We start from the raw sequence: 72,089 nt of genomic DNA on the forward strand, positions 1-72,089 counted from the left end.
GCGCTTCTAAGACTTTAAGTCTGTGAATGAATATAATTCTGAAGTTTGTCGAATCCGATCACTTCTCAAGTTTTGTAACGAAACTTTGACCAAAGAGGATTCCTGGATAAGACCTATTCGACATTCTCTACTACTAATATTGTCCTGCAGCAACAATATTGAGCTCAAAAGTTCACTAAGTTTTCAGATTTAATCTCTATTTTACTTCTTGTTGAAAAGCAGAATCAGTTGTTGATGAAAAATCATCAAGTTGTCTTACTGGGGCAACTGCTGTGTCCGAAGCACATTATAGCATGAACCAACACCCAAAATGTCAAGAGCCGTGGTAAGGAAGGCTAGAAGCCACCCCGTCAAGGTCAATAGAGCCAAGACCCATCTAAGGGAGGAAATAAAGCCCAAAAGTGCCCTAACCTCACTGCCAATGCCCCAAATATCAAGAATAAGGGCAAAGCATCTGAAACCATGGATGGGGATATGTGTTATCGCTGTGGTTTAAAGGACCATTGCTCCCATGTTTGCCGAGCTTCTTAGAAGGTCGTAGCTGAATATCATTCTCGTTGTACGAAGTTTGAATCAAACTTTATGCAAGTGGACAAACCGGAGAGTGCAAAGATGGAGACTTATAAGAGGCCGTTACCCCTATGGAAGATTAGAATCTTAGACATAAACTATTTTTCTAGTTAAAATAAGATAATGGGGACGAATTCCACAGTAGTGGCCAAAGCCCCTTGTGTTTTTGGTTCATTTTGAACAGTTTTCCTTTATGTTTGGATTCTTTGTTGGTGATTTATTTTTGGATATTAAGTTTTTATTTAATTTCCGTCCTTGAATACTTCAAATTATTTTGAATGGATATTTGTTTTTCGAACTTTTATGCATGTGACAGATTCAAATTAATTTTTCATTCTAGGTATGACTAGTGGAGAAGTTAGTTGTCTGGCAGATAGTGTAACCACGCATATCGTTTGACGTGAATGCACCTCTTTCACTAATTTCATACCTAAGAATGCACCTCTGACAACCTTCTCAGGACCATCCAACTTGATCTAAGGATACAGTAAGACACGTATAATGTTGTCAAATGGTACAATTTTGACCATTGATGAGGCATCTTATTCTCTGCGTTTCGAAAGAACATTGTTGAGTTTTAATGACATTAGAAATAACAATTACCACGATGAAACCCATGTAGAAAACGAAGTTGAATTTATGTGCATAACTTCCTACGAATATGGCTAGAAGCGTATTCTAGAGAAGATAGAGTGTATCCTGAGTAGTTTGTATACTACGACTATACGCCCCATAAAGGAACCACTATGTGGCCAACCCTACCTCTGGGACGCGCATGAAATTACACTTTGGCATGATCATTTGGGACACCTTAGACGAATAGCAAAACACCGTATCTTCAAATCTTCACACGAGCACACCTTAGACGAATAGCAATGCACCGTATCTTCAAATCTTCGCACGAGCATCCACTAACCCGAAGTTTAGGTTCGATTCAAGGAATCGCATGTCAAACATGTTCAATGGAAAAGCTTATTACTAAGCCTTCTTATGACAAGATTCGTTCGAGTTCTCCCATTTTTCTACAAAGGATTCAGGGGGACATTTATGGATTGATTCACCCTCCATGCAGACTATTTATATATTTTATAGTTTTGGTTGATGCTTCCATACGTTGGTCACATGTGTGCTTGTTGTCCACAAGGAATGATGCATTCTCCAAATTGTTGGCTTAGGTTATCAAGCTCAAGGCTGATCACCCTGATTATTCGATCAAATATATTTCATTGGATAATGAGTAAAATTCACATTTAAAACTTTTGATGACTATTGCATATCGGTTGGGGTTGAAGTTGAACATCTTGTACTCCATGTTCACACACAGAGCGACCTAACAGATGCATTCATTAAGCGCTTACAAATGATTGCTCGATCATTAGTCATATGTACCAAGTTGTTAATCATTGCTTGGGGCCATGCAATATTGCACGCAACCATGTTGGTCAGACTTAGGCCTGTTGCGACCCAACCATATAGCGCCCTTCAGTTGGTTACTAGATACGAACCCGACATATCGCATCTGCGCATTTTTGGTTGTGCGGTTTATGTGCCGATTTTGCCGCCCTTACGTACAAAAATAAGGGCTCAGCAAAGGATGAGAATCTATGTCGGATATGATTCTCCTTCAATTATTTGTTACTTAAAACCTTTGACAGGCAATATATTTACCACTCGTTTTGTGCATTATCACTTCTATGAGACATTTTTCCCATCGTTATAGGGAGATAAGAATGTCAACATTCCTGAAGAACGAAGCGAATTATCGTGGATGACTCCCACTTTGTCTCATGTAGATCCCCTCACCGTTCAGACTGAAACTGAAGTGCAACGTATATTAGATCTTCAGAGTATAGCTCAGAGCATGTCAGAGGCTTTCACCGATCTAGCATGAGTGACAAAATCACATATTCTAGCTGGGAATGAGCCTGTAAAGATGGATATACCAAATGTACGACGGACTTCCCTCCTGGAGTCCCGGGATGCCAACTTTGGTGATCCATGTACATTAGAGGCTAGCCAATCATCTGCCCCTACACGAAAATGGTGGTAGACTTCTTGGTTCAAAGGATTCACATCCCAAGAATAGGAAACCCACAACACAGGCTTCTAAAGAGACTACCATGAATTCGATTGTCGCTTACTCATTCTATCCAACTCATGACGAAATTATAGATTACGTAAGCGTTCTTGAAGAGACGAATCCACCTCTTAAGAATCATGTGATTTCGGTCTATTATGCAAGCTTAGATGATGTATGGTGTAGAAATAAAATGATCATCGACGATGCATTAGCATATGTAGTAGCTATTAAGGTCATGTTAAGCGATGACATTAAAGCTCTTTCCGTTAATGAATGTCAACATAGAACTGATTGGTCAAACTGGAAACATGCAATCCAAGTCGAACTTAATTTGCTTACGAAACGTAAGGTGTTTGGACCTATAGCTTCTATTCCTCCACATGTAAAGCCCATTGGCTATAAGTGGTTTTTCGTTCAGAAGTGTAATGAGAAGAACGAAATTGTGCGATACAAAGCTCGTCTTGTTGTGCAAGGCTTTTCGCAACGTCCCAGGATTGACTATGATGAAATTTATTCAACCGTTATGGATGTGATTACTTTTCACTACCTTATCAGTTTAGTTGTTTCCGAAAAACTGAGTACGTAGTTGATGGACGTAGTTACTACATATCTATGTGGGGATCTTGATACATAAATTTATGTGAAAGTTCCCGAACGACTTCCATTGATTGGATCAAATATTTCCAAACCCCCGAACACGCTCTCAATTCAGCTGAGGCGTTCATTCTACGGTTTAAAGCAATCCAAAAGAATGTAGTATAACCGTCTGAGTGCGTATTTGACTAGTCAATGATATGTGAACAACGAACTACGCCATTGTGTGTTGATTAAGAAGTCACATTCGGGTTTCGCGATAATTGCAGTATATGTCGATGACATGAACTTTATTGTAATTCCTGAAGAGCTTGCGAGAACTGCCGCGCATCTGAAGTCGGAATTTGAGATGAAAGATCTAGGAAAAACTCGATACTATCTCAGTCTTTAGATAGAGCACTGTTCGGATGGAATCTTAGTACATCAATCGAACTACACCTAGAAGGTGTTGCACCGCTTTAACGAGGATAAAACCTTTGAGTACTCCTATGGTCGTTCGATCCCTATATGCAAAACGAGATCCCTTCTGTCCGAAGGAAAATGGTGAAGAGATTTTGGAGCCTAAAGTTCCTTATCTAAGTGTGATAAGCACTTTGTTGTTCTAAGCTCATTGCAGTGGACTCGACATCTCCTTCGTTGTTAATCTTTTGGGAAGATACAGTAATGTACCAACACGCACGCACTGGACTGGTGTTAAAGACATATTCCGTAACCTTAAAGGTACTATGGATTTGGGCTTGTTTTATCCCTACGGATCCTCGAATAATGCTGCAACCCTCGCTTCTCGATTCTTTTCTCGCCTTGTTGGTTATGCCAACGCAAGATACTTATCTGATCTGCACAAGGTTCGCTCTCAAACGAGTTATGTCTTTACCGTTTGAGGCACCGCAATCTCTTGGTGGTCAACTAAATAGACCTTAGTTGCCACTTTGTCAAACCATGCTGAAATTCTCACCTTACATGAAGCAACTTGGGAATGCTTTTGGTTAGAGCAGTTGTGGGCCATATTCGAAGCTCCTACGATCTTTACCCCATCGTGGATGTCTCGATGACGATCTATGAAGACAACGCAGCATGCGTCGAATAGCTCAAAAAGGGTTACATCAAAGGAGACAACACCAAGCACATTACGCCGAAGTTCTTCTTCTCACATCAACAACAAAAGCATCAGAAGATTGAAGTCACCAAATCCGTTCATAAGACAATCTGGCCGACCTTTTCACCAAATCACTACCAAATGCGATGTTTCAGAAGCTTGTTCAAGGAATTGGTATGCATAAACTTTTGAGTTGTAACATTGCTAGTTTTCTTTGGAATTGTGTCAAACTTAAGGGGAGTATCATGAAGTATACTTGCTTAATCTTAATGTACTCGTTTTCCCTACAATTAGGAGCATTTTTCCCACTGGATTTTTGCTACCTAACTCGGTTTTAACGAGGCACCCACCTTGGCTTGAGCATATCCCTGATTAGTCCCATAGACGTTTCATTTTAACTTTGCATTACTCACATATTTTTCCTTAGACTACGGATTTTGTCCCTACTCGGGTTTTTGCCGTAGCCTTAGGGGTTTTTAGTAAGACTTACTTCCTTATGCAAGTTCCTACCTTATTGAGAATAGCGTTGTTCCTAGAATCAGTGTCAACGAGTTGACTTCCTCAACTTTTACATGATGTTGAATCTACCTTGAGTATTTATACACTTAAGGGGGAGTGTTATGAACTTTCCTAGTTTATGTGTGATTATGTAAATCATAGATTAGATTTGATTATGGTTATTCTTTCCTATATAGACTTGTATTCCTTGGGGATGAAGGAATTTTTCTCCCTTTTATTACTATAAATAAAGACACTACGTAGGGAGGAATAACACACATTCATCTACACAATTATACAAACACATCTCTCTCTACTCTCTCTCTTTGCCGCCAGCCCCCTTCCCCTTGTCAGATAAAATAGGTTACAACATGCACATCCATATTTAAGTAGGGAACCCCATTTTTCTCGTCCTATTGGACTAAAAAATCCTTTATATACATATATATATATATATATATATATATGTCCCCATTTTTTCCCATCCACAATTCAAAGGAAAGCTAAAACATGCTTTAACTACACAAATTTACTACTTTTTTGTCAAACTATAAATTTTATAATTTACTCCCTCAGGTTTAGGTATAATTGCAACTTCATACAATATCTGTAAAACATTTTAATCTCATACATTAAATATTATTTTATTTCAATATCATACAATTGTTAGTCAATCTGTTAACTTTACTGTTAAATAGTGGTGTCGTAAACTTGAAACCTACCTATACGTTGACATGGATATTACAAATTCCACATAGAAAATTAAAAAGAACATAAATGTAAAAATAATTTTTTTTTCAAAATTATTTATAATACATTAGGGGCCCCATCCCCACCAACCCTGCATCCTCACCCTTCTTCCCAATAACATTCACCTGCTCCCCTGCTTCACCACCAAAACCACAACCCACTCCTCCACTGCCATCTTTTTTGGGAAAATTTGGGATTTTTGTTGGTGTTCTGATAAATTTTTGAGATGAACAGAAGCAAAGATAATGCTTTGAAATGTGGGAAAGATGCTTTGGAAGCTAGGGTTCAAACTTGTGCCCTAAAATTCCTAACCAAAGCTCGTCGCCTGGATTCAACGCTACCCATCGACGATTGACTGCAATTCCAATTCCTAATCTGGTTCAGATGTCGATGGCTGTGCCACTGGGCCATCTTGGTTGGATTCAGGTAGCGGCGTCGCACACGGAGGAGCAAATTGTGATGGTGCTGACTCAAGCGTATGTGGAAATGGACTCAAGCTCAGATATTGCAAACACTACTAGAAAATATAATTTTGCAGACAAATTATAAACTGACAAAGCAAAATTTTGTCAACCTAAGAGTCATTTCTCGACGAAAATTTTAATTTGTAGGCGTAAATTCGATGCCCTGACAAATTTTGTTTTGACGGATAAACTTTGGCGGGAACTTTTCCCATTATATTGAAATATTAGCCGATGATGTGAGGCAACAAAGTATTTCATCGGCAAATTGATTAAAGAGGCAATAAAGTATGTCATCGGCAAGGTGATAAAAACTCTACGTGAGAGTTTTTCACCAGTGCACCTTTCCATTTTTTTCCGGCGAATGTAATCAAAGCTCTTGGCGACTATTTATGCTCTCATTCTGTCTTTTTTGTTTCTCTATACGGACGGGAGCATAGACAAAGAGATATCTAGCATTTCATATTTCTGGATTGTAGTTTTATGCCATCAATAATCTATATTGACAATTTGATTTCATAATATGTGAGTGTTTGGAAAAATAAAAAATTCTTTATAGTATTAGTCTTGCAACTTAAACCAATCTCTTTATGTTCGCTTCCATATACATTCCATGCAAACTAACTAATATTCTCATGCGAAAATTACGTTGTAAAACTGTAAATCTAGATCATGTAGTGAAAAAGTTCTTCTTATCAATTCTGACTCCAAACTACTTTCTAGCAACAGATAATTTGGTTTAGGTTATGATCAATTAATAGTCAATTAGTCAATTACAATTGTAAATTTGAATACGGTTGTATGTAATCATCCATTATAAAAACATAACATATAATTATAAGAACAAACTTATAAATTTCCCAGGGCAATCCAAACCTACATCCCCCAATTGCACGATCTCCCTCCCATTTCTTCCTAATCAAATTTTGCCGCCACATGATCTCCCTCTCATAATCGGTTCACATCCCCCAATTGTCGGTTCACATCATGATCTCCCTCCCAGTTGCATGCTAATCCTATTTTGTCGCCTCATGATCTCCCTCCCAATTGCATGCTAATCCCGACTTCCCTCCCATATTATTCTCTCGCGCCATCCGATTTCAGTTTGATAACGGTTCTTATTTATGAACAAACTTGGCGGGTCTTTCCCGCTGAAAAATAATTTAAACGATTTCTATCGCTAGGTTTATACATTAGGCTTCTCTTAACTGATTCTCATCCACGTCTCTACCTCTATCAGCTATCTCCCTTCTCTCATTTTCACGATCGTCTCCATAATTTTGCAGAAGTTGCACCACAAACAACCAGGTTTATTCTTACCAATGAATTCTAATGCACTGCATATATGTATTTACATTGAACTTAAACTTGGTCTTTTTTTTTTTTTGTAGATGCCAATGATTAGCCAAAAAAGGAAACGACCTCTTGTGTCAACAAGAATCCTGCCTCTGCCATCCCAATCACGGTCTACATCTGCTATCGGACCTGCTTCTCCTACTTTTCGTCAAGAAAGGAATAGGCCTGATATTTTGAGGCAAACTTATCTTTCTCGCACACAATCTCATTCTATGGGTGGTGCGACCAGGAGTGATGCTCCTTCCTTAGCTAGAGCCAAGAAACATTAAACCTCCACGACCTTGGCGGGAGAACACCATACCTTCTTCGCCCTGTACTCGTTCCCAGACCATGAGTGGTGCGAGCAGGACCTCTCTTCATCACACTCAATCCCAAGGTGCAGCAAGATCCCAGCTTGATGATACTCATAATGATTTACCTACTGAAGCACCTACTAGAAAGAGGAGTGCAGTTCGTCATCGACACGGGAGTAAGAAATTTTAAAAAAATTGTTATATACCATGATGATCAATGTCATTACGTTATACCACTTATCATTGTGCATACCAAACATCAGACTACACTAGCAATTAGTCTAGTCTAGTCCAATCCCAACTAAAAAGGTCAAACACCCCCTTAAGTTTCAGCCAAGTCCGACATGGAATAGGGGTTCTAATTCCAACTACAAACTAAAAGTCCTTATCTATACATCGATGCATGTAATCCATAAACTAAAGGAGTAGTATAACTACGAGGATTTAAGGATTACAAACAAATTAAAGGTGATTGATGGAATAAAACTGCCAAAAAGTACTGAATTTTTTGTTGCAAAAGATACGAATATGGAGTTGGCATCACATATTGTGGCAAGTCATAATTAAACATGTTCTTGATAGGTGTTAATGGTTCTGTACCAAACGTACCAAATGAAAGACCAGTCCGCGGGGCATGTCGGTTGGTTAAAACCAATCGTATTGTTTGTATTACATAAGCAAAGATCAAGGTCGTTATAGACCCAGTGCATAGGCGAGCAACTGATAAAGATTTTCATAGCTTGTTGGCACATGATACGAGGGCTATTGTTTGCCAACACTGCCCAATGAACACAGCATATTGGAAAAGAATGTCTAAAGAGTCGAAGTCAGACCTCGTCTCGGAGATCACTGTGAGTAAAACCACTAATTTAAGTCATATACTTTATAATAATCTCTATAATGACTTGAATTTTACTTTAGAAACATAATGTATTTTGTTTTAGTTTTGGTTTGAATTTATTGGATAAAATCACAACTCGTTTTTAATTATCTTAGGTGAACTTCGACTTGGACACCAATATTAAAGAACATTATGACTATGTTGATAGACTCATGTCTAGACGATCAAAGAGTTCAAGTATGAGTTACATGCATACTTTTTAGAGTGGGCATCAGCTGAGGAGGCGTTGGCCAATCCTCCGATAGAGATGGAATTAAGATCTGGGGAACCTGGACAGTGGGAGATTTTATGCGAAGATTTTCAGTCAGAGAAGTTTCTGGTATTGTTTTAGTTGATTCATGCATGCATTTAGTCCTAATTTTTCGTTAAGTATATGGCAGTAGCTAAGAAACTATTATTGTGTTGTGAAATATAGAAACAATCAGAGGCTAACAAAAAAAATTGATGTGTAACGGCAATTATGGAGTTCATGCATGACAAGGTCATGTTTGGAATGTCCAACACATGCTATGATTATGTCATGGCACTTTTCAAACGGATGTTTCTGAAAGATAATATTTTGCCTCCATCACATTATGAAGCAGATAAGAGTTTGAAAGATTTAGGGTTAGGGTGTGAAAAAATTCATGCCTGAAAGTATGATTGTGTGTTGTTTTACAAATAAAATGAAGGGTTAGATTAATGTTCTGTTTGTAATGAGCCTAGGTATCATAAGAGTTCTCCGGACAAGAACCGGAAGATTTCGAGAAAAGTGCTACGATATTTTCCACTTAAGCCAAGATATGAGGTGGCATAAGGAAAAGAGGGTTGATGATGATGTTATGCGACATCCCGCTGACGGAACTGCATGGAAAGAGTTTGACAATATATATCCTGACTTTGCAGCAGACCCTCAGAACGTGAGGTTAGGCCTTGCCACAGATGGATTTAATCCATTCAATAATATGAGTAAACCTTATAGTATGTGGCCTGTGGTGGTTGTTCCATATAATTTGCTGCCTTGGAGATGTAAGAAAAAAGAATTTTCCATTATGACATTGCTAATCCCAGGTGATAAAGCACTTGGAAGAGAAATCGATGTGTATTTATGACCGTTAATTGACGAGTTGAAAGAATTATGGGAAAATGGTGTGCCGACATATGATAAGACTACTAATTCTGTGTTTAACTTACGTGCGGCATTGATGTGGACAATCAATGATTTTCCAGCTTATGCAAATCTATCGGGATGGGGCACTAAGGGTTATAATGCATGCCCTGTTTGTAATGAGGATGGAACACCAGAAAGGTTCAGCGACAAGATTTGTTACATGGGACACCGACGGTGGCTACCTTGGAATCATGCATGGCGGGATAACAAAGACTCTTTTGATGGGAGAACTAAATATCGTGCTAGACCTCGGGAGTTCTCAGGGGAAGAGATTTTAGCACAAGTTGCTAATTTAAATTTTGGTTGGATGGGTAAACACGACAACAATCCGGACAAGAAAATGAAGAAAACGCCTGAGCATCGAAATTGGTCGAAAAAGAGTGTGTTCTTTGAGTTGGAGTATTGGTCAAAGTTGAAAATCAGGCATAACTTAGATGTGATGCACATCGAGAAGAATGTTTCTAATAGTGTTGTTGGAACAATACTGGACCTAGAAGGAAAATCTAAAGACACGCATAAAGCTCGCAATGATTTGATGAATTTGGGCATAAAAGAAAATTTGTGGTTAGAGTGGGACGGGAGTAAGTGGAATAAAGGTCACCCGTTTTATACCGTCAAACCAAAGTTCCAAAAAGAATTCCTTGAGTTTTTGAAATCTGTAAAGTACCCAGATGGATATGCAGCCAGTATCTCTCGAAATGTGAAAGTCGGTGAGAAAAAAATTTCTAGATTGAAGAGTCATGACTGCCACGTGTAATTGCAGCGACTTATTCCCGTGGGTATTCGAAAATTTTTGCCGAAAAATGTGGTTGAACCGATCATTGAATTATCAAGCTTCTTTCAGCAAATATGTGCCAAAACGTTGTGTGTGGTAGACTTGGAAAGGCTGAAAGAAAATATTGTGTACATATTGTGCAAGCTTGAACAAATATTTCCCCCTGCATTCTTTGATGTAATGATTCACGTCATGATCCACTTAGTAGATGAAGCGATACTTGCTGGGCTTGTTAATTTTTGGTGGATGTACCCTATAGAAAGGTAACAATATTATTCTCCCATTTAATCTCATTGTTCTTATGAAATTGTAAATTTAAATTGTAACACTTTAATTTCTTTGCAGACTATTGGGAAGGTATAAACGTTATGTGTGGAACAAAACACGTCCTGAGGGATCTATTACAGCGGTATACCTTTCAAATGAATCCCTCACTTTTTGTGGGATGTATCTCCGTAATGTTGAAAGTTCTTTTAATCGACGTGAACGGAATGTTGACAATGGCGTGTGACATGAAAAGCTTTCTGTATTTGCCCAAATTGCAAAACCGTTTATGGGTAGTTCAAGTGTTGAATTCACTAGTGCTGACATGAAGATAGCTGAATGGTTTATATTCAACAATTGTGATGAGGTGACACCATTCCTTGAGCAGGTGACATCTTCTGTATTTACTTTTAAGTAGTTTTTTTTTTCCCCACTCTAATATTTATTTGACTTATTAAGCAGGGAGCATGAGGAAATAATAAAGCGTGAAAGTAGTTCAAATGTGGAGCAAAGACACAAAGATAAGTTTCCTTCTTGGTTTCGTGAACATGTAAGTAAAAGTTTGTAGTTATTGTAATGTGTTGCATTATTTTAAAATAATTTGTGCATAACACTGTCCATCATATTACTAGATGAGGAGCTTGGGAAAGGAAAAGTCACCTTTATATAATGATGAGTTGTTTGAGTTAGCGAGAGGTGCTGTGCAAGCTGAAACATATCAAGGTTGTGTTGTGAATGGGGTTAAGTTTGTAGTTGCCAAATGAGATGATAGATTAATTACTCAGAATAGTGGGGTGTATGTGCCTGGAGATGTCAATATTGGAGAACTAGAATTTTATGGAAAGTTGACTAGTGTTATTGAATTCTTATATAGGCAGGGGTATAAAGTGGTGTTATTTAAGTGCCACTGGTTCAATACAGACCTTTCTAGACGAGGGAGTATAAAACGCGACTACCACTTAATATCAGTCAACACAAACACTCGTTGGTATGATAATGATCCTTATATTCTTGCCACTCAAGCGAAGCAAGTGTTTTATGTGGCTGATCCTAAGGTAGGTACTGGTTGGAAAGTAATTCAAAGAATTCAACATAGAAATGTATGGGATATTCCAGAAAAGGAGGACTCCTAGGGTGATAGTAGTGATGATGATGTGACATACCAAGAGAACTCTTCATCAAACATTCCCGACATTGCACAAGTACAACACATTGATGAAACTCTGACTCCGAACTGCTTGGAAAACGTTCCTCCAGTTGCAGTTGAGATTGACTCCATCATTATAGATCTTGGGGCTCTTCCTAGAATTGATGAAAATGAATTCATTTACAATTATAATGAAGAAAGTGATATAGATACTGATGACTACATAAACTTCTGATGACGATAGTGATCTGGATGCTTCCGAAAGATAATGTTTTGCCTCCATCACATTATGAAGCAGATAAGATTTTGAAAGATTTAGGGTTAGGGTGTGAAAAAATTCATGCCTGCAAGTACGATTGTGTGTTGTTTTACAAAGAAAATGAAAGGTTAGATCAGTGTCCTGTTTGTAATGAGCCTAGGTATCATAAGAGTTCTCCGGACTAGGTATCATAAGTGTCCTGTTCGTCATTTTGTATATGCATTTTCCTTATCACATTAGTTTGCTAACTTGTTTGTTTGTTTTTGTATTTGTTTTCCATGTTTTTATTGGAAAATGAAATAATTGTATTTGCTTTGATTGAATCGCATATATGGATGAAAAACATGTTCTTAATTGAACTATTTCATTTGGGTTCGAGTTTTATGATCTAGGTTTCCCATTTTTGGTTGATTAGGGCATCCATTTGTATAATATTGGTAAAAACAATGTCCCTTGACTTTAATTCCAGATTTCCAATGTAATTTTTCGATATTGTGGTTTAGGTTTGACATATTTGTTTTTCCTTTCTATAACACTTGCAAGTTGTCTATGGCTAAGTGGAATTCTGAGCTAGATAGCTTACAACTGGTATCAGCACGGCATAGAGACCAGTGTAAGGATCATTCACGCCAGGTAATTTTGATATTTGAGGATTAACTTGATTAGTAGACGTCTATGTAGACATCAAAATTTCGGTGAAATGAATGTTGACCAATAATTAAAATTTCAACGCTCACGTGTCACATAAATTTTACATGTAGCGTGTGATTCAACGAAAAATCGAAATAAATTGGAAAAGTCATCAAATATGACACGTGTCAATACCTGGCAGAAATGATTTATTTCATCTGATTATTTAAATCCAAAAATCAAGTTTTGGAATTCTATAAATAGGAAGCCAAGGCATTCATTTTGGGAGCAAGAAAAGAAAGGAGAAAGGAGAAAGGAAGAAAGGAAGAAAGGAAGAAAGAAGAAAAGAAAGGAGAAAGGAGAAAGGAAGAAAGGAAGAAAGGAAGAAAGAAGGAAAGGAAGAGAAATTTACGTTACACAAAAACCTTGAAGCCTTGAAACTCTAAAGCTCTCAAGCGAATCCTGAAGGACCAAGAAAGCACTTTTCGTTCTTCGTCAAATCCTCCTTCAAGATCAAGCCCCAACGGCCCTTGAAGAACTCCCACCAACTCAAGATCAAGCCCCGACGGCCCCTTGAAGAAAGTGTTCATCATTCATCATCCGTTCATCCTAAGATCAAGCCCCAACGGCCCCTTTGGATCAACAACCTCAACAAACTCATACACCCATTCTTCAAGATCAAGCCCAACGCCCCTTAAAGATCCATTCATCAACTGTTCATCCTTAGATCAAGCCCCGACGGCCCTTTGGATCAACAACTCATCCACAAACCTACACCCTACGAAGATAGAATCAGAGGACCAAATTACAAAGAGATTGTAACCCCAAAATCTTTAAACACAAATATTATTTTGTACACGTATTCTTGTCTCTTGTTTCAGGAATGTTTCGTGTTTACAGTCTATATCTTCTTGTTTACACTGATAAAGATTATAAACAGTGATGAATTAGGGTGCTTTAGTATCGTTTATTTATGTTTCCAGGTGCATATGCTTATGTTCTAAAGTTATAATCAACTTAGCTAGGTTGGTAGTGTTATGTTTATATACATTATAGACCTTTCAAGGATTTATATCATCTACTTATCATGTTGCCTTGTTTACAGAGTGTGACAAATCATGTTGCCTTGCTGTTATGTTTATCTTGTTGTTTACAGTGATGAATTATATATAAGTAGTTGATGCTAACTTGATTATTACCTGGTATCTATTAAACATGTAATTTTTCTAGGTTGTGATGTTGCATGGTGTTGGTAAGTTAACTTGATTAGTAGATATCTTTATCTTGTTGTTTACACATTTATGGTTTCATAAGTTATTTGTTTAGAAATACCACTCTAGTGTGGCCTTGCATTTCCTTGGTGTGAATGATATTTAGCACCCTTAAAGTTTGCTAATCAAGTTTTTTTAATTTGTTTTTCTTCTACAGTTGTTTGATAGTGGAATGTTTCATAATGATCCTCATCGTTTCCCAATTTCATGATGCTGAATATCAACGTGATGAGGACTATAGTGAGAATGGTGATACTTAAGGATATTTTATCTATATTATAGTAATGTCGAAATAAAAATATAGATTTTTTTGTATTTTGTAACTAAACCAAATTGTGAACCTTACATTATTTTATATTACAAGAATTTTGTGTTGTTCCTACATTAATTCTTCATTCACGCCCCTTCTCGATCTCTTAAGCTTGCTTGTTTGTGATGGTTAAAAATATTATTAAAAACAAATGTGAATAAAAATTAGAAAATATTGGACTTGACATGTTTTGTCGGCACAAAAACAATTAGCCGACAAATGTTTTTGTTTACAAAAGATTCAACCAACTAATTATTTTGTCTACGCAAGTAATTTGAGCCAACAAACCAGTTTGTTGGCATAGGACTACATAGCCGAAAAACCATTTTGTCGCGACAAGATTACTTAGCCGACAAAATGTTTTGTCGTGACAAGATCACTAAGCCGACAAATAACTTCATCGTGAAAAAACAACCTGTGCTGACAAAATATTTTGTTGCAATGTTGTTTTGGTGACGGGCACAGTTTGACAGCTGAGATTTGTTGCCTTAAAAATGAGCCAACAAAATATTAAGATTCATCGAGAAAGATCTTGCACGACATGCTTTTAGCGACAAAATTGTCGACAAAATTTTTCGTTGGGAAATGCTCTTTGCCGACGAATTTTGACTTTTGCCAACAAACTAATTTTGTCGGCAAAATGGAAATTTCTAGTAGTGAGAGTAGAAGATGGAGATGGAGAGAGAGAGATGGATGCTGGAGATGCGGAGAAGATGGGGAGAAGACACAGAAATGTTTTCATTGTGTACGAATGTACATGTCAATATTTGATGTTAGTTTCTGTTTGCAGTTATTTTTGGGTTGACGAGGTTTTGATAACGGTCAACGGTCAACTAGTTTGCGTTAACGGTTTATAGGTGATTGAGCTGGTGGGGTATGGTCATTGTCTGTATCTGGTGTCTTGGTTGGGTGGTTTTCGGACCTTGTTCAATTCTTGTACCAGGGTTACTTTTTCTTGCATCCCAAGCCAAACACCTGTTTGATATCGCGCATCACAAGTTGACTGGAGAGAGAGAGAAATTGAACTGCGTCTTGACGTCATCGCTTAGGAGGACTTAGGAGGAATCGGGCGTCATCAGCATTCTCTAATTTGCAAACAGAAAAATAGGAAAAGTCGGCCGTCCATCTCGAAATTTGAAAACTGCTGCTTGTCCTTTCCTGCTTTACGACCTCGCTTACTCAATTCCCATTGCCGTTCCCTTTCCCTTTAGGATTTGCAGCCACTTTGCACTTGCCAGTTGCCACACAATTTCCTCTCCTTTCCTTTTCCTTTCTTTCCAAGTTAATTTCCTCTCTATTTATTATAGACCCCTCCTCCTCCACTAAAAAAAATAAATAAAACAAACAATAAAAGGTTACCAAAACTATGTTTATCGACACTTTTGATTATTTGTTAAATTCAAGTTTTGTATGGCCTCATAGCAATAGAGTGAAATATTTAATTAATTAACATAATATATACCTATATTACTAAATATTACCAATTTATGGTATATTAAATATTGTCAATTTAACATAAATATTTACAAATAATATTTATTTCAATTTCTTCATAACAATTTAAGTGAATAAAATAAACTGATTGAAGATGAAGAGAAAGAAATGAGTAAAATGAAGATGAGCAAGAAGAAGAAATCTGAATGAACAACAAATTGAAAAAAAATTGGCGTAAAAACAATAAAATAGTCAATTTTTGTCGATTATAACAGCCAGAATACTAAAATAATAAAATAATCAATTTATGTTGGTTATAACCGCCACCATTAACTTAAAAACTACCAGAATCTATTAAAAATATTTTAAAAAAAATTCAAAAATACAAGCGGTTATTACTGATTTTATGGCAGTTGAATCCGACACTAAATATCCGTTAGGAATTCCTAGAGGGATATAACCGACAGGATTTTGTTGATATCCACCACTAACTGAATGATGTGTCGAATATAATTTATCCGACATAATAGCTTATTAAACCGTCACCATCATCCGACACCTAAAGCTAATACACTGGGGCCCCACCCCCACCAACCATGCATCCTCACCCTTCTTCCCAACAACATTCGGCTACTCCCCCGCTTCCTTCACCACCAAAACCACAACCCACTCCCCCACTACCATCTTTTCCAGGCAAATTTGGGATTTTTGTTGGTCTTCTAATAAATTTTTGTGATGAACAGAAGCAAAGATAATGCTTTGAAATGTAGGAAAGATGCTTTGGAAGCTGGGGTTCAAACCTGTGCCCTAAAATTCCTAACCAAAGCTCGTCGTCTCGATTCGACTCTACCCATCGACGATTGACTGCAATTCCAATTCCTAATCCGGTTCAGATGTCGGTGGCTGCGCCACTGGGCCATCTTGGTTGGATTCAAGCAGCGGCGTCGCACACGAAGGAGCAAATTGTGATGGTGTTGACTCAAGCGTACGTAGAAATGCACTCAATCTCAGATATTGTAGAGTAGACGATGGAGATGGAGAGAGAGAGATGGATACTGGAGTGCGGAGAAGATGGGGAGAAGACGCAGAAATGTTTTCATTGTGTACGGATGTACATGTCAATATTTGATGTTAGTTTCTGTTTGCAGTTATTTTTAGGTTGACGAGGTTTTGATAAATGGTCAACGGTCAACTAGTTTGTGTTAACGGTTTATGGTGGGGTATGGTCAATGTCTGTATCTGGTGTGTCTTGGTTGGGTGGTTTTCGGACCTTGTTCAATTCTTGTACCACGGTTACTTTTTCTTGCATCCCAAGCCAAACGCGTGTTTGATATATCGCACAGCACAAGTTGACTGGAGAGAGAGAGAGAGAGAGAGAGAGAGAGAGAGATTGAACCGCGTCTTGACGTCATCGCTTAGGAGGACCGAGGAGGAATCGGGCGTCATCTGCTTTTTCTAATTTGCAGAAGGAAAAATAGGAAAAGTCTCAAAATTTGAAAACTCCGCTTGTCCTTTCCTGCTTTACGACCCCGCTTACGCAATTCCCATTGCCATTCCATTTCCCTTTAGGCTTTTGCAGCCACTTCGCACTTGCCACACAAGTTCCTCTCCTGTCCATTTCCTTTCTTTCCCAGTTAATTTCCTCTCTATTTTTTTCCTGATTTCCTCTCTATTTATTATAGACCACCCCTTGTCCTCCACTAGTCCTCCTCACATCTCTCTCTCTCTCTCTCTCTCTCTCTCTCTCTCTCTCTAATCTTGCTCAGTGCCTTGCCTGGCCTTGTGCCTCATCAGTCGCTCAGCATTGTGGAAGTACATAAGATATAATGGGTGGATGCTGGTCTATAGTGCTCGTCAGGGGGACTAGTTCTAGCGGAAGAGATGATGATGAATCGTCGTCCACTGCCAAAGTAATCTACATGAACGCAAGGGTCCACGAATACTCGGTTCCCCTTAATGTCTCCGAAGTCCTTGAGGCCGACCAATCGTCGTCTTTGTTTGTATGTCATTCCGACAGTTTGTATTACGACAGTTACATTCCGGCATTAGATTCCGAAGATCCGCTGGAGGCCAATCAGATCTACTTTGTACTCCCCAGATCCAAGCTTCAAAGCCGCCTCAGTGCCACCGATATGGCGGCCCTGGCGGTTAGAGCCAGCCTCGCCCTCCAGAAAATTAATACCAAAGCATCTTCTTCTTCTTCCTCCTTCAAGAAAGAAAAGGGAAACAAAAAGGAAAATAAGGGAAGCGGATACCGTAATTACAAAAAGGCCCGCATTTCTCCGGTGATTGAGATGAATAATAATAAATATGCAAACTCGTCGGCCGAGGGCGACGGAGGTGATTTGAGCATGAATGGATTAACGATTGGAGGTGGAGGGTCATTAGCGTACAAAGGCCAGAAGATGATGAGTTGTAGCGGCCGCGGCGGTGGGTCATCGTCGGTTAGGAAATTGCGGAGATACACATCGAGAAAGGCAAAGTTGGCTACTCGTTCTTTTAGGCTTAGATTGTCAACCATTCACGAAGGCTCCGTCCTCTGATCAATTCCCTATGATTCAGTTTCACCCTCGCTAATTACTTCCGGTTTTGTAAATTTATAACCGTATATTGTACATTAAAAAATGGTAAGAGTATACAAGTCATCAATTTAGTTATTGATAAATTAAGATTGAGAATTATGATTTGCCACCTTAAATTTGGGCTCAATTACAACTTTATACAATATCTTAAAAACATTTCAATCGTACATTTACTTTTATTTCATTTCAATTTCATATATCTCTTTACATTTATTTCATTTCAATTTCATACATCCGTCAGAAAATTTGTCAAGTTATTCGTTAAATAATGATGTGACAAATATGAGATTTACATTGATACTGACGTGGCTACCAACATTACAGCATGTGAATAAAAAACAAATAAAAAAGATTAATTAATAGAAAATCAATTTTTATTTGGAAGTTTTAACCAAAAATTCGCGGTACTATTTATTTTAATGAAAAATTACATTTTTACACACAAAAATCAAACCTAGTACTATTTATTTTACCCTTTATTTTATCCTTAGAGCAACTCCACCGGAGGTGGACTTGCCCAGCACCAAGTCCAAATAATAGCCAGGCACCCAGTCCATTTGCTCCAGCCCGCAACACAGCCCAGCACCCAGCCCAAGCCAGGCAGCAGGCCAGCCCATTTCGGACAAACCCAGAAGCCGGTCCAAAAGGCTGGCGCGTGCACAACTCTCGTGACTGGGCGCAAGTAGCCGACAGTGTTGCAGGCGGTGGGGCCCGCGTGCAGGGCAACTTGCATTCGAGTCCCTTCTCCCAAATCGTCCTAATTGGTCCCTTCGTAAACTCCTTTTATTTGGGTTTTACAACAATCTCGTTATTCATTTAGCCTATATAAGAGGAGTACTAACACCGGGTCATTGTTCACAGCCGTACTGGAAATTCTGATGTGGAGCTCTCATTGCAATGCATAACATGTTAATAGCACATGGCATGGCCGCATTATAGTATGTATTAATTACTGCAACTTCTTCTTCGAAGAGTTTCTTCTTTCTATTGTTTTTTATTTTGGTAACAAAAACAAATTTATACAGCTCCGCATGGTAACGAAATAGCAATGCAAAGTAAGATAAACTATTCAAACAGATATAGAATGTACATACAACGCGCGCTATGTTCGTGGCAGATGTAAACTTCCTCCTCACTTTCTTCTCCCGAACTTCCTCTCCACTATCGATCCCCCTTACACGAAGGAAGAAGACAATGATTTTTTTCAGGGCCTCAAGGTTTTATTTCTCCATCTTTTTCTTTGGTTTTGACGATTTTTCCTCTCTTTAGTTTTGTTTTCCCTCTTTTCAGTATTTAATTCGGGTTTTTTATTTTTTTTTTATGTGTAATCAAGTTTTGTGATCTTCTTTCTTTTCAATATGTAATTGGGTTTATGTATGTTTTTGGAGTATGGGTTTCTCCCCTGCACATGTTGCGTTCTTGAATTACTTCCATTATTGCGTTACAACTCTTTTGTTATTTTCTTATATTATTGGATATTTCAGTTTCTGATTGCATGAATCTTGCAATCGACTTTAATTTGTAGAAACATGCTGATTCACTCTTTTCATTCTCTTTGTTTCTTTGTAGATTTATGAAGAAGGATTTGACTTTGAAAAATCACTTTAAGCACTAGAAAATTTATCTTCCATTGATAGGTTTTCAGAATGTTGGATACCAAAAGTTGAATCATTTATTCTCAAATGGTAGTTTATTGACTTGCTTACTAATTAGTACGGTACATTGGCAACATTCGTTAGTTAGATTCAGTGAATTTTATATGAAATTGGAGCGTGCATGATTCCTTTGTCCACATCATGCATGCCAAAAGCTCTACTTCACAGCATGGTACGTGTGACGTAAAGAAGAGCTTGAAATATCTTTTTAGTTCTCAATTAGGTCATCCTGTAAAGCTTCCAAATCCATTTCTTAATTCATGTCTATTTTCTTATAGGTTGTGCTACAAAGTTACCTATTTTTCATATCAGATTTTATTTTGAATTTTTGTGTTTGTAAGCATTAACAGAGTCTGCAGTAGACATGAAGTCAGATGACGTTATGTAAACTTCCACCCCCGTTCGTCAAAAGGTGTGTGGATTCTTCATTACACCAATTACAGGTATGCCTCTGATTTTCTCATACTATTTCCAGTTTTCGGTATCGCACATAGGAAAGTATAGAGTTCTTGATTTCTCATATTGCCTTCATATGTCGAATGTCATCTGAATTTAGTTGTAGTTAATTTGTCAAAATTTGTTGTCGTTAACTTCTTGAAATGACAGCCTTAGTGTTTGCCCAGCAAATTTTGTGAATTCCAAACTTCGCTTATAATTGTAGTCACGTAAAAATTTCCAATTGGATTTGTTCCTCGGCCATACTAATATAAGGCTTTTTAGCTTAAATGGCCTTTGAGATGTACATAACACATCATTTTGGTCTCTGAGATTTGAAATCAATAGAAATGGTTCGTGAGATTGTCAACCATCAATCATTTTGGTTCTTTCGTGCTAAATTATATTAAATAATGATCAAAATAACAACTATACCCTCAATTTAGTAAACAATGGGTCAAAATGATTTGACAAAAATTAAGGGTATTTTGGTCATTCTATTCTTATTTAATGGAGATTTTTCAAGGAATGACCAAAATGATTGATAGTGGACAAACTCAGGGACTAATTCTATTGATTTCAAATCACAGGGACCAAAATAATGAGTTATGCAAATCTTAAAGACCATTTTAGCTAAAAAGCCCTAATATATAATAGTTGTTCTTTTGCTTTTATGTAGAATTAAGAAGATTGTTTTGCCTGCTCCTTCTGTTTCATGAAGTTACCAAGAAAAAAGTACTTTGTGATCATTTTCTTTTCGTCTTTTATAGTAAAGTGATGTGTAGATAAAATTTGTCTTTTATATTATTGTAATAATGTTTGTATAGTTCTGTATACCAAATGAAGGATGTGAGTTCCACATAATATAAAAAGATCTTTACAAAAGTGTAATACAAGGCTACCACATGACATGTGGTTTTGACATACATAAAACATCGTAGAGGCACGTAGCGCCTGTAATTTAAAAAAAAAAAAAAAAAAGGCCTCTCGCATGCACTAGAGTGCGTGCGGAGAGGCTAGTATGAAATAGAAAGCCCAAAGGCAGTTCAAATACAAGCTTAGTCCAAAGAAAATACAACAAAAATGTCCAAAAAGAGCAAGCCTATAACAACAAAAACCCTAAATTTGGAAGACTACTACCTCCACCTCAATAGCTGCGCCGCCATTGCTCATTCGCCACCACCAACAAGAGGAAGAACCCACGAACAAGCTGGACAAATCGAAAATGGGGGTGAGCGAGCCACCCGCACAAAAGACGCTCCCATAATCCTACCAATTAGTACTAAACGCACTTTAATAACCACCAAACACCAAAATGCGCAACCGATGAAAGACATGCTATGGGCCGAGTATCAAAGGTTGACGGTGAAGAACTGACAACGGGAAGAAGCAACAGAGGAAGAAGGGGGCATAAAAGCCCAGATCTAAGATAGGAAACTCAAAATTAAGAGAATTACTAGAAAGAAGGAAGATAAATAAGCCTGAAAAAACTGTGGAAAGGTGACCAAAACTATGGGAGGCAAGAGAGAGGCTGGGTAGAATTAGGTTGGTGTTTGGGGGGGGGGGGGTGTGGGTGGTGGGGAGAGGTTGGTAGTGGGCCATAGGGGAGAAAGAAAATGAGGAAGAGAAGGCGTTGCCAGCCGACCCAATCAAAGAGAAAGGTCGGCAATGAAGCAGGGGATTTTAAGGGGGGTTTCTGTGCGAGGGAAAAGAGGATGACTAGGGTTACTGGTATTATGTACTTTTGACATGATTTAAACAAAAAACCAACTTATATTTGTTCGCATAGTCACAATGGTAAAAATTGCTCCACCACCACAATTTCTAAATGCAACAATAAATGTGATACAAAAAACATTATTAATGCAAAATGTATGAAAAACCAAGTCTTGAAAATAAATGAGAAATGTGCAAATCCACCAGTCCACCACTTGGATTGCCATTGAAACACCTCAAATATAGAGGAAAATTTGATCATATTATTATTACACGACCAATTGCATAATTTTTTGCACACAATATTTTGTACAAATTTACATTCTTTGTAACAGCCAACAATCTCCAGTGCCCGCCTGGAAATTTTATACTCTCCCTTAATACCTTTCTCTGCTGTGGGCCCCATCTGCGTTCGGATCCGACGGATTGTATTTAATCTTCCTCTGCGTCAGAAAGCAGCACAGGAAACGCGAGCCGTCCGTTGGAGGAGCCTTCAACACCTGGCTTCTTGTTCCCGCCAATTCGCTGATCGTGTTCAGCTCCTTCAGAGGCGGCAACGGCGTCTCTGGTGATGACGCCGCCGATTCGCTCAAGTCCGAGTTTTCCGTCGATTCAGTGCAAGAGTTCTCCTTCGAATCGCTGGAGTAATTCTTCGATCTGTTCGTCATGCTGTCGCGTCGCCGGCGCCGGAAGCTCTCTCCCATTCCCATCAGGTCGCGGTACCCGATCGCAGGCAGCTCGCTCACCGCAGGAGCCAGACTCGAGCCGCCGATCACCAACGCGGCCACATTCAACACCCCTCGGAATGTTCCAGAAGGTCACCAGATTTGGATGGCCGTAAACGATGGAATGGTGGACGAGACATCGAGAAAGTTGTTGATCAGAAATCGGACGGTGCCGACGAGGTGATCGCGGAAGCATCCGACGGCATAGATCTGGACCGAGACCTGGGAAGTCTCGCTGGAGAGGAATCCGGACGGGACCTTGAAGAGGCACCGATCATTCCATGTTGGATTCTCACCGCCCACCTTGTCGACCCGAGAGCGGATCTTGTGGGCGGAGTCGACCCAGGCGAGAGCGTAGGTCTGCATGCGGCGGAGGGTGACGGAGGGAGCCTTGAGACCCTGGGCGGAGACGAGGTTGATCTCCAAGACGTGCACACGATCGTCGTCTCCGTTTTCTTTCTTCATCATCCTCGTCGTCGGTTCTCAGGCGGAATTGGAGGGCCGAGATACGAACGAGAAAGAAGGGGAAGAGAAAACGGACGGCCTTGATGAGATTCAAAAACGGGGACGTCGTCGGCGCATGGCTTGCCGGTGGAGGGAGAGAGGCGAGAGGGAGAGGAGGGGGCGGGAGGAGGCGCAGTAAAAAAACAGAGAGTTTGGAATTCCTGGAGGGATATAACCGATAGGATTTATCCGTCATTAACTGAATGATGTGTCGAATATAATTTATCCTACGTAATAGCTTATTAAACCGTCACTATCATTCCACACCTAAAGCTAATACACTGTAGGCCTCATCCCTACCAACCATACATCCTCACCCTTCTTCCCAACAATATTCACCTGCTCCCCCGCTTCCTTCACCACCAAAACCACAACCCACTCCCCCACTGCCATCTTCTCCGGGCAAATTTGGGCTTTTGGTTGGTCTTCTGATAAATTTTTGAGATGAACAGAAGCAAAGATAATGCTTTGAAATGTAGGAAAGATGCTTTGGAAGCTGGGGTTCAAACCTGTGCCTAAAAATTCCTAACCAAAGCTCGTCGTCTCGATTCGACGCTACCCATCAACGATTGACGGCAATTCCAATTCCTAATCAGGTTCAGATGTCGATGGCTGCGCTACCGGGGCATCTTGGTTGGATTCAGGCAGTGGCGTCGTACATGGCGGAGCAAATTATGATGGTGCTGACTCAAGCGTACGTGGAAATGGACTCAAGCTCAGATATTGTAGAGTAGAAGATGGAGATGGAGAGAGAGAGATGCTGGAGAAGTGGAGAAGATGGGGAGACGATGCGGAAATGTTTTCATTGTGTACAGATGTACGTGTCAATATTTGATGTTAGGTTCTGTTTACAGTTATTTTTGGGTTGACGAGGTTTTGATAAATGGTCAATGGTCAACGGTCAACTAGTTTGTGTTAACTGTTTAAGGTGATTGAGCTGGTGGGGTATCGTCATTGTCTGTATCTGGTGTGTCTTGGTTGGGCGGCTTTCAGACCTTATTCAATTCTTGTACCAGGGTTACTTTTTCTTGCATCCCAAGCCAAGCACGTGTTTGATACATAGCGCATCACAAGTTGACTGGAGGGAGAGAGAGAAATTGAACCGCATCTTGACGTCATCGCTTACGAGGAATCGGGCGTCATCTGCTTGTTCTAATTTGCTGAAAGAAAAATAGGAAAAGTCTCAAAATTTGAAAACTCCGCTTGTCCTTTCCTGCTTTACGACCTCGCTTACGCAATTCCCATTCCCTTTCCCTTTAGGCTTTTGCAGCCACTTCGCACCTGCCACACAATTTCCTCTCCTGTCCATTTCCTTTCTTTCCAAGTTAATTTCCTCTCTATTTCTTTCCTGATTTCCTCTCTATAGACCACCCCTTCTCCTCCACTAGTCCTCCTCACATTTCTCTCTCTCTCTCTCTCTCTCTCTCTCTCTCTCTAATCTTGCTCAGTGCCTTGCCTGGCCTTGTGCCTCATCAGTCGCTCAGTATTGTGTGGAAGTACATAAGATATAATGGGTGGATGCTGGTCTATAGTCCTCGTCAGGGGGACTAGTTCTAGCGGAAGAGATGATGATGAATCGTCGTCCACTGCCAAAGTAATCTACATGAACGCAAGTGTCCACGAATACCCGGTTCCCCTTAATGTCTCCGAAGTCCTTGAGGCCGACCAATCGTCGTCTTTGTTTATATGTCATTCCGACAGTTTGTATTACGACAGTTACATTCCGGCATTAGATTCCGAAGATCCGCTGGAGGCCAATCAGATCTACTTTGTACTCCCCAGATCCAAGCTTCAAAGCCGCCTCAGTGCCACCGATATGGCGGCCCTGGCGGTTAGAGCCAGCCTCGCCCTCCAGAAAATTAATACCAAAGCATCTTCTTCTTCTTCCTCCTTCAAGAAAGAAAAGGGAAACAAAAAGGAAAATAAGGGAAGCGGATACCGTAATTACAAAAAGGCCCGCATTTCTCCGGTGATTGAGATGAATAATAATAAATATGCAAACTCGTCGGCCGAGGGCGACGGAGGTGATTTGAGCATGAATGGATTAACGATTGGAGGTGGAGGGTCATTAGCGTACAAAGGCCAGAAGATGATGAGTTGTAGCGGCCGCGGCGGTGGGTCATCGTCGGTTAGGAAATTGCGGAGATACACATCGAGAAAGGCAAAGTTGGCTACTCGTTCTTTTAGGCTTAGATTGTCAACCATTCACGAAGGCTCCGTCCTCTGATCAATTCCCTATGATTCAGTTTCACCCTCGCTAATTACTTCCGGTTTTGTAAATTTATAACCGTATATTGTACATTAAAAAATGTTAAGAGTATACAAGTCATCAATTTAGTTATTGATAAATTAAGATTGAGAATTATGATTTACCACCTTAAATTTGGGCTCAATTACAACTTTATACAATATCTTGAAAACATTTCAATCGTACATTTACTTTTATTTCATTTCAATTTCATATATCTCTTTATATTTATTTCATTTCAATTTCATACATCCGTCAGAAAATTTGTCAAGTTATTCGTTAAATAATGATGTGACAAATATGAGATTTACATTTATACTGACGTGGCTACCAACATTACAGCATGTGAATAAAAAACAAATAAAAAAGATTAATTAATAGAAAATCAATTTTTATTTGGAAGTTTTAACCAAAAATTCGCGGTACTATTTATTTTAATGAAAAATTACATTTTTACACCAAAAAATCAAACCTAGTACTATTTATTTTACCCTTTATTTTATCCTTAGAGCAACTCCACCGGAGGTGGACTTGCCCAGCACCAAGTCCAAATAACAGCCAGGCACCCAATCCATTTGCTCCAGCCCGCAACACAGCCCAGCACCCAGCCCAAGCCAGGCAGCAGGCCAGCCCATTTCGGACAAACCCAGAAGCTGGTCCAAAAGGCTGGCGCGTGCACGACTCTTGCGACTGGGCGCGAGTAGCCGACAGTGTTGCAGGCGGTGGGGCCCGCGTGCAGGGCAACTTGCGTTCGAGTCCCTTCTCCCAAATCGTCCTAATTGGTCCCTTCGTAAACTCCTTTTATTTGGGTTTTACAACAATCTCGTTATTCATTTAGCCTATATAAGAGGAGTACTAACACCGGGTCATTGTTCACAGCCGTACTGGAAATTTTGATGTGGAGCTCTCATTGCAATGCATAACATGTTAATAGCACATGGCATGGCCGCATTATAGTATGTATTAATTACTGCAACTTCTTCTTCGAAGAGTTTCTTCTTTCTATTTTTTTTTATTTTGGTAACAAAAACAAATTTATACAGCTCCGCATGGTAACGAAATAGCAATGCAAAGTAAGATAAACTATTCAAACAGATATAGAATGTACATACAACGCGCGCTATGTTCGTGGCAGATGTAAACTTCCTCCTCACTTTCTTCTCCCGAACTTCCTCTCCACTATCGATCCCCCTTGCACGAAGGAAAAAGACAATGATTTTTTTCAGGGCCTCAAGGTTTTATTTCTCCATCTTTTTCTTTGGTTTTGACGATTTTTCCTCTCTTTAGTTTTGTTTTCCCTCTTTTCAGTATTTAATTCGGGTTTTTTATTTTTTTTATGTGTAATCAATTTTTGTGATCTTCTTTCTTTTCAATATGAAATTGGGTTTATGTATGTTTTTGGAGTATGGGTTTCCCCCCTGCACATGTTGCGTTCTTGAATTACTTCCATTATTGCGTTACAACTCTTTTGTTATTTTCTTATATTATTGGATATTTCAGTTTCTGATTGCATGAATCTTGCAATCGACTTTAATTTGTAGAAACATGCTGATTCACTCTTTTCATTCTCTTTGTTTCTTTGTAGATTTATGAAGAAGGATTTGACTTTGAAAAATCACTTTAAGCACTAGAAAATTTATCTTCCATTGATAGGTTTTCAGAATGTTGGATACCAAAAGTTGAATCATTTATTCTCAAATGGTAGTTTATTGACTTGCTTACTAATTAGTACGGTACATTGGCAACATTTGTTAGTTAGATTCAGTGAATTTTATATGAAATTGGAGCGTGCATGATTCCTTTGTCCACATCATGCATACTTCACAGCATGGTACGTGTCACGTGAAGAAGAGCTTGAAATATCTTTTTAGTTCTCAATTAGGTCATCCTGTAAAGCTTCCAAATCCATTTCTTAATTCATGTCTATTTTCTTATAGGTTGTGCTACAAAGTTACCTATTTTTCATATCAGATTTTATTTTGAATTTTGTAAGCATTAACAGAGTCTGCAGTAGACATGAAGTCAGATGACGTTATGTAAACTTCCACCCCCCGTTCGTCAAAAGGTGTGTGGATTCTTCATTACACCAATTACAGGTATGCCTCTGATTTTCTCATACTATTTCCAGTTTTCGGTATCGCACATAGGAAAGTATAGAGTTCTTGATTTCTCATATTGCCTTCATATGTCGAATGTCATCTGAATTTAGTTGTAGTTAATTTGTCAAAATTTGTTGTCGTTAACTTCTTGACACTAGTAGAAAAAACACTTTGCGTGACGTAGGTACCTTCGTCGTGCAAAGTCAAAAATCGTTGCCTAAGGGTTTGTGCAACGCAACCTTCGTCGCGCAAAAACCGTCGCACCAAGACGGTGACAGTAGAGTTTGCGCGACGAAGATATAACCTACGTCGCGCAAAGACGCTTTGCGCGACGTATGTCCTACATCGAGCAAGGCCACTTTGCGCGACACAGAACCTACGTCGAGCAAAGTGTCCTTGCACGACGCATGTTCTACGTCGAGCAAAGAGTCTTTGCGCGACATAGGACCTATGTCGTGCAAAGTGGCCTTGCGCGAGGCAGCACGTACGTCATGCAAAGTGTCCTTGCGCGACGCATGGTCTACGTCGAGCAAAGATCCTTTGCGCGACACAGGACCTACGTCGTGCAAAGTGGCCTTGCGTGACGCAATACCTACGTCGAGCAAAGTGGCCTTGCGCGGCGCATGACGTACGTCGAGTAAAGGATCTTTGAGCAACTCAGGGCCTACGTCGTGCAAAGTTGCCTTGCGCGACGCCACCAACGTCGCGCAAACCTCTTTTTTTTTTTTTTTTATGTTTTATTCAAAACTAATTTTTTTTAAAAAAAAAAAAAATTTGATAAATATATTACAATTAAATTGTAAAGAATAATTAATTAACCAAGCAAAAGTATTTAATTATAAAATATATAAAAATGTACATAGAGGATGTCCAAACAAAAAAGAAAAAACTACAAGTGAACTAGGTATAAAACATCAAGCTACTGAGTATCGGGAGGGTGAGGTGGCGCTGAGGTCGAAGGTGGATCAAGATGAGGTACTGGTAGCGAGACTTGTAGGCCAGCCGTCTGTATGGCTCGTACAAGGTCTCTCACCGTCTCAGCATAGGTCCTCACCTCCTCGTTCTGGGCCCTCAGCTGCGCTTTCATCTGATCGTCCTGGGCCCTCATCTGCTCCCTCATCTGATCGCTTTGGGCCCTCATCTGCTCCCTCATCTGCTCGCCTTGGGCCCTCATCTGCTCCCTCATATGCTCTTCCTGCATCGCAAGCTTACCCTTTAAGGTTGTCACTTCCTCCATCAATGCATCAACCTCTGCTGTGTTCGATCTGGAAGAAGAGGCACCCGTCTGACGAACTCGTGATTTCCCCATACCCCGAACAACTTGGCCATGACGACCAAGGTTCTGATCCAGGACTTCAGTCATGATCTGAAAACCTACATCCTCTGGTACCATGACCTCCTCGATCGAAGTCTCTGGGGGAAGCTGCGATGCTGCTTCTTGGAGAACAGCAGTGCTCTTTTCCACCATAGTATCCTGTAATAATGAAGAAAAAACATATAATGTTTAATAACAAAATATAAATAATATTTGAACAATTCATACATATGAGAATAATAATAATAATTACATATACTTACATAAAACTGCTCAGCGGTTTCATTACCAGGGCGAACGTAAACGTCCTTGAACATGTCGATCTCTGGGAACTTAGAACCCTCCTGAAGAAAAAAAAACATTAAGAAAATTTTATTAATCAATAATAATAAATAAATTGTATAAAATTTCAAGGTTAATATAGTTTTACCTGACGTCGTTCCTCAAGCCTATACGAAAAGGGCTTCGAACCAGAATGGTGGAGAAGTATCTTTGACTCCCGAGCTTTCTGGCCAGCAACAGATTTCTTCTGTTAAACACACAATATACATGTTAGTGCGACTATTGAAATAAATTAATAAAAAAAGCTTTAAAGAATAACTAAAACAATAATAAATTATTATTAAAATATTATGTACATACCACAAAATTTGGGTCCGTAAAATGCTTGCAGAGCCACTCCCAATCCTCAGGCCGGTCCTTCAACTCGCTTGGAACATGTAAGCGAGCAATCTCCAGATTATCCCATTTCTTAAAATAATTGTGAAAATTGTTCTTCCAATGTTTGTACCGGATTGATAAGGTCCTCTCTAAGTAGGCCATTGCCTTGAGGGATATGTCATCAAGATCATAAATGAACTACGAATATGAAAAATAATAAAATAATAGTAAGAAATTTAATAATATTAAAGATAATATATTTTGATTTTTAATATTTGTAAACAAAATTAAACAAAATGATAAAGGCTAAAAATTAATATACTAACCGACAACTCGTGTCGCACCAGTTCCTTTGTGTCCTCGGGAATTTCTTCCCAAGACTCCCACTGAAAAGGACAATTGTCTCGAATAACAACACCACAGCTACTAGCGATGAAGCTATGCTGCTGTGAGGTAGCCGCTCCACGATGTCGCAAGTCATACACAATCTTAATCTTGGAGGCGGTCTTACGTACGTTTTGTTTCTGCTTCAACATTCGACTAGGCCCCCTGGTGTTTTTTTTAGCTGGCCAAAAATACTTAAATAGTGAAAACCTTAAGCTTAAATTTGTACAAAAAATTCGACACAACCTCCCCTAATAGTATAGCATTTTCCAAAATCTTAAAATAATAAAATAACAGTAATTCACAACTTGCAACACATTTTTACAATCGAACATATTTTCACCATCATAAAAATAATAATTTTAAAATGAAAAAAAAAATGCAACGTAGTGAGAATTAGAAAAAAGGTACCTGGCTGGGAGGCCTCACCCTCGACTCTGGATGCCGAGGAAGTGTGATCAGAAGGCTCTGGCTCGCGGTGGCGCCGGTGAGGCCGCCGTACACTGAGCGGCTGAACCGACACTGATGACGTCGATGAGACGGGCACCTGAGACGCCGTAGAAGTAGCCTCAGCAAGGGGTGTAGGCTCTTGAATCAATGGAGCACTCATGGGTGGAGCAGTAGATGCTGATAATGCGGGAGACGCATTGGTCACACTGCGACGACGAGTGATCAACTGCGACATCTATACACTTTTTAAACCATAAAAATATAACATTAGAAACTAATCCTTTCTTGCATTTGAAACTAATCACCACTTGGACTAATAAAAGTGAATACATTCTTGCGCCATGAAGTAAAGACACAAGAAAACCAAATGTACAGAAACACATGTTGGACTTCATCACTTTGAAGTTCAAGTATGAGAACTACATCAAGTCATCTAAATGGCGTTTAATCCAGAACTTATGAATGATATTATTCAACTCTCTTCATACTTAATCATGTCCTCCTTACACCTCCCCACTAGATAGAGAATGGAAAAACATGTGTTCAACCCCCCCCCCCCCCAAACCTAAAAGGAAAAAAAAAAAAAAATCCTAATTCCACTAAACTTTTTCAAACAATTTATTCTCAATAATGTTCAAATTAATATAAATTACCTTATTTTCCCCAAATAAAAGTAGAAACCACATTACTTTCAATCTCAATGGCGTTTAATCAACTAAACTAACCTTATTTCCCCAAATGAAGGTAGAAAGCACCATTAGTTTCGATGAACACAATATACAACTATGCACATCAATGATTTCAGTTTAAATGTAAAAACAGATATGAAGAGAAAACACACATGATAATTCGACATTTTAAAAGTTTCAAGCTTTTGCTTCTACGCAACATGGGTTAACCAACTTACAGAACACATAACACCATCAACAAGCCACAATCTTGTCACAACTACATAAATACATAACAACTTACACTTCTACGCAATATGTATATCATTACAGAACACATAACACTTCTAGGCAATATATATATCATTACAAAACATTGGAGAAAATTTTGACCATGAGGCTTATTATGATATGGCTACGTTATTAGCCATATTTCCTTATAAATGTTATTAACTTTATGTAACTGGCTATATATAAAGGTGATGGCCAACAATCGTCTGCGTTGCAAAATGACAAGTGGTGTCATCTCCTCTGTTGATAGAGGAATACTATTTGGGTAGATGCGTAGCATGAAACATCTGGAGATCTCTTACTTTATCTTGGACTCTTCAAGAAAGAATTAGTCTTTATCGTGTGGTCATGGAGGAAGTGTTGGACCTTATCTAGAACTTGGGAACCCTCCCCTCTTACTCGCATGCCCTATGGGCTCTAGTGTGCAGGGGGTAGTCCACCGCTCCCTCCCGGAGGGGAGTGGGGTGATATGTTGAGGGGTCAAGCGTTCTGCTGAAACATTTTTCTATTAATTGGGCATTGAGTCTAATAGGGCCATCAAGTAACCCAATAAATGAACAGAGCAACCAAGGGCAGAAATCCTATCCACCACTTGAAAATCAGCAAAGAAAAATAAACAAGTAAATAGAGATCTCCAGATGGATACTCTATTTATATAGGAAAAGCCAAGGTATCACATGGTTGGTCTTAGTTGGATTTTATAACATTGTTAGAAACTTTTCAGCCCTGAACCAAAAGTTTATACATTTTAGTTCTGAAAATTTTCCAAATAAGTCATTAAAGGAATCAAAATTCTGTATGAGGTGACTGCCTCTAATTTTTCCAAATAATTAGTCTTTTTTTCTGAAATTATGAAGATAAAAAGCAAGAAAGTAAGCAAAACCCTGATCGAAAACAGTGAGAGTTCTATACCACAGACACAGAACACTTAATAAGGTAAAAACCATCAAGGAAAAACACCAGTGAAGTTGTTGCCGCTTATGCAGTCAAGGTATCGTCTGAAAAAGAAAAAGAAAACGGATGGCAAGCAATTCCAAAACCAAAGGGACAGTCGTCAAAAGATCCTACTATCTGTCAACATCATCTTGATCTTTGGTTCTATGAAAGTGAAACAGAATATGATAAAACTATAAACATGTACCTAATGAAGCTATATCCATGTATTTGTCACTGAAGGCATTTTAAGTTCATCAGCCGCATATGCATCCTTAATTAAAATCAAATTAATAAAAGCCTGTTAAAAAGGTCCTTAATTAACACGGCATATGCATCCTTAATTAAAATCAAATTAATAAAAGCCAATTTCATGTTCATACACAAAACACACATACATCAACAAAATACTCAGAAATCAACTTGCAATTTGAGCCTAAACCCTAAATAACAAAAACTCATCGAAAATCAGAAACCCTTACCTTGATTTTGGGACTTGATTCGTGTCGGCTTCGAGATTTGTGTGAAGCCTACTGGGCGCGCCAAAGCTCACCGAGCACAATTTTAATGAATATACCCAAAAAATCCTCAAGAATTTCAGTGAAGGATTTGCCTTTTTGAAAGTTGTTGAAGCTGGTCTTGAGCATGTACTCCACGGTGTGCCGGAGCGGGCCACGACGATGGCGTTGGTGGTTGATTCTGCAAGGAGGTCAGTGTACCAATTCAAGATGCGGTTGTGGTTGTTGTAGAAGGAAATGAAGCACCCGATGACGGGATAGCTCGGTGGACCTTGGCACGAAAACTCATAGACTCGCAGGAATCTCGAAAAAAGCGCATGCAAAACATAGAGAATCATTGCAAAGAAAACAAAAAAATGTAGGATGCGTGAAGAGTGATATGAAATTCCACATCTTAGACATCGTTTGGGTTCAAGATTTGTTAAGAGGAAAGACAGGTTTAGGTTCGAGATTGTGAAGAGGAAAGATTTGGGGTTCAAGATTTATGAAGAGGAGAGAAGGAGATCTGGGGTCTACAGGAAAAAAAAGGGGATGGGATTCTGGGTTCAAGATTTGTGAAGAGGAAAGAGGGAGATAAAGAGGGCAAAGTGGAAAATTTTGGAAAAATCGAAAAAAAGCGCCTAATTTTCACCATTGAACCGCCAAAATTAGCACACCTTGCGCGACGTAGGTGTTTAATTCGACGTCGCGCAAAAGTTGTTTGCACGACAATCGTACTAAGGCGTCACGCAAAGTATTTAATTGGAAAAAAAAATTAATATAAAAATTACCAAAAATGTGACTTTCCTCCTTTCAAATTCAATTTTTTTTAAACATAAACCCCACAATAATATATTTTTCTAACAAAAACCCACAATAATTTTTTTTCTTCATATATACAGTCAATTTGTTAAGTATTATAAGTACGAAATAAATAAATAAATTAAAATCTACTTAGTAAATATATATACCGTTGAACTTCATAAGAAAAGAATCGTATGAAACTAGTTTCAAAGATCCAACCGTCAAACTTGTTTGTATATGCTTCGAGATCGCATCAGCCAAAAATCGAAAAAAATAAACATGCAGAGATAAAGTAATGGGACAAAAATTTTCAACAGTTATAAACGAAAAATCACGATTTAACGGTTATTTTAACTCCGATTTTGATGATTTTTTATAACTACACTCCTTGACCCTATATGAATACAATGAATGAATTCGATCTTCAATTTAAAATATTTACACAAGTGGATACCACAAAATCTTATGTTATACTTAATGAAAGTATAAATAAACTCTAACTGTTAGTCAATCTATCGTTTTACGAATTCTCCAAAACTAATTTCAACGATCCAAACCGTCAAAATTGTTTGTATATGCTTGGAGATCACATCAGCAAAAAATCACAAAAAAAAAAAACATTCAGAGATCAAGTAACGGGACAAAGCTTTTCAACGGTTATAAACGAAAAATCATGATTTAACGGTTATTTTAACTCCGATTTTGATGATTTTTTATAACTACACTCCTTGACCCTATATGAATACGATGAATGAATTCGATCTTCAATTTAAAATATTTACACAAGTGGATACCACAAAATCTTATGTTATACTTAATGAAAGTATAAATAAACTCTAAGTGTTAGTCAATCTATCGTTTTACGAATTCTCCAAAACTAATTTCAACGATCCAAACCGTCAAAATTGTTTGTATATGCTTGGAGATCACATCAGCAAAAAATCACAAAAAAACACATTCAGAGATCAAGTAACGGGACAAAGCTTTTCAACGGTTATAAACGAAAAATCACGATTTAACTGTTATTTTAACTCCGATTTTGATGATTTTTTTATAACTACACTCCTTGACCCTATATGAATACAATGAATGAATTTGATCTTCAATTTAAAATATTTACACAAGTGGATACCACAAAATCTTATGTTATACTTACTGAAAGTATAAATAAACTCTAAGTGTTAGTCAATCTATCGTTTTACGAATTCTCCAAAACTAATTTCAACGATCCAAACCGTCAAAATTGTTTGTATATGCTTGGAGATCACATCAGCAAAAAATCACAAAAAAAAAACATTCAGAGATCAAGTAACGGGACAAAGCTTTTCAACGGTTATAAACGAAAAATCATGATTTAACGGTTATTTTAACTCCGATTTTGATGATTTTGTATAACTACACTCCTTGACCCTATATGAATACGATGAATGAATTCGATCTTCAATTTAAAATATTTACACAAGTGGATACCACAAAATCTTATGTTATACTTAATGAAAGTATAAATAAACTCTAACTGTTAGTCAATCTATCGTTTTACGAATTCTCCAAAACTAATTTCAACGATCCAAACCGTCAAAATTGTTTGTATATGCTTGGAGATCACATCAGCCAAAAATCACCAAAAAAAAACATTCAGAGATCAAGTAACGGGACAAAGCTTTTCAACGGTTATAAACGAAAAATCACGATTTAACGGTTATTTTAACTCCGATTTTGATGATTTTTTTATAACTACACTCCTTGACCCTATATGAATATGATGAATGAATTCGATCTTCAATTTAAAATATTTACACAAGTGGATACCACAAAATCTTATGTTATACTTAATGAAAGTATAAATAAACTCTAAGTGTTAGTCAATCTATCGTTTTACGAATTCTCCAAAACTAATTTCAACGATCCAAACCGTCAAAATTGTTTGTATATGCTTGGAGATCACATCAGCAAAAAATCACAAAAAAAAAAAACATTCAAAGATCAAGTAACGGGACAAAGCTTTTCAACGGTTATAAACGAAAAATCACGATTTAACGATTATTTTAACTCCGATTTTGATGATTTTTTTATAACTACACTCCTTGACCCTATATGAATACGATGAATGAATTCGATCTTCAATTTAAAATATTTACACAAGTGGATACCACAAAATCTTATGTTATACTTAATGAAAGTATAAATAAACTCTAAGTGTTAGTCAATCTATCGTTTTACGAATTCTCCAAAACTAATTTCAACGATCCAAACCGTCAAAATTGTTTGTATATGCTTGGAGATCACATCAGCAAAAAATCACAAAAAAAAACATTCAGAGATCAAGTAACGGGACAAAGCTTTTCGACGGTTATAAACGAAAAATCAGGATTTAACGGTTATTTTAACTCTGATTTTGATGAATTTTTACAGCTACACTCCTTGACCCTATATGAATACAAAGAATGAATTTGATCTTCAATTTAAAATATTTACACTAGTGGATGTGGATATCACAAAATCTTATATTATAATTTATATACTTAATAAAAGTATGAATCAACTATAATATTAATAATTATATACATTAATTTAATAATTTTATATCCCTAAAAAGTAAAAACTATAATAATTATATAGATGTAGGTGTAAATTGAATACAATTTCATGATGATCGATGTAAATTGAAGATTTTGTAAATGGAGGTGTAAACTTTTGAGAAAGACTTACAATCTTAAAAACAAAAACTCTTTATCCTTGCACATTTAATATTTGTAATATATTAGTAGTGTATGTATTATTTTTTTTATTAGGCTTTTATTTTCGAGTGTAGATATTGTACTTGAACGAGAAATGTTTTAATGTTTTGAAGTAATATTTATGTAGCAATGTGTGGTATGTGCAAATTTAAAAAAAATATATTTTTTTGTAAATGGAGGTGTAAATGGAGGTGTAAACTTTTGAGAAAGACTTACAATCTTAAAAACAAAGTCCGTATGCCTTTTTTCCCTAAATTTTAAAGAGCAAATGAATATGCAGTCATGTGTCTCAAGTTTGCAAACACACTTTCAGCCAATTTCAACCCCAAAACCAAACACCAAACCAAAATTATCATGCAAATTTCTGCCCTCTCCACCATTTTCCAAGGTAAATTAGTGACTCAAATGGGTCCTTAAGACAGGACCCCTCTGCATCTATATGTATACTACACTACACAAACTTCACATTCATTTAACCATGAGAGGGCATGGCCTATAGCTCATCGCTCAGCTGGCCATTTTAGACCCCGATACAAAAAAAAGGCACTCAAAATTTTATTTATGACACAAACGATGACAACATGTTTAAGCTTAAGTTGCCAAAACTGGAACTCTCTTGATTCCTGTAATGTTCGAGCGAGAAGCATAGCTGCCTTATAGATATACGCTCATTGGCATGCTGTTAATCTATGTTCCTCTCCACGTAAGCCTCAATATACGCTCATTGGCAATCGTGGCTGTACTCGTGTGCATCTGGGAGCTCGTCCACAAAGGTAAAAAGGAAAGAGTGTTATTGAGGATGAGGGGAATTTTATGGAGTTTATACTATCCACCCCCAAAAAAAAAGATTTTTTGCCCATTCCTTGAAATTGCTGGATTAAGTCTCTTGAACTCACCTCTGCCTGTAATGTTGTGGCTTTGGTGTTGAGCTCATATCTTTCTGTTTTCATTGCATCAAGGGCCTTGTTTGAATTCTCCATTTGGTTGCTTCACTCAAGGATGACTGCCTTCAACTGTGCGATCTCGCCATTCAGTCTCTCCTCCATTTCTGCTTTTCCAGACTTCATCTGTCTGATTTCGTCTTCCAACAACCGAGCACGAGATTCCCAGTCTTTAATTTGCTCCTTTAAAAGTAATAAAAATAATAACAGACAAAATCGATTGTTCAAGAAACAAGACATCAAACAAATTCATTCACCAAAAGAAAATAACACCGAATGAATTGCTCAAACAGATTTGCACTACTACGCTAGCAATCAATAATATGTGTTTATGTATGTCAATCTCTCAGTGAATATTATCACCATACTCTTTCCAACAAAGTTATTTGGAAAGATTTAATGGGCTATGAATTAATGATACATCTTACTATAACCTACCGTGGAACAGGTACATACAACTAACACTGCAACAAGTACCAAATCCAAAATGCACAAGCTATTAACTGAAAAGATAATTTACCGTTCCTCTGCTGATGTTCTGTGATAAATAATGGTCTCCTCTGAATTTGGATCCGCATGATATTGCCCATAAAATGCATAAGTACCAACTACAATGATGCTGAGGATGACAAATCTCACCCATGCTTCATGGTGTATCTGCAATAGAATAAATTTTCTCACTCGTCTGCTTTTTTTTATTTTAATTCTTTGATTTCATTCCTTTTGTTAGCAGTTTGTTTAAAGTATATTATAAGTGTACCTGAGCAAAAAGAAACATGTTGAAGAAGATACATCCCAAAGCACATAATGTGGACAAAGCTTGTCAGAAGTAAAGAGCAGCAAGAGCAAGTATTGCCACAACTATAGTTAGGACCAGAAAAATGATTGAAGCACTAAATCTGTAGCAGAGTCCGGCACCAAAACCACTGCATGCCACTATGAAGAGGCAAATGACACCTTCTCGCCAGGCAGAAGAAGATACTTCATTTGCTGCCTTATCTTTCAAACGAAGAGAAACAACACATGCAGCAACAACAGAGTAGCCCGTCTGAACAAGCAAGAGTACAAGGTTAGGTGCATACAACCGAAATTATTAGAAACAAAGAAATACCCTATAATACTAATCTTAGAAGAAGGCTCAAAATCCATGCAACTATTCCTACAGTTTTACTATTATCCATCACATCATGCCATGCACAGTGCAACTGAAAGTTCCTCTTTAATGAAACGGAAGTTAACATAATGTTGTTGGAAATGCATGTATCTTATTGTAATGTCAAAATATTTGACCCAGCCTCCACCAATATCATAAAGAAGAATTGAACAGCCTCTCTAAACCAAAAAAAAATTTGGGCAATGACTTACCAAGGACCTAACTGAAAGAATGTGTGAAAGAATCTTCACATTGAACAACCCTGCCAAAATGCCAGCAACAATACCAACCCAGATCTGAGAATGAATGGGAGTGCGGAGTTTTGGGTGTACTCTAGCAAACAATGAAGGTAGTAAACCATCTCTTCCAAGCCCAAGATACAATCGAGACTGTTCACAAGAAAACCCATAAGTTACTACATGATGAGAAGACACTCCAACTAAGTCACTCATAGGGATAAAATGGTTCACCTGAACATACAAACCAACTAGAAGGGTAGTCGTCAGTCCAGCAATAGCACCTACACTGATTAAGATTGAAACAAATTTCAACTCCTTGGATGTAAAAGCATTAGCCAACGGAGCGTCTTCCCCAAGTAAATAAAATGGTACCAACTCAAATGAAAAGACATCACAACCTTCCATGAGACTAACATAAAACATAAAACTTACATGATATCTTTATCTTTATAGAATGGAGACGATCAGAAGATTTGTTGGGAATATTAACATGGGTAGATGAGAAGCGGTGTTAAACCCCAAGCCTCCTGCTTTTGCCTTTACAAGTTTATATTAATCCTCATCCGAACTACAATAATAACTCTCGCTATCTTCACTACTATCATTTTCGGATTCTCATTCGTCCTCATCTTCATTTGCCTCTTCTGGTGCATTGTATTGAGGCAAATCACCAAGGTCAATTGATATTTCGAATTCGGGTACTCCAGGTATGTCAAACGGTTTTTCGACAATATTAGTATCTCGGAGTGTTTCTTCACCAATTTCTATCGAAGATGATAACTGTTGGTCAGCAATGTCGTCGTTGTCATCATGATCTAGTTCCGGAATATCATATAGCCCTCTTCGCTCAATCTTCTGAACAACTTTCCAACCATTGCCGGCTTTAGGGTCATCTAGATAGAATATTTGTTTCGCCATAGTTGCCAAAATGTATGGGTCTTCATCGTACCAATGTGTCGTAGTGTTTACTGATAGTAAACCATGATCTCGCTTAACACTCGTTCGGTTATGTGGGTTTGTATCAAACCAAAGGCACTTAAACAGTATCACTTGACACCTATCTTTGTAAAGCAATTGTACTACACTAGTTAGTTTGCCATAAAAATCAATGTCTTCACTGTCGCCCGCACCCGGGACATAAACACCACTATTTTGAGTAGACGACTTGTCATCACGTGTTGCCCCCAAGAACTTGATCCCGTTTACATGACAACCCGAGAACAATTCAACGTGAAGCGGTCCTCTCGCCAAGTTATATAATTCTTCATCGTAAGAGGGTGAATTCAATTCCTTCAATTTGTTCATCTAATATGACATATACAAAAAGTTAACATATTAGTGTAACCAAATTTAAAGAAATGCATCAACAAGTTGGAAAATATGCTCATTTCAAACCACATACAACTTACATGTGCGTGAAACCACGAAGGAAACAAGTCACGGTGCTTCTTAGCATATAAATGTGAAGGATGTTCCCGCTTCATCAATTGTTCATGCTCGTCAAGGTAAGGCAAAGCCTCGTCACAATTATTGAGTATAAACCAATGCGCTACCTCCATGTCATTTTTGGTAAACGATTCGCCACTTACAGGATCACCAAATGGTTGTGCAATTTGGGCAAAAACAGACAGTTTCTCTTTTCTGACACCACCATCATTATTGCGTTGAGGGCGATTGAAAGTTGTCTCAACATCTTCAAGATACATTGCACAAAAAGTAAGTGACTCATATGCAACCCATGCCTCCACCAGTGATCCTTCGGGCTTTGCCCTATTTCGAACACACTTTTTCAACTCACTAAGATATCTGCACAAATAAGAGGTATGCAACATATTATTCAAAGCGTTCATTGATCATGAATCTGTTATATATATAGACGCTTAATTAAGTACCTTTCTATTGGATACATCCATCGACAGTTCACTGGTCCGGCAAGCAATGCCTCATCTGACAAGTGAATCATCACGTGAATCATACTTGTAAAGAAAGCTGGGGGAAATATCTGTTCGAACTTGCATAAGACGTTCACAATGTCTTCCTGCAATTGTTTAACATCTGATTTCCGCAAACTCCTTGCAGTCAACTGCGAAAAAAATCTCGACAACAATACGATTGGTTTCACCACATCAAGAGGCAATAAGTGTCGAATACCAACCGGAAGAAGGCGTTGGAGTATCACATGACAGTCATGACTCTCCATGTTTGAAAATTTACACCCCTTCACATTCACGCAATGCGAGATATTGGAAGCATACCCATCTGGAAACTTTACAGAAGAAATAAAGTTGAAAAACTCTTTCTTCCCATTCGGCTTAACTGTAAAAAATGGATGGCTTTTCTTCAATGTACCACCGACTCTCTTCATCCACAAGGATGATCTAATGCCCATTCGTTCCAAATCGAGGCGGGCTTCGATGGTGTCCTTGGTTTTTCCTTCAATGTCTAGAATTGTCCCGACCAAAGTATTAAACACATTTTTCTCAATATGCATAACATCGAGGTTGTGTCTCAATTTTAACTTTGACCAGTACGGGAGCTCAAATAACATACTTTTATGTGTCCAGTTCAAATGTGTAGTTGGTCTGGGCTTACTGACCCCTTTGCCGAAATGACCGAATTCCAATCGATTTAACTGATCCAAAATCTCATCTCCGGACCATTCTCTTGGTCTTGGCCGAGTCTCTTTTGTGCCATGGAAGGCTTTATCATTATGACACCACTCATTATCCCAAGGGAGCCATCTACGATGACCAAGATAACAAACTTTTCTCGCATGCCAGGACGATGTTACGTTCTCCTTGCATATTGGACATGCCAAATAACCTTTAGTCATCCACCCAGAAACCATTGCATACGCGGGAAAATCGTTTACTGTCCACATCACTGCCGCTCGCATGGTGAACATCTGCCCAGTATACTTATCGTACGTACGAACACCATTTTCCCATAAATCTTTTAGCTCATCAACCAATGGCCGCAAATAAACATCAATAGACTTTCCTGGATCTTCGGTAATTAATAGAGTCAACATCATGTATTCTTTTTTCATGCACTTCCAAGGCGGCAGATTATAAGGAAAAACAACAACTGGCCAAGTGCTGTGGATTTGGTTTAAAACCCCGAACGAATTAAATCCGTCGGTGGCAAGTCCCAATCTGACGTTGCGCGGGTCAGCTGCAAAATCAGGGTACATCCGATCAAATTCTTTCCATGCCTCTCCATATGCAGGATGCCTCATAACATCGTCATTTACCCGTCCTTCTTTATGCCATCTCATGTCGGTTACAGTATGCATCGACATGTACAATCGCTGCAACCTAGGCTTCAATGGAAGATAACGCATTACTTTTTGTGGAATCTTAGTCTTTCTATTCTGTGATGTCACTTTAAACCTCGGCTCATTGCAGACAGGGCATTTATCCAACTGTTTGTTCTCTTTATAGAACAATATACAATTATTTACACATGCGTGAATTTTTTCATACCCCAATCCGAGACCCTTCAACACTTTTTGGGCACTTTTATGATCTTCAGGTAAACAATTCTCCTTTGGGAGCATCCTCTTGATAACTCCCAAAAAGTAATCAAAGCACTTGTTTGACAAACGAAACTTGATCTTACCATGCATCAACTCCACAATTGCTATGAGCATTGAAAAGTTATCGCAACCTGGATATAATTCTTGCTTCGCATTTTTCAATAGTTTTTCATAGTTTTTGAATGCCTCATTGTCCATGGTTGGACGATCGTCATCTCCCCCTTCCTGATTGGTGTTGCTCGAGGCGTATGGATAAACGTCATTTAGAATATTCATAACTTGTTCACTAGGATCCACATTAGATTCAGCAGTCTCCACTCGTGTCACGTATGAAGACGAAGCTTGGTCTAATCGTTCTCCATGATGATACCAAGTAGTATAGGTCTCCATCATCCCATTTCTTATTAAATGAAATCGAACATTTTCGAATGTCTCCCACATTGAGTTGTTACACCTCCTACATGGACATCGGATATGAGTTGAAGCTAGGTTGTGTCTAGTGGCGAATTTAATGAACTCATCTATTCCATCCAAGTACTGAATAGCACATCTATTATGATTATGTATCCACTGTCTGTCCATTTTGTCTGCAATCCCAATAAAAGTACAAGAGTTACAACAACTTTAACTATTATTTTGTCACCTTATTCCTCCAGTAAGGGCCCTATCCCATTCGGGAATGCACAGTTATGTGTCGTAATTTACGATTCCAATGGATTAAATTTTGACGTGGGCTAATTTCGGCAGCATCTCCTTACAGTTCTTCAAGTGCACGCTTTAGATACATAATATCCACCGTGTACTCGAAGAACATCAAGAAATGTTACCAAAATTTCCACTATCGAAACTTAATCCATGAACCGCAAACTACAACACATAACTTTGCATTCCCAAACTGTCCAAAAAATGGGACAATTCAAGAATTAATTGGACCGTAGTCATGCTTTCGCATCCATGCATGAAATCCAACTAATTCTCAAATGGGAAACTAAGCTTTTCTTGAAAAAAGTGTACGAAGTTAAGTAGTATTAACTTCGTACACCACAAAACAATTTTGTAGGTGATGTACAAAAATATGTGCATACAAATAAACTAAATCACGATAATTACTAAAACTAAATAAAATAGATAAAATTAATAAAAATTAATTTAGCGAAGAAAATAAAGTGATTTATGTACACTGTGACATCTCAAATGTAGTCAAATTTCTCTTAGACTTCATTTAATATAAAGTGATTTATGCACCCTTTATTTCACTTTACGCATCTACCTCTTAATTTAGTCCTTAGTTCTCCTTTATTTTGTTTAATCCAATAACTAAATAAAAAATATATGGGGAAAATTATTTTTCCCTCGCTTCACGGCTTCTGGTAAACTCTTATATGAGATATAGTAGCCATGCCTCTGTCATCACCAATCAGAGTAAATAATGATAGTGAAAAAGTTGATTACAAAAGGTAGTAACAAGTGAAAGGAAAGAACTAATAATTTAAGAGAAGGTTTTGAGGGAGAGATAGAGAGAGGTTTAAGGAATTTCTGTCTTTAACATGATGTGGCATGCCTTTGCAAAAGCCAAAAGGTCCAAGTTCTTTGTTTCATAAAAAGATTCCAATCAAATTGAAAAACTTATTTACAACAGAAAATTTGGATGGTTTCCTTTCTCCACCAAAAATCAAAAATTTATAATAGGAAGGTTACATACTAGAACCTGGTCCCGTTTTACTTGTAGACAGTTTACTTTTTCAACTAGATGAAGAGCTTGTATGAATTTGTCGTCTTAGTTGCTTTCACTACCTAATCTTGTCAATTTATAGGATTTGTGATTTTGCATGTCTTAGTTGATATGAAGTATATATGTGATTCTAATGAAAAGATGGGTCGTGTGTATGCAGTTGCTAATTTGAAAACCATGTATAACTGGACACATATATGAACGTATACATAAATTAACAAATTGGAAATGGAAGTTTAAAAGATGAGTTAGTGTTTATATGTATCTAAACTCTCAATCATGAGGAAGTAGAACTATGTGCCTTATGGTTGCATAGTATTTCGAACAACCTACTGCTCTATATTTGAGACTACTTTAGACCATAGCACCAAATAATAATTATGCTCAGGAATGGGAAAATGATGAATGTGTGTTTGACCTCTTTTATGACACCAGAATTGCAGAAGAATTACAGTACCAATAATCATCCAGTAAATGGTTTACCTCCAGAGTTCGAATCTTTGTTGCCACTTCAAAGTAGCATTCGAAAAAACTGCTTGTAACAATTAGCCACTAAATGGCCTTCTCTCCACACTGCCCTGAAAATGACATGTGCAAGACACTTGTGTAAAATTTAATTGTTCTTATGTACTGCAGAAACATGACATTATCAAAAAAATATTAGACTCCCATGGAAATGTGATAGAATCAAGGCCATATGTTATTGGTGCACCCAAGGTGTTTGAACTACCATACGTCTCGGGTTTGAAACTAATAATCATATGCCAGTTGTTATGATTGTATTGATCAAGTTCGTTGTAAAGTCGGGTTGCTGTACAACATATTGTATGACTCATTGACCCTTATCATGTAATAAGCAATACAATTGAAATTCCCATTCTCTCTCTTGACCCGCTCATCTCTTTCTTCTTCCTTCACCAACTATTAATACAAACTCCCCCCCTCCCCTAAATTATTGTAATAGTTTCGTACCCTCCCCTCCTCTTAATAATAATTGAAAAAGGGTTGACCATGCATGGATAAGGGGATTTGGAGGGCTTAATTTGTCTGTGATTTCCATGGAGAGCTAGTTTCCTATGTTTATAGAAATATTTCCTTTGTTTTATTAATTGTCACTTAATCATGGTATTTCGAGAAAGCTAACTGAAGTACAAATATGGTTTACAATTGAGTATTATATGATTAGTTTGAAAATTTTCTAATTTATTCAGTTTATAATTGGGCATAAATAAATAGGAGTTTATAATGTGCGTACAAATCACTTTCCAAAAATATAACGTATGCATAAGATTCTTGTAGCGCCTTTGGTTGCTAGAGTTCAAACTTCTCCAGTCGTCATATGTATTTGTCCAATGTTCAATCCGGGTTAAGCAATTATATTTGCATTCAAATTTAAATTCGTTGGTTTTGTCCAGTCAACTCTCATATCTTTTCCCACCACAACACTAACACTTGCAAATAGCAACATATATAGCAAAAATCAACAACAATGTTAGTTAGGTGATAATGTTTTAGCTCAACTTTCTGTATGTAAGCTAAAGAAGTTTCTAAGCCACACACGATCGATAATATATAATGTTACATGTTTCCTCCTTAAAATCATTTTTTCAGCATTTTTATTTAATATAAGAACACAATATTTGTATTAAGTTCATAGTTTTTATATGCATCAAATGAATGTCTATCTCATATACTATGACTACTTTCTGGTAGATAATTTCCTTAATTTTTCCTATTAACAGCATGGAAAGGATCCTAGAAATACTCATATGCTAAGAGCACTAGTAGAAACAAGGTTAGTAACACAATATTTTTCAAAGCACATTTACTAGTTAAAGTATTGTTGGAACTACCTGGTGTATAGAGAAAAAGAAAATCAACAAGATAGTTATCTCCCTTGATTTTACAATTTCAATTTCGTAAATGAATCACATGAAGGATCTACATATTATTAATTGAGTTTACATCATGTTTAAGAGCAAGGGAAAGATTGCAATCGAAAAAAGACAAAGAATTAATATCAATTCAAACCTGGTAGACGATTTTGAAGAGAGAGATAGAAGATGGAGGTAGCTGCTACAAACTGGATTTGCAGTTTCTGCTTCCCGAACTAATGAAAAGAAATAAAAAAAGTCGTTGACTTTGCGCGACGTAGGTCCTCATGCGTCGCGCAAAACAGCTTTGCGCGACGAAGGTGAGCATACGTCGTGCAAAACAGCTTTGCGCGACGCCAGTCTTCGTCACGCAAAGATGTTTTGCGCGACGCATAAGAGCCTACGTCGCGCAAAGCTGTTTTGCGCGACGCATAAGAGCCTACGTCGCGCAAAGCTGTTTTGCGCGACGCATGAGGACCTACGTCGCGCAAAGTCAACGAAAAACGCGGTAAACCTTCTTGGTTTGGCGCCAAAAGTTTGGCGACGAATGACGACGTCGCGCAAAGCAGTTTTGCGCGACGTATGTTCACCTATGTCGCGCAAAGGTGTTTTGCGTGACGCCGTCATTCGTCGCCCAAAGTACCGTCGCGCAAAGTATGTTTGCACGACGTTTTGTGTTATACGTCGCGCAAACGGACTTTGCGCTACAAAATTGTCTTCGTCGCGCAAGATGCCGTCGCGCAAACATGTTTTTCTACTATAATGACAGCCTTAGTGTTTGCCCAGCAAATTTTGTGAATTCCAAACTTCGCTTATAATTGTAGTCACGTAAAAATTTCCAATTGGATTTGTTCCTCGGCCATACTAATATAAGGCTTTTTAGCTTAAATGGTCTCTGAGATGTACATAACACATCATTTTGGTCTCTGAGATTTGAAATCAATAGAAATGGTTCATGAGATTGTCAACCATCAATCATTTTGGTTCTTCCGTGCTAAATTATATTAAATAATGATCAAAATAACAACTATACCCTCAATTTAGTAAACAATGGGTCAAAATGATTTGACAAAAATTAAGGGTATTTTGGTCATTCTATTCTTATTTAATGGAGATTTTTCAAGGAATGACCAAAACGATTGATAGTGGACAAACTCAGGGACTAATTCTATTGATTTCAAATCTTAGGGACCAAAATAATGAGTTATACAAATCTTAAAGACCATATTAGCTAAAAAGCCCTAATATATAATAGTTGTTCTTTTGCTTTTATGTAGAATTAAGAAGATTGTTTTGCCAGCTCCTTCTGTTTCATGAAGTTACCAAGAAAAAAGTACTTTGTGATCATTTTCTTTTCGTCTTTTATAGTAAAGTGATGTGTAGATAAAATTTGTCTTTTATATTATTGTAATAATGTTTGTATAGTTCTGTATACCAAATGAAGGATGTGAGTTCCACATAATATAAAAAGATCTTTACAAAAGTGTAATACAAGGCTACCACATGACATGTGGTTTTGACATACGTAAAAGATCATAGAGGCACGTAGCGCCTGTAATGAAAAAAAAAAAAAAAAAAACAAGCCTCTCGCATGCACTAGAGCGCGTGCGGAGAGGCTAGTATGAAATAGAAAGCCCAAAGGCAGTTCAAATACAAGCTTAGTCCAAAGAAAATACAACAAAAATGTCCAAAAAGAGCAAGCCTATAACAACAAAAACCCTAAATTTGGAAGACTACTACCTCCACCTCAATAATTGCGCCGCCATTGCTCATTCGCCACCACCAACAAGAGGAAGAACCCACGAACAAGCTGGACAAATCGAAAATGGGGGTGAGCGAGCCACCCGCACAAAAGACGCTCCCATAATCCTACCAATTAGTACTAAACACACTTTAATAACCACCAAACACCAAAATACGCAACCGATGAAAGACATGCTATGGGCCGAGTATCAAAGGTTGACAGTGAAGAACTGACAACGGGAAGAAGCAACAGAGGAAGAAGGGGGCATAAAAGCCCAGATCTAAGACAGGAAACTCAAAATTAAGAGAATTACTAGAAAGAAGGAAGATAAATAAGCCTGAAAAAACTGTGGAAAGGTGACCAGAACTATGGGAGGCAAGAGAGAGGCTGGGTAGAATTAGGTTGGTGTTTGGGGGGGGGGGGTGTGGGTGGTGGGGAGAGGTTGGTAGTGGGCCATAGGGGAGAAAGAAAATGAGGAAGAGAAGGCGTTGCCGGCCGACCCAATCAAAGAGAAAGGTTGGCAATGAAGCAGGGGATTTTAAGGGGGGTTTCTATGCGAGGGAAAAGAGGATGACTAGGGTTACTGGTATTATGTACTTTTGACATGATTTAAACAAAAAACCAACTTATATTTGTTCGCATAGTCACAATGGTAAAAATTGCTCCAGCCACAATTTTTAAATGCAACAATAAATGTGATACAAAAAAACATTATTAATGCAAAATGCATGAAAAACCAAGTCTTGAAAATAAATGAGAAATGTGCAAATCCACCAGTCCACCACTTGGATTGCCATTGAAACACCTCAAATATAGAGGAAAATTTGATCATATTATTATTACACGACCAATTGCATAATTTTTTGCACACAATATTTTGTACAAATTTACGTTCTCTGTAACAGCCAACAATCTCCAGTGCCCGCCTGGAAATTTTATACTCTCCCTTAATACCTTTCTCTGCTGTGGGCCCCGTCTGCATTCTGATCCGACGGATTGTATTTAATCTTCCTCTGCGTCAGAAAGCAGCACAGGAAACGCGAGCCGTCCGTTGGAGGAGCCTTCAACACCTGGCTTCTTGTTCCCGCCAATTCGCTGATCGTGTTCAGCTCCTTCAGAGGCGGCAACGGCGTCTCTGGTGATGACGCCGCCGATTCGCTCAAGTCCGATTTTTCCGTCGATTCAGTGCAAGAGTTCTCCTTCGAATCGCTGGAGTAATTCTTTGATCTGTTCGTCATGCTGTCGCGTCGCCGGCGCCGGAAGCTCTCTCCCATTCCCATCAGGTCGCGGTACCCGATCGCAGGCAGCTCGCTCACCGCAGGAGCCAGACTCGAGCCGTCGATCACCGACGCGGCCACATTCAACACCCCTCGGAATGTTCCAGAAGGTCACCGGATTTGGATGGCCGTAAACGATGGAATGGTGGACGAGACATCGAGAAAGTTGTTGATCAAAAATCGGACGGTGCCGACGAGGTGATCATGGAAGCATCCGACGGCATAGATCTGGACCGAGACCTGGGAGGTCTAGCTGGAGAGGAATCCGGACGGGACCTTGAAGAGGCACCGATCATTCCATGTTGGATTCTCACCGCCCACCTTGTCGACCCGAGAGCGGATCTTGTGGGCGGAGTCGACCCAGGCGAGAGCGTAGGTCTGCATGCGGCGGAGGGTGACGGAGGGAGCCTTGAGACCCTAGGCGGAGACGAGGTTGATCTCCAAGACGTGCACACGATCGTCGTCTCCGTTTTCTTTCTTCATCATCCTCGTCGTCGGTTCTCAGGCGGAATTGGAGGGCCGAGATACGAACGAGAAAGAAGGGGAAGAGAAAACGGACGGCCTTGATGAGATTCAAAAACGGGGACGTCGTCGGCGCATGGCTTGCCGGTGGAGGGAGAGAGGCGAGAGGGAGAGGAGGGGGCGGGAGGAGGCGCAGTAAAAAAACAGAGAGTTTGGAATTCCTGAAGGGATATAACCGATAGGATTTATCCGCCATTAACCGAATGATGTGTCGAATATAATTTATCCTACGTAATAGCTTATTAAACCGTCACCATTATCTGACACCTAAAGCTAATACACTGTGGGCCTCATCCCTACCAACCATACATCCTCACCCTTCTTCCCAACAATATTCACCTGCTCCCCCGCTTCCTTCACCACCTAAACCACAACCCACTCCCCCACTGCCATCTTCTCCGGGCAAATTTGGGCTTTTTGTTGGTCTTCTGATAAATTTTTGAGATGAACAGAAGCAAAGATAATGCTTTGAAATGTAGGAAAGATGCTTTGGAAGCTGGGGTTCAAACCTGTGCCTAAAAATTCCTAACCAAAGCTCGTCGTCTCGATTCGACGCTACCCATCAACGATTGACGGCAATTCCAATTCCTAATCCGGTTCAGATGTCGATGGCTGCGCTACTGGGGCATCTTGGTTGGATTCAGGCAGTGGCGTCGTACATGGCGGATCAAATTATGATGGTGCTGACTCAAGCGTACGTGGAAATGGACTCAAGCTCAGATATTGTAGAGTAGAAGATGGAGATGGAGAGAGAGAGAGATGCTGGAGAAGTGGAGAAGATGGGGAGACGATGCGGAAATGTTTTCATTGTGTACAGATGTACGTGTCAATATTTGATGTTAGGTTCTGTTTACAGTTATTTTTGGGTGGACGAGGTTTTGATAAATGGTCAATGGTCAACGGTCAACTAGTTTGTGTTAACTGTTTAAGGTGATTGAGCTGGTGGGGTATCGTCATTGTCTGTATCTGGTGTGTCTTGGTTGGGTGGCTTTCAGACCTTATTAAATTCCAAGCCAAGCACGTGTTTGATACATCGCGCATCACAAGTTGACTGGAGGGAGAGAGAGAAATTGAACCGCATCTTGACGTCATCGCTTAGGAGGAATCGGGCGTCATCTGCTTGTTCTAATTTGCAGAAAGAAAAATAGGGAAAGTCTCAAAATTTGAAAACTCCGCTTGTCCTTTCCTGCTTTACGACCTCGCTTACGCAATTCCCATTCCCTTTCCTTTTAGGCTTTTGCAGCCACTTCGCACCTGCCACACAATTTCCTCTCTTTCTTTCCGAGTTAATTTCCTGTCTATTTCTTTCCTGATTTCCTCTCTATAGACCACCCCTTCTCCTCCACTAGTCCTCCTCACATTTCTCTCTCTCTCTCTCTCTCTCTCTCTCTCTCTCTCTCTTTCTAATCTTGCTCAGTGCCTCGCCTGGCCTTGTGCCTCATCAGTCGCTCAGTATTGTGTGGAAGTACATAAGATATAATGGGTGGATGCTGGTCTATAGTCCTCGTCAGGGGGACTAGTTCTAGCGGAAGAGATGATGATGAATCGTCGTCCACTGCCAAAGTAATCTACATGAACGCAAGTGTCCACGAATACCCGGTTCCCCTCAATGTCTCCGAAGTCCTTGAGGCCGACCAATCGTCGTCTTTGTTTATATGTCATTCCGACAGTTTGTATTACGACAGTTACATTCCGGCATTAGATTCCGAAGATCCGCTGGAGGCCAATCAGATCTACTTCGTACTCCCCAGATCCAAGCTTCAACGCCGCCTCAGTGCCACCGATATGGCGGCCCTGGCGGTTAGAGCCAGCCTCGCCCTCCAGAAAATTAATACCAAAGCATCTTCTTCTTCTTCCTCCTTCAAGAGAGAAAAGGGAAACAAAAAGGAAAATAAGGGAAGCGGATACCGTAATTACAAAAAGGCCCGCATTTCTCCGGTGATTGAGATGAATAATAATAAATATGCAAACTCGTCGGCCGAGGGCGACGGAGGTGATTTGAGCATGAATGGATTAACGATTGGAGGTGGAGGGTCATTAGCGTACAAAGGCCAGAAGATGATGAGTTGTAGCGGCTGCGGCGGTGGGTCATCGTCGGTTAGGAAATTGCGGAGATACACATCGAGAAAGGCAAAGTTGGCTACTCGTTCTTTTAGGATTAGATTGTCAACCATTCACGAAGGCTCCGTCCTCTGATCAATTCCCTATGATTCAGTTTCACCCTCGCTAATTACTTCCGGTTTTGTAAATTTATAACCGTGTATTGTACATTAAAAAATGGTAAGAGTATACAAGTCATCAATTTAGTTATTGATAAATTAAGATTGAGAATTATGATTTACCACCTTAAATTTGAGCTCAATTACAATCTTATACAATATTTTGAAAACATTTCAATCATACATTTACTTTTATTTCATTTCAATTTCATATATCTCTTTACATTTATTTTATTTCAATTTCATACATCCGTCAGAAAATTTGTTAAGTTATTCGTTAAATAATGATGTGACAAATATAAGATTTACATTTATAGGTTGCTACCAACATTACAGCATGTGAATAAAAAACAAATAAAAAAGATTAATTATAGAAAATCAATTTTTATTTGAAACTTTTAACCAAAAATCCGCAGTACTGTTTATTTTAACGAAAAATTACATTTTTACACTAAAAAATTTATTTATTTTACCCGTTATTTTACCCTTATTGTTAAACTCAATATTTCCAAACTTTTTTAATTAGTTTTCTTTTTTATTTTTATTTTTATTCTCTCTGCTTCCTTGCTTGGATTTCCTCATCCCTTATCCCAGTATTCACCAACGATTCATTTGCTCCGCACCATTGAATTCCATTGAGTTCATACATTTTTCTTCTCTATTAACCACAAGGCATCCAAATCGAAAGCCCCAACTAAATAAACCGCATGTCCAGATCCCATAATTTTCTCTCTATAAAAATCTAAAACAAGAACAACATACACTGACTAATTAACCGTGTACTAGAAAATTCAATCTGAAATCAGTGCCGGAGTAGCTGTTTGAACTTCGACAAGGACTCGTACTCGTTTTGTCTCGCACGCCTGCTGCATTGTATTCCTGCACCGCGCGACAATCTGTTGTCAAACTACCGCACGCATCGAAACTGATCTATCAACCCCTCACGGACCGAAGCCGTACTGGAGACTCGCGAGATCTGCTTTTCTTAGATCGCAGAAATGCCAGAAATTGCTGTCTGAAGCCGAGCCGCCTGTTGTTGCCTGAAATCGGATCTGCAAGAACCCAGAAACGTACCATTGAAACCCCACTAAATCGTTGTTGTTCCCGTCCGAGACCAGCATCGAGCTGGCGATGCCGTTGCACTACTCGCCTGGCGCACCCACAATCAATCCATCTGAGAGGCGGCGAAGATGGCCTCCAATGCATTTTTGTTTAATTAATTGAAGGGGGATAGGAATTTTATCAACACTAAGAGATGGATCTCGGATTGAGAGACTGGAAGTGGGTTGTGGTTAAGGAAGGAAGGAAGGAAGGAAGGGGGAGAGACGGATGGAGTGGGGAAGAAGGATCTTTCGATCTGGAAAATTAATTGCTGTTGCTAGATATCGACTTTGGAGAAGATGAAGGAGAAGACGAGTGGGAACCGTCAAAATGGAGAAGAAGATGATTCTGAAATTTTTTTTTTCAATTAATTAATTTATTGTAAATTAGTTTTTTTTATTTTTTCATCCAAGTAGAACAAATTTAGCAGCAAAGTATAAAGTAAATGTAACGGTTTGTATGAAATCCCTACTCATTAATGAAACATTCTTTATCAATAAAAAAATGGTAAAAAAATAAATTAATCTTCTATCATTTAAAAAAAAGAGGGTAATAATGTAATTTCATACGAGATCGCAATATCCTTCAAACTTATCCCTAAACCCTGATTTACGCAAAAAATTATTATCTATATCTTCTTAGGACTAAAATTTTTTCCCGAAAATCTCAAACCAAACCAAAAAAATCCCGATCCCATACCGAAAAATTCTCAAACCGATAACACTGAAATTTTTGGGATCTATACCAAACCAATTCTGAACCTTTCGGTATAGGAAGCAAGATTACATATTTAATAGTTCGAAAATCCCAAACCAAATCGAAAAATATATATTTATTTTGGTTGAATGCATGTTGAATGTTGAATTTAGAGTTAATCTCAATTTACTATCCTGAAGTTTCGTGGTTTTCAACATTTGGTACATGAAGTTTTTTTCATCCTAGAGTCATACATCAAGTCATAATTTTGGGACAATTTCATACATTCGTTAAGTTTTCCGTTAGAACTTTTGTTAACTGATGATGTGGCGCCCACGTGGATAACAACTGAGCGCCATGTGTCAATATGGGCCACTTCAATATTAAAAAAGTACCAAAAGAAAAAAAAAAAAAAATAAAACAAACAAACAAACCCCACCCGTCTTATACCTCCCCCCAACCCCCTCCCTTCCTTCTTCCTTCTACAACCCGTCTTCTACCTAAAAGCAAAAACCCCAACCCAACGCCCAAATTATCATTTTGAAGGCATGGAAGGCGGAAGGGTTGCTGGGCTTGACCGCCGAAGAATGTGCACTCTCCTACTTCGGACTGGGTCTCCTTCCTCTTCTCCACCATGAAACCCTCGTTCTCAACTTGTACTTCTAGCTTCCTTAAAGAGGCCTTGTTGCTTTTTTGGCTATTTTGGCATACTTGTATAAAATTATTCAATGTGTCTTCTAATGAGGGCTTTCCTTGCTAGAAAGAATAGCTAGCTTGATTTTGATTTTGATTATTATTCCATGAAAGATTAGGATAAAACCTCCAAACTATATTATAATTATTTGAAAAAGGATCAAATTTAGGTTTCTGATTGGAGGTATTCATCATATTAGCTTGCTCTTGTAAATATTCTGGAAAAGCCTCACTAGATGGACAAACATTAGAAACATGACAAAAAATACCACATATTGCACATACCTCACCAGGAGCCGATCCATTATTCATGACTACATTGCTCAATGTTTTGATTTGTTTGGTTAAGTCAGCCACCTGCATAGCAAGGTCAGTATTAGGACTAATTTCATAAATGCTTAAATGCTTACCCCAAACACTTTTCTACTGAGAATTTGCACCAAGCATGTCGTCATATAGCTCATAAGTTTGTTGTGTAGTCTTTTCACTATGGCATCACTTGCAGCATTATCAACAGTAGCCTGACAAGCTTGGGTTAATCCATCATAGAAAAACTGATTTTGTAATTCTAAAGGATAAAGATGGTGAGGACATTGGATTAGAAGTACTTTAAAGCGTTCCAACAAACTTATGATGCATGGGAATAAAATTTCTACTGAGTTTAGTAGTCTTCTGATGCGAATAAAATTTTAAAGCATTCCAACAAAGGAAAAAGTGGTGATCTTGCTCCTGAGTTTAGTAGTCTTCTGATGCGAATAAAAATTTCCAACAAACTTATTGTAGTTTGCTTCCCATGTTGCAAGTGTTCTGGGTGTCAAAGACATAAGTCATTGCTTAGCTTTGTCCTTCATAGTGCATGGGAAACACCTCATCTGCAATTGATCTTCACTTAATCCCTGCAAAGGAAAACTTTGAATTGTAGCATAAAAATCACGAATGAATGACAAAGGATCTTCACTAGCAACACCATAAAAAGAAGGAAGCATATTATAATGAGTATTTTTCAACTCATAATTTCTAGCTGTAGCAACTAATATAGAATGGATGATGGTGATGTTTCTACAACTGAGCAAGCAAATTCTTTCATGGGATGTGGATTTGCATCTACCATCTTGTTTTGGATGACCTCTGATGTGGAAGTTTCTCTTTGATTGGAATCAAATTCACTATCCAACGCTTCTTCTTCTCGGTGGTTTTTTGTACTTCTTTTTATTCGATCAATATTATCATTGATCGGCAATAGTTCTCCTTCTTGAGATCGATGACCTTGCATTCACTACCTACAAAAACAAATAAATTTAGAACAAATAAAATAAACAAATTTAGGGGATACACAACTAGAAATAATTAGATAGGACTTGAAGACAAATCCTCGGCAACGGCGCCATAAACAAATTATATTTCTCGCAAGTGCACGAATCGATATGATAGTATAGCAAGCAAATACGAGTGTCGTACCCACATAGATTTGTAAAGTCACCTAATTAAGTCCAATTATGCAGTACTCACAAGAATAGAAATAACAAAAACAACTAAACTATGAAGTTTAAATAATTAACCAAAAAGAAGTTGATCAAGTAATCTAAAGTGCAGTAAATTAAAAAGAGAATGTGTGTAAATAATTTCTGAAAACAATGGTTGAAATACTAGGTATCCGACTTCACCATATCAATCCAATTCTATGTCATTAGATAACATAGTAAGAACAATTCAATGCAGGTTCTAGGTTTCATTCTTTCTTTATTATGATTGTACGTTAGGCGTCCGGGTGAAACCAAGTACTTTTAATCATCAACTTAACCATGGTGTCTAGTCTAAGCCAATAATCAAAAATCCATTAAGTACAAGAAGAACAAAGAAAACCAAAAAAGTGTCTTAGGATGACGTCTGCATCAACAACAATTCATTCATCCAAGAGAGCTATCTCAAGGCTAAGCATATGGCGTCTACTATAACCTTGTCTCATACGTCTAAAAATTCATATTAAAGGTAGCTAATCAATAACATGAACATAAAGAATGATTGAAACTAGAAACCTTTGAATTGATAAAAGAATAAAGTTAATTAAGACATAGAATCATCATGAAGGCTACATCGGATTCCTAATAAAGAATTCAGTTACTCATAGCCATCAAATTACAGAAAGTCATAGTTATAAAAATCATAAATACAAAGTCTGAAAAAGATATTGAAAAACCCTTAGAGAACCCTTGGTGTCTGGCTTCCTCCTTAGGTCAATCAACTCAAAACAATCTGATGACGTGAGTTTCTCTCTTTCATGTTGCTGCTCATCTTCCTTTAAAAAATGGTCCAAGGAATATAGAGTTTCAATAAACCGTTGCCACAATTGTTGTATTCCAGCCCAAACAGGAGTCCCAATATCATTAGACTTCGGTTTCTTGACTCAAACTGGACTTGAATAATTTAGAATCACGTAGAATTCCTAAACCGACCTTCTCGCACTAAAATAGGTATAATTTCTTCTAGAAGCATTAGAATCATGATCTGTAAAATTATACCGAAACTAGACATCCAGAGATTTTTGTACATATATTGCACAACACCTAGTTCGTCCTGATCAATTTCTGAGGGCCCAACGAAAATGACAATTCTGAAAAGCACCTTCCAACTCCAATTACAATTTCCAAACAGCAGCCATTAATTTGCGGATTGAACAACTTTGCATCTGATGATTGTTGGAATACTTCTTGATTTTAGTTTTTCACAGCTTTGATCCTTTTTAACCTTAAAATCACAAAAAGACTTGAAAGTCTTCTCTACGGTCCATTATCTACAAAATACGCACTAGACACATCAAACAACCAATTTCACATGAAAATATAGCATAAAACTTAGGAAATAAGGGCAATATAAATGTATAAATATTGTGCTATCAAGGAACACGTTCTTTTTCTGTAACTAGCCCTATTCTAGTGAGAGCATAAGGTCCCCATGGAGTAGAAGACTTATCCTCTATAATTTAGTAATGTCTTCATCAGGTTTGCATCGATTCATACTATGTACTTCACTTGTTTCGTGTGTTGTAGCTAACCTTTAAAGTTTCAACATTTGGTATTAGAGCCATGAGTTAGCTCTACATAAATTCATTTATAATTGCAAGTGTTTGCATGAATTAATAATGATAATCTTGTTGCGTTGTCTAATGTTTTTGTGAGTGCTTCATCAGGTATAAGTTTAATGCAGAAGAATGATTCGAGTTCCAACCTTGATATCATTAAGGATGCTGTTAAACCATTAAAAAACGAATGTTTGTAAAACTTCGTCAAAGTGGGGTTGTTTGAGAAATTTTGTTTAAAGGAAGGTTGCATGGATTTGTGGTTTGTAAATCATGACATGATAGCATGCTACTCTAAAAGAAGAATGTCTAACTGGTTGGATTTGGAGACCAGTACATTATTTTTTAATGAATTTTTTAGCCAACTTTTTTTTTATCCAAAGATTTGAAACTTGAATGTTGATTAAAAAGGCTGTGTAATATGGATGCATGTTGATTTACATGCTTAAACCAAGATATTTACCTGGATCCAAAGAAGGTGGCATGTTGAAGATACTGCATGCCTCATTAATGACATGCATGGGGAGTTGGCAGAGCAGACAATCAAAGACTTCTGTTGGTTGATGGCTTGTCCCGAGGCCATGTAGTAAATGTCAAGAATGTCCCTCAAAGCCTGACAGTTATCAAGATCCGCATTAATAAAGAAAAGGGGGTCATCGGCAAAATACAAATGTGACAGTGTAGGACAGGAGGGGCCCAAAAGAATACCCCGTTCAAACAATGAATGGCAATTAAAGTAGATATAGCTTCCGTAACAAACCAAAACAGATATGGAGACGGTGGATCCCCCTACCGAAGACCCCGATAAGGGAAAAAGGAGTCATCCGCTTTCCCATTAAAGGAGATAGAAAAAGAGACCGTCTTAACACAATTCATAACCAAGGAAATCCACAGAGGATATGGAAACCAAGACAGATAAGTACCGCCTCAAGAAAGCTCCTTTCCACCCTGTCATAGGCTTTATTCATGTAACTTTCATTCCCAGTTCAAACCCATGCTTTGTTTTCTTATTTTTAAGATAGTAGAAAGCCTCATGCGCCGCAAAAATATTATCTTGAATTTGGCAACTTGGAACAAAAGCACACTGGTGATGAGAGATAAGGCTAGGAAGATGCACTTTTAACCTGCTTGCCAAAAGCTTGGAGAGCACTTTATAGGAGAAATTACATAGACTAATGAGCCGTAATTGAGAGATATGTTCCGGATTGGGAACTTTTGGAATTGGAATCAGATTGGTGGAATTCAACACATGTGGGAAACTGCCTTGGCCAGAAAATTCAGAAACCATGCCCGCCATCAGACAATTGATAGTATCCCAACAGCGTTGGTAGAACATACCATGAAAGCCATCCGGGCCAACAACTTTCAGACCATCTAACTCATGAACCGCAACTTTAATGTCTTCTAGAGTGAAGGGTTGGTGCAACTCACAGTTGATAGCATCAGAGACAATAGAGGTAAGACCAGCTAAAGCCGCGTCAAGGGGTCGAGGGCCCACGGATGTGAACAAATTTTTGAAGAAACCATCAATATGGTTTCGAATCTTCGTATCCTCAGTAAGCCAAATATCCTCCTTAGCTTTGAGGCTCAAGATCCTATTCCATTATCGACGTTGAATGGTAGTTTGTGAAAAAAAAAAGATGTATTTCTATCTTCATCCTTAAGCTAGGAGATTCTCGAGCGTTAGAGCCAATATAGTTTTTCCCTCATCCAGGCATCTTGCAGCAAACAAGTAGTAGACTAAGCCAACTCTTTTCTAATCGACGGAATAGCTTGGTGTTCATTAGCCTTACGCTTAGACAACAACCGGTTAATTGTCCGGCGATTGTTTTTGAATTTTTTACTCCAAGCTCTAATTTTTTCCTTACAATTAGCAATATTAGAGAACCCAGACGAAAAGTATGAACCATCTACATTATCATTTCAAGCTTCTTTTAGAACAAACGGGAACTCGGGATCCCATACCCATGATAATTCCAAACAAAAGGGCTTAGGGCTAATGATAGAGAGCCGCCATCGGCCACGTCTCCAGCCAAGAGTCGTTAACAAGAACGTACGGTCCAATATTTCTTCAATTCTACCCAACTTTTCTCAGTTCCTTTCCCAAGTGAACTTAGGGCCCAAAAAGCCAATATCCACCAAAGCTTTTGCTTGAATGAAATTACAAAGATAACGTCGACGATTTGGCTCACTCCTTACCACCGGATTTTTCATGCCAGCCATAATAGTTCATTGAAGTCCCTAATGCATATCCAAGGCCAACTCGTTGCAAAAAGAGATAAGCAGTTAGTCTCCCAAAATTTCCGTTTTTGGTGGCTATAAGGGGGATTGTAAAGCCAAGAAACATGGATGGTAGAGTCAATGACAGAATCCTACACGATGGTATCCAGAATAAAAACAGAGGCATACATGATTTGAATAGAAATATGGTCTTTCCACCAAAGACATAAACTACTTGATCTTCCAGAAGATGACATAAATAGGGTGCGGCAAGTGCACACAATACCTACACCTTTACATTTAGTTTAAGATAAATTACAACTGAGGGCTTATTTATTTTTAATTGCACTCTAAGAGCATCAACTGTTAAGTCTTGCCCAATCTATTGACAGTTCCAAGCAAGGTAGATCATTTTGGACCCATGGCTATGTCGGGCCAGCCACCACCACCCTGGAGATTATTAAGGTCCTCCACAACCATCAGAGCTTTACCTTTACCCATTTTTGCTGGGATAGAATCAGAAGCAGGGCAAGCCGAGTCTACCCCGACATCTTTCGGCTGTGTAACCCAGGTAGTCGCCAAGGGAGATAGGCCAACTTGATGACTAACATAAGGCCTACGGCTAAGGCCAATGTTCCGACAGGTAGCACCAGTCACAGGTAATTCTTTTGAGCCGCTGCCTCATAGGATTCCAAACTAACCATTATAGCCAAAGCAGGGGGAGTTTAGGTTTTTTGTTTTTGTGATGATGTTGGGGATAGAGAAATCCAAAGGTCTTTTTAGCAGAGGTTTTGCTGGGGGGGGGGAGGACAACAGAATGCCTCCTGTAATGTATTGGATGTTTGTTGTAGATGACATCATTTGGGAAGCTGAAGAATAAGGGGACAAAGTGCTGGATGAGGCCGAATGGGTAGTTGGGGTTCCTATGACTTATGTGTTGGAATTATTTTTGGAAATTCCCAATATATCAGTAATGGTTGCCATAGCCATTGGAGAAAAAAAAATAGTTGAGACAACAGGTTTGTTTCCATTTTTTGGGTGAGAGGATAAGGGAAGTTGGATGAAAGATGTGATATGTTGGGGGTAAGATATGTGGTGGTGATGGGTTAGTAGCCAACAAGGTTGGGATAGTTAAAGACTTTTATGGTGTTTGATTGGAGGTGGGGTCATAAGGACAAAAGGAATAAGTCGTAGAATTAATGGTGGGGAAGTTTCTCTGAAGGTAATCAAAGGCAGAGATATTTTGTGGTGTGACAGAGAGGGTGTTGACATTAGTGGAAAATTAAAGCTCCAAGATGGCCCACCAGTATGCATGGCAGAGCTTATTGACATCGCAACTGCATGGGAACTTTGAGGCCTAGTCGAGGTTGGCATCCACGACATTGGGTTAACCGTGTCGGAGTTTGGTATGTTCCACCACCTAGAGGGGCAGCCACCGCTGCTGCTCTCGTAGGTATTGAAGGACTAGAATTTCTGCATTCTAACTTGTTAGCCAATCATATTAGTATTGTAAGGGAATTCATTGTTGCGGTTCCTGACCTCGTAAGCATAGTACTTATCCAGGTGGCCCAACCTTCCACACCTGTTATGGCGACAGATCGTTTTGAGAAAGGGAATCACCGTTGTGACCGACTCTTTTTGGGCATATTCTGGGTTCAAATGCACAACGTTCCTCCATTAAGCATGACGGCGGCGGTGGTACAATCCATTGGTGGCATTATGGGGACGGTGTTGAAGGTTAATAACTCTGTTAGTATAGAGACCGCATTGGACGATTGAAAATTCGTTTCAATATGTGTGAACCAGTAATGCAGGGAATCTTCGTTAACTTTTTGGATGAAGGACAAATGTGGGTGGACTTTAAGTATGAGTTTCTATTGAATTTTGAATGTCTATTTTTGTATTATGTAAAACAAAGTACAAGGAAAGCTCATATAAATGAGCGGAAGAAAGGAAAAGAAACAGAAGCCGAAAACAAGGAAAAGTAAAGCAGAAAACATGGAAAAGTAAAGCAGAAAACATGGAACAACACTTCCTTGATTTATGCTTTACCAACAACTAAAGATGAGGACAATCAACAACTAAAGCAAGGTGGAAATCCCTTGAATTAGTGAGAATGATAGCTGTCACCACTATGACAACTATGACAGCCATACTTAGTTGTTAGACTGCAATGTACCATACATACACCCATGCTTGCCGACTAGGATTTAGGATTAACTTAGACTAACCCTAGAACTTCTTCCAATACTCCCCCTCAAGCTGGATCAAAGGGATCAATTGATCAGAGCTTGGATAGGAGATGATGAAAAGTAGTAAATGCCAGTCCTTTGGTGAAGATATCTGCTAGCTGATCATGACTGCGAATGAAGTGTGTAGCAATTACCTTGGACTGCACTTGATTTCGAACATAATGACAATCAACTTCAATGTGTTTAGTTCGCTCATGAAAGACAGGATTTGATGCAATGTGCATTGCTGCTTGATTGTCACAGTGAAGGGACATAGGTTGCGGGTGAGGAAACCCTAGATCTGAGAGTAGAGTTTTGAGCCTAGTGAGTTCACATGCCATTGATGCCATAGCATCATATTCTGCCTCTGCACTTGAGCGTGCAACCACACTTTGTTTCTTGCTCTTCCAGGTGACAAGATTACCCCCTACGAATGTGCAAAAACCAGTGATAGACTTGCGATCGAGAGAGTTCCCTGCCCAATCTGCATCTGTATATCCTGAGATCTGAGTATGACCATTATTGCGCATGAGGATCCCTCTACCAATGGAACCCTTCAAATAGTGAAGCACACGATGAACAATCTTCATGTGATCTGTGTTTGGAGCATGCATGAACTGACTAACAAGGCTCACAACATATGATATATCAGGACGAGTGATAGTTAGGTAAATAAGTTTGCCAACCAATCTCTGATAATACTCTATATTAGGAATGAGATCACCATGAGACTGCAGCTTCAAGTTGCTATTCAAAGGTGTCCGAGCAGGTTTACAATCTGTCATGTTTGCCTCATGGAGAAGATCAATGATGTACTTGCGCTGATTTAGAAAACAGCCCTTGTGGGAATGTGCCACCTCGATTCCTAAGAAATATTTAAGAGTGCCGAGATCTTTGATAGCAAATTTGTGACTGAGATATTGTTTAAGAGCACTAATCTCAGAAACATTATCACCTGTAACAATTAGGTCATCGACATAAATAACCACCACAAGTTTACCAGATTTGCCCGATCGCACAAATAGGGAGGAATCAGCATTGCTCTGAGAGAAACCAACTCCCTCTAGGACAAGACTGAGCTTGGCATACCATGCTCGGGGACTTTGCTTGAGGCCATAAATGGCTTTATGAAGTCTGCACACCAGGTCTGGATTGTTTGATTGAGGATGACTCGGAGGGATTTTCATGAAAACTTCTTCTTCTAGTTCCCCATGTAAAAAGGCATTTTTAACATCCATTTGAAAGAGAGGCCATGTATTGTTAATGGCAACAGATAACAGCACCCTCACTGTATTCATCTTTGCCACAGGTGCAAAGGTCTCTTTGTAATCTACTCCATAAGTCTGAGTAAATCCACGAGCAACCAATCGAGCCTTGTGTCTTTCAATCGTGCCATATGAATGGAACTTGATCTTGTACACCCAACGACTTCCTACAGCCTTCTTTCCTTTAGGAAGCTTCATGATGGTCCAGGTGTTGTTTTCGTGAAGAGCTTGAAGCTCTTCTGCCATAGCAGCTCTCCATTCGCTATGTAATTTAGCTTCTTGAAAGCTTTGAGGTTCATAGGTCTCAGTAACTGTATTGAGGAATGGAGCAAATGAAGGTGACACTTTGCTGTAATTAATAACAGAAGTTAAGGGATGCCTGACATTGTAAGTTACATAATCATTTAACTTGGATGGGAGTCTCCTCTCACGGGAAGGATTTCGACGAACTGTGGGAGGTTAAACCACTGGTAGTTGAGCAGTCTCTTGGTTGGAAGGACTTCTTGAGGGTTCAGATAAGATAAGTTCATCAGGTGCCACTGGTGGTGTGTTATGCAAGTTGTGAGACTGAGAATGGACCTCATTCAGTGTTTGGTCCCTTATGACACCCGTTGCGTCTTCTTTACATGGATATGGTATTGGAAACAAATCAAGCATGTTCTCCCCCTCTTGAGAGTAGTCCAGAGGTTGAGTGAAGTAAGGCATTGGTTCCTCAAATCTTACATCTCTTGAAACAACCATTTTCCTAGTTGCGGGATTGTAACATTTGTAACCCTTTTGAGTGGAAGAGTAGCCCAAGAAAACACATTTGGCAGCTCGTGGTTCTAGCTTGTCACGTTTTTATGCTTGAATGTGAACAAAGCATGTACATCCGAACACTCGTAAGTGTGACAAATCGATTTGTCTGCCTTTTAGGATCTCATAGGGTGATTTAAAATTCAAAACCTTACTGGGCAATCTATTGATAAGATATGCAGCAGTAAGAACACCTTGAGACCAGAATTTTTTTGGCACATTCGAGTGAAACATCAGGGCCCTAGTTTTTTCAAGTAGGTCTCTATTCTTCCTTTCTGCTACCCCGTTTTGTTGGGGTGTTCCAACACAACTGGTTTGATGTAGTATGCCATGTGTGCTTAGATAATGAGACATATTATGGGACATATATTTGGAGCCATTATCTGATCGTAAGACATGAATATTTGAAGCAAATTGAGTGTTTACAAGTCTATGAAAATCTTGAAAAACTTCCAACACTTCATTTTTAAATTTCAAAAGATATAACCAAGTTATCCTTGTGAAATCATCCACAAAGGTTACAAAGTATTTGTATCCGTCAAAGGACTCTAGAACTGGTCCCCAAACATCGGAATGCACGATTTCAAAAGGATTACTAGCCCTAGATAGAGAGGAGGTGAAAGGTAATCTAGTGAATTTAGAAAAATGACACACATCACAAGAACTTGTAAACTTGCACAAGTTTGGAAACAAAAAGGATAGGACTTTATCAGAAGGATGTGCAAGACGTCGGTGCCAAAGTTGTTGTTCCTGAATCAGGCTTGAGGTGACTTGAAAAGCCTTGGGAGTTTGAACATGCTGGAAAAGATAGTAAAGGCCGTTTAGAAAAAAACCTTCACCAATCATCTTCTTGGTGGTGATATCCTGAAAAATCACAGTTTTTGGAGAGAAGATAGCAGTACAGTTTAGTGAGTTTGTGATTTTTCCAACAGATAAAAGCTGAAAAGGGAATGAAGGAACATATAGGGCCTCAGACTCGACATTACTAGAGATCAAATGTATTTTTCCTTTCCCTACAACCATGGCACCCTTGCCATTAGCAACTGACACTTGGGATGGACGTGAAAGTTTTTTAAAATCATACAGATTTGTGGACTTGTTGGTCATATGATCAGTGGCTCCTGAATCTATAATCCAATAATCATGCATATTACCTATTTTAAGAGCAGTTGAGAAGGATCGTAAGATACCTGGAATATCTTGTTGTGTCACGCCTTCTTTCCCAGCCAAAAAACCAGCAAACTGCCCAAGTAGAGCAGCTGGTTTGTTGTCAACATGACTGGTTGATACTTCATTCTCCCCACCACCTTGTTTCTTGTGAAGGAAGGCAGCAAATTCATTTATCAGCATGGCCGGATTAGAGGTGAACATATGTGCTTCCTCGGAATGAGAGGTCATGGTATGATTTGCCTTGGGTGATGAGTTGTGTGCTCCTCTAATGAAGCTCTTGTTGCTGTCCCTCGAATGCTTGGGTCTTAGTTCAGGATGGAGAATCCAGCAATGATCTCGTGTATGTCCACCATTATCACAATAGCTACACTTCACAGTGGGTTTCTTTCCTTTATATCTCCTCTCTTCACTAGCCTTGTGATTTGAGAAATATACCCTAGATTCTAGTATATTTGACTTTAATTCCACAGTCATGATTTTTTCTGCGAGTTTCTTCCCTTTGGATAGTGGCACACACACTTGAGAAGGAAGGAAGTTCAAACTTGCTAGAAGCTGAAAGATTTTATCTTCCTCAGCTCTCTTGATCAACACGGCAGCGTCAATGGTGTGTGGCCGATAAACATTCAACTTATTCCACATGGTGGTCAACTTGCCAAGATGATGCACAAACGAGTTCCCTTCCTGTTGTAGACTAGCAATATCCTTCTTTAGCTGGAACACTCGAGCTGCGTTATTCTGATTTCCATACATCTCTTTGAGATTTTTCCAGAGAACGTATGAAGATTCCGCATAACTGAAGATTTTTGCAATCTTTCGATCCATAGAGTTGAGCAGCCATGACATGACCAGCTGGTCCTTGCACAGCCAATCATTGTAATCGGATGAGGACACATCAGGTGCTGGAATCACGCCATTAACATAACCAAGCTTCGATCGTCCTCCTAACGCAAGGGAGACAACTCTCTCCCACGGGAGATAGTTAAACTCATTTAGTATGACCGAACTGAGACGTTGATTTGGATTGATATCAATGTCTAGATGAGATGAAGAAGACGCAGCATGCGAGTTTACTTCTTCGCCATGCACGGAGCTCTCTTCAGCCATGATAGAGAAGAAAGGGAAACAGGAAGACGATACTCAGAAGCAGGTTGATAGAGATCACTGCTCTGATACCATATTGAATTTTGAATGTCTATTTTTGTATTATGTAAAACAAAGTACAAGGAAAGCTCATATAAATGAGCGGAAGAAAGGAAAAGAAACAGAAGCCGAAAACAAGGAAAAGTAAAGCAGAAAACATGGAGCAACACTTCCTTGATTTATGCTTTACCAACAACTAAAGGTGAGGACAATCAATAACTAAAGCAAGGTGGAAATCCCTTGAATTAGTGAGAATGATAGCTGTCACCACTATGACAACTATGACAGCCATACTTAGTTGTTAGACTGCAATGTACCATACATACACCCATGCTTGCCGACTAGGATTTAGGATTAACTTAGACTAATCCTAGAACTTCTTCCAATAGTTTCTCCCTCGATACTGTTTAATCTGCGGTCTACTGGGGCATGCAACAAGGGTGTGTAAGGAAAAGCTCATAGAAGGCAACGAAGAGGGGCAATAGAGCCATATGGATGGGAAGCTGTTTGTGTATAAGAGCCTTGATGCAGAAGCGGATTTGAGAGGGAATTTTTTGAACTCGGCAAGGGGGAAGTCAACATAAATGGGCTATTTTAGAGGAAGAGCGAATTCACCTAAGACTCGTGGATGGTGGGCAGTGGAAAAGAGGGCCATCGAAGAGACAGACGTTATTCAGGTTCTAACTGGAGATCCCAATCAACTGAATTTGGGGAAAATTCATCTCGTAAGTCGAATAGAGGGGAGAAAAAGCCGAAAGATGAATTGATGGATATTACAGTCTCTCCTAATAAACCACGAAGGAATGTCCGTGGACCTACTGAAGCCATGGAATCGCTTGAGGCAAGGATATGAAGACAGTGGGAGGAAGAAGAGGTGGTAAGAAAGGCTAAGGAGGCTGTTTTTGACACTGGCCTAATTAGACCTGATAGGGTGATTGCTCCAAGAGCAATAAATGTGGTCCTAAAAACTCTTGATGAAGTTGTTGATGCAGAAATGGGATTAAGGCTTCTCAAGAAAGGGAACGGGAAATTGATCGCAATGTTGCGTTGCAAGATGTAGAGGAAGGTAGTGATACCATATGGAAGAATACAGGTGAGCATCAGTATTCCCTTGGGGGTAATGGGGTGTTAGGAGGGGCGGTTCCTAGGGATGATGACCCTTTCAAACTTAAGCCCGTTATTGAGGTAATTTTCAGGGCACGGAAAGGGAAGAAAAGCATGATTCATGAGGTTGAGACTAATCTAAGGAGTTGGAGGCAGAGTGTAGACGTATTCATTCGAAGAACGCACCACTATTGACTAAGCCGGATGAGACCATCCTTAAGGGGTCTCCAAGGGCGCAATGAAGATGATATATTGGAACTGTCAGGGCTAATTTGTTGGAGAAAAGTAGGCTCCACACCTTTGACATATTGATGCTCCTGGAAACAAAAAACCGAAGTCACCACTATGTATATTTAAAGCGAAAGTTAGGAATGGAATTTATGAATGTTGTTGAGCCCAAGGGTATATAGGCGGAGGATTATGCATTTTTTAGAGGAATTATACGCAGGTCATGTTAGTTAAATATGCAAGTTTTTTTTTTTATTGAAGTGGATTTTTATGATGAGTTCAAGAACAAAAACTGCAAATTGTTTGGAGTGTATGCAAGTGCGGACGATAAAACTCAAAAAGAACAATGGAGGATCTTGACACAATGTATTGAGGCATCCGATGAGCAGTGCCTTATTCTTGGGGATTTTAATGATATACAGGAAGATTCGGAAAAAGAAGGTGGGAATTATAGTTATGTGGCAAGTCGTCAGGATTTCTGTGAGTTTGTTTCGAATTCTTGGCTACTTGTTTTGGGTTTTATTGGTTACCCATATATGTGGAGGAACAACCGAGACAAAGGCCCAATCCAACAATGCTTGGATCGAGGCTTCGCTTCCGATGGTTGGATTGCAGAATATCCTGAGGCTAAGGTCTAACACGAAGTTTTGGAGGGCTCGGATCATGCCATGCTCATCCTAGATACGGATGGGGCACCACCACGGAGGAAAAAATGATTTATGTACGATCCGAGATGGAGTAAGGAAGATGGGTGTTATTTTGTGTCTGAGTGTTGGCGAAGGGGCTTCATTGGTTTCCATGCATATCAAGTTGTGGAAAAACTAAAAGTGGTACGTCATGGGCCACAAGAATAGAGACGAAAAAATGGTGGGAATTCAAAGGTTAAAATTGACTCTGTGAAATCGGAAATAAGGGCAGCCTATAAATCCCCAATGTTTGTTGGGGAGGATGTGAGAATGAAGGAGTGGGAGCTTAAACAGGCAGTGTGAGATGAGGAGGTTTATTGGAAATTGAAATCACGTACGCAGTGGTTGCTTGGGGGAGATAAAAATGTGTAATACTATTCATACCATGTTTTATACCACATTTCTATACCATCTTAGGTGACATCTAATGTAAACAGTCACATCATTTGAAAAATTTGTAAACCCCAAGGAAAAGAAGGAGAAAGACTTCTTGTATACCACAATCATCATTTAATTAACAAGTTTTTTCTTAATTATTAGTTTATTAAATAATGAATTAAATTTAAAAATCTAATTAATTCAAATGATGTGGTTGTCTACATTAAATACCACTTAAGATGGTATGAAAATGTAGTACAAAAATATAGTATGAATATCATTACTCGATAAAAATACAAAATACTTCCATGCACAGACTACGAAACGAAGGAGATGCAATAAAATAAGAGGGTTGGAGGATGATGAGGGAGTTTGGAGTGAAAAAGCCAGTAAGGTGGATGCTATTGCCGTCAATTATTCTAGGGGTTTGTTTGCAATGTGCCCTGCAAAGAATTACCGAGATGACTGATTGTGTGGAGGCTAGGGTATCTAAGGAGGATAATACGGAATTGGTGCGGCAAATTTCGGATGAGGAAATCCGGCTAACGGTGTTTCAAAATTACAACGCACAAATCCCTGGGTCCGAATGGTTTTACAGGAAGCTTTTTTAATGAATATTGGCAGGTTGTGGGTGCGGATATCATAAATTTGATAAAGGCTTTTTGGCATTCAGGGAAGCTCTTGAAGAAAGTTAATCACACCCATATTGCTCTTATTCCAAGGTGGCGAGCCTCAGAAAGATGACCCAACTGCGGCTGATATCTCTATGCAATGTAATCTACAAGGTGATTGCAAAGTTGATCACAAACCGGTTGAAGAGAGTATTGTCTCGGATAATTAGTTCGAACCAATCGGAGTTTGTAACGGGGAAACAAATTCAAGACAATATTTTGGTGGTACATGAGATCCTCCATACTTTAAACCATTAATATCAGGGTGTTGACTTTAATTTACCAATGAAGTTTTTTTTTTTTTTTTTTTTTTTTTTTTTTTTTTGACTTAGTCAAGGGTATCCCAAAGGCTTCCTAGGCCCAAGGACTAATCCCTCTGGCGCATGTGAAATGCTCCAACTGTGCATTGCAACACAGTGCTTGGCCACTTTGACAACTTCGGGGTTGGAATCTAAGTTGGGGAGCACACCCAGCTAGGTAAGAACCATTAGGCCACTTGCAGTGGTTACCAATGAAGTTGGATATGGCAAAGACATACGACTTAGTGGAGTGGAGCTTTCTTATTGATATGATGCGGAAACTTGGGTTTACGGATCTTTCTGTCAAAGAATTGAGGCATGTATTTCCACAGTTTCCTATAGTTTTCTGATTAATGGTCTGATTAATGGATCCTCCACTGGATTTATATAGACACAACGGGGTTTACGGCGAGGGGATCCCATATCCCCGTTTTTGTTTTAAGTATGTGCGAAAGGGTTTTTGGCATTACTGAGACGGAGAGAGGAGGTGGGTTCAATACATGGAGTGCATGTGGTTGAGGGAGGTATATCAATATCCCATTTTCTTTTTGCGAATGATCCCATTTACTTTGGTGTGAATTGTCTAAAAGGAAGGCGGAGGACAATTGTTCAATGTATGAATATTCATGGACGAGATGCATTTGGTAAGTATTTGGGTCTTTTTTCTAATTTTGGGCGATCTAAAAAGGCGGTCTTTGAAGAAGTTAGGAGAGTATTGGAGGCTCAAATACAAGGTTGGGCTAAGCATTTCCTTTCATTGGCCGGAAAAGAGGTTTTAATCAAAGCCGTTGCGATGGTTTTACCGAATTATGCGATGTCCTGTTTCAAGATACCAGTGAGTTTATGTAAGGAGATGGAGAATCTAATTGCGAAATTTTGGTGACGAGGGAATCAATGGATGAGTGGAGTTCATTGGATTGCATAGGACAAGTTGAAAAAAATGAAGAAGACGGGAGGACTGGGTTTTCGGCACCTTAAATGCTTTAACCTTGCCTTCTTGGCTAAGCTTGGATGGAGATTGTTGCAGAATCCTCACTATTGGCTCAGGTACTCAAGAAAAAATATTTCCCTGACCGATCTTTTATAGATGCGAAAAGTGGAAAGAAGGCTTCGTGGGGTTGGAAGGGTATTTTGCAAGAAAGGCAAGTTCTGAAGCGGGGATTGAGATGGAGGGTTGGGGATGGGAGGAATATTACGATATTGGAGCATCCATATGGCTGCCTACGCCTAACACTTTCAAGGTGAGATCGAAACATGTTCTTATGCCGCATATGGTGAATGACTTGATTGACCCCGAGTTGTATTAATCAACAATCAAACAAGTAGAGTCATAAATCTAGAGTCTTAAGTAAGTGCCTATTTATATGTATATGAGAGTTTTGAGCAATATTTGGGTAAAAATTACACTAAGAGTATACTTTCAATACTTAATTATATATTGAGACAACAATTTTTAAACATTTCAAGAAAGGACATTTTTTAAACCCGCGTAAGATGACGTCATTTCTTGTTTTTCCATTAGAAACAGAGTTACGTATTCTGTTAAATAGCGATTTGCGGTGATTCGAATCATTCAAATATATTTTCATTTCTCTGCTGTTTTTCTTTCTTTCTGAAGTTTATCTATTCCGATTTATCTTTCATCATCTCCCTCAATTATCTCTTGCCATAATTTCTATTCGAATCATTCAAGTTTTCTTCGAAGGTAAGTGTTTCTCTCAAGTTTCTCTCTCTTAATTTTATGTTTTTAGAGGTGTTGTATGTTTTTTAATTTATTTCGGTTTACATTTTGAAAGTGTTGTATGATTTTTCAGTTTTTTATTGGTCGCATTGAGTTTTTTGAATTGTTTTTGTTTTTGCAGTCATGGTTTTTTAGTTTTGAAGATTTTGATTCGGTTTTTATTTGATCGAGTGTTTGGCGAAGGTGATTTTTTGTTGTACTGCTTTTGTTTTTCATTGAAGTTCCTTTTGTTTTTTACAGAATAGTTATCATATATATTTTGTTAGATTTGGAATGGATTATGAGTTAGTTTAATATTAGGTGAAGGCTATTAATATTTATGCAGAATCAATTCATAGAATTGTGCAGAATCAGTTGGTATAAGTTTTTTGTTTTTTTTTTGTTGGGGGAGGGGGTGGGGGTTGGGGACCCCCCCCCCAATTAAACATTTAATAATTTTCAATGTAATACTTGTGCAGCATTAACTCATAGAATTATGCAAAATTAGTTGGCATAAGTTTTAGGGTGGGGGGAGGGGGGGTTGGGGGGAAACCCTCCCCCCCTCCAAATAAACATTTAATAATTTTCAACGTAATACTTGTGCAGCATCGGTTTTATATAATTAACGTAATACTTGTGGATCATCAATTTTATGTAAACATTTTTTTAAAGGATAATGGATTAGAAACCAGTTAATGGATTATTTAATCATTTTTGGCATTTTGTGTTGCATCTATGTTACAGATATTTGTGCAGCATTAGTTTTTATTGATTATTAGATTTACATTTTAAAATGCATATATATATATATATATATCTAATTATTTCTATGCA

At 38.7% G+C, this 72,089-nt stretch overlaps 6 protein-coding genes and 1 long non-coding RNA gene across 8 annotated transcripts; 3 read left to right on the forward strand and 4 right to left on the reverse strand.

The window, feature by feature from the left end:
• Positions 1 to 17,506: 17,506 nt before the first annotated feature.
• LOC103968039 lies at positions 17,507 to 18,611 on the forward strand. Its single transcript, XM_009381369.3, has one exon. It carries the CDS (start codon positions 17,666 to 17,668, stop codon positions 18,380 to 18,382), a length of 717 nt encoding a protein of 238 aa, XP_009379644.2. The 5' UTR covers positions 17,507 to 17,665; the 3' UTR covers positions 18,383 to 18,611.
• A 4,434-nt stretch (positions 18,612 to 23,045) lies between these two features.
• LOC103968048 lies at positions 23,046 to 23,420 on the reverse strand. Its single transcript, XM_048565274.1, has one exon. The coding sequence runs from the start codon at positions 23,418 to 23,420 to the stop codon at positions 23,046 to 23,048; it is 375 nt and encodes a 124-aa protein (XP_048421231.1).
• Positions 23,421 to 24,770: 1,350 nt separating this feature from the next.
• On the forward strand, positions 24,771 to 25,912 carry LOC125467890. The gene has a single exon (XM_048565047.1). The coding sequence runs from the start codon at positions 24,967 to 24,969 to the stop codon at positions 25,681 to 25,683; it is 717 nt and encodes a 238-aa protein (XP_048421004.1). The 5' UTR covers positions 24,771 to 24,966; the 3' UTR covers positions 25,684 to 25,912.
• A 2,715-nt stretch (positions 25,913 to 28,627) lies between these two features.
• Positions 28,628 to 33,034, reverse strand: LOC103933683. Of its 2 annotated transcripts, none has more exons than XM_048565771.1 (6): positions 32,987 to 33,034; positions 30,574 to 30,854; positions 30,105 to 30,343; positions 29,549 to 29,626; positions 29,382 to 29,462; positions 28,628 to 29,277 (listed from the first exon to the last, which is right to left on the reverse strand). In XM_048565771.1, the coding sequence occupies exons 2-6, from the start codon at positions 30,845 to 30,847 to the stop codon at positions 28,723 to 28,725; spliced, it is 1,227 nt and encodes a 408-aa protein (XP_048421728.1). In that variant the 5' UTR covers positions 30,848 to 30,854; positions 32,987 to 33,034; the 3' UTR covers positions 28,628 to 28,722. The 2 variants fall into 2 exon arrangements, with proteins under 2 accessions (XP_048421728.1, XP_048421727.1); XM_048565770.1 differs by having other exon boundaries at positions 29,549 to 29,647.
• A 5,003-nt stretch (positions 33,035 to 38,037) lies between these two features.
• LOC103959271 lies at positions 38,038 to 38,289 on the reverse strand. The gene is made up of 2 exons (XR_007251270.1): positions 38,245 to 38,289; positions 38,038 to 38,141 (listed from the first exon to the last, which is right to left on the reverse strand). It is a non-coding gene; the product is annotated as an uncharacterized LOC103959271 (long non-coding RNA).
• Positions 38,290 to 39,491: 1,202 nt separating this feature from the next.
• Positions 39,492 to 42,804, reverse strand: LOC125468819. The gene is made up of 4 exons (XM_048565275.1): positions 41,427 to 42,804; positions 40,769 to 41,318; positions 40,286 to 40,682; positions 39,492 to 40,181 (listed from the first exon to the last, which is right to left on the reverse strand). The coding sequence occupies exons 1-4, from the start codon at positions 42,802 to 42,804 to the stop codon at positions 39,492 to 39,494; spliced, it is 3,015 nt and encodes a 1,004-aa protein (XP_048421232.1).
• Positions 42,805 to 50,910: 8,106 nt separating this feature from the next.
• LOC103939496 lies at positions 50,911 to 51,982 on the forward strand. Its single transcript, XM_018645553.2, has one exon. It carries the CDS (start codon positions 51,043 to 51,045, stop codon positions 51,757 to 51,759), a length of 717 nt encoding a protein of 238 aa, XP_018501069.2. The 5' UTR covers positions 50,911 to 51,042; the 3' UTR covers positions 51,760 to 51,982.
• The last annotated feature ends 20,107 nt before the right edge of the window (positions 51,983 to 72,089 follow it).

The sequence above is a fragment of a genome, unplaced genomic scaffold (assembly GCF_019419815.1).
Source record: "Pyrus x bretschneideri cultivar Hongxiangsu unplaced genomic scaffold, Pyrus_bretschneideri_v1 Contig4, whole genome shotgun sequence".
Classification (NCBI taxonomy): domain Eukaryota; kingdom Viridiplantae; phylum Streptophyta; class Magnoliopsida; order Rosales; family Rosaceae; genus Pyrus; species Pyrus x bretschneideri.

Excerpts from the sequence above, each read along its gene's own strand:
- LOC125468819 (XM_048565275.1), bottom strand. The coding sequence starts at position 42,804 with ATGGAGACCTATACTACTTGGTATCATCATGGAGAACGATTAGACCAA. Across the intron at positions 41,319-41,426 it reads TTTGAACTGGACACATAAAA|ACATTGAAGGAAAAACCAAG; the intron begins GTATGTTATTTG and ends GGACAATTCTAG. Across the intron at positions 40,683-40,768 it reads TGGATGTATCCAATAGAAAG|ATATCTTAGTGAGTTGAAAA; the intron begins GTACTTAATTAA and ends TTATTTGTGCAG.
- LOC125467890 (XM_048565047.1), top strand. The coding sequence starts at position 24,967 with ATGGGTGGATGCTGGTCTATAGTCCTCGTCAGGGGGACTAGTTCTAGC.
- LOC103968048 (XM_048565274.1), bottom strand. The coding sequence starts at position 23,420 with ATGATGAAGAAAGAAAACGGAGACGACGATCGTGTGCACGTCTTGGAG.
- LOC103939496 (XM_018645553.2), top strand. The coding sequence starts at position 51,043 with ATGGGTGGATGCTGGTCTATAGTCCTCGTCAGGGGGACTAGTTCTAGC.
- LOC103933683 (XM_048565770.1), bottom strand. The coding sequence starts at position 30,847 with ATGTCGCAGTTGATCACTCGTCGTCGCAGTGTGACCAATGCGTCTCCC. Across the intron at positions 30,344-30,573 it reads GGGTGAGGCCTCCCAGCCAG|CTAAAAAAAACACCAGGGGG; the intron begins GTACCTTTTTTC and ends ATTTTTGGCCAG. Across the intron at positions 29,463-29,548 it reads GGCTTGAGGAACGACGTCAG|GAGGGTTCTAAGTTCCCAGA; the intron begins GTAAAACTATAT and ends TTTTTTCTTCAG.
- LOC103968039 (XM_009381369.3), top strand. The coding sequence starts at position 17,666 with ATGGGTGGATGCTGGTCTATAGTGCTCGTCAGGGGGACTAGTTCTAGC.